Source organism: Lactuca sativa, chromosome 6 (assembly GCF_002870075.4).
Source record: "Lactuca sativa cultivar Salinas chromosome 6, Lsat_Salinas_v11, whole genome shotgun sequence".
In the NCBI taxonomy this organism is placed as follows: Eukaryota; Viridiplantae; Streptophyta; class Magnoliopsida; order Asterales; family Asteraceae; genus Lactuca; species Lactuca sativa.
In genome coordinates this window covers 176,298,775-176,370,863 of record NC_056628.2, presented here as the reverse complement: position 1 = coordinate 176,370,863, position 72,089 = coordinate 176,298,775, and the positions used below count along the sequence as shown (strand labels likewise).

At 35.8% G+C, this 72,089-nt stretch overlaps 1 protein-coding gene across 1 annotated transcript; it reads right to left on the bottom strand.

Annotated features, from left to right (window-relative positions):
• Nucleotides 1-33,563: 33,563 nt before the first annotated feature.
• Nucleotides 33,564-55,734, bottom strand: LOC111890619 (sterol 3-beta-glucosyltransferase UGT80B1). The gene is made up of 14 exons (XM_023886718.3): nucleotides 55,595-55,734; nucleotides 51,450-51,683; nucleotides 50,640-50,751; nucleotides 50,124-50,294; nucleotides 49,745-49,808; nucleotides 49,405-49,462; nucleotides 49,230-49,334; nucleotides 48,982-49,156; nucleotides 43,835-43,965; nucleotides 43,504-43,606; nucleotides 43,318-43,394; nucleotides 43,099-43,146; nucleotides 34,339-34,488; nucleotides 33,564-33,983 (listed from the first exon to the last, which is right to left on the bottom strand). Exons 2-14 carry the CDS (start codon nucleotides 51,564-51,566, stop codon nucleotides 33,861-33,863), a joined length of 1,434 nt encoding a protein of 477 aa, XP_023742486.1. The 5' UTR covers nucleotides 51,567-51,683; nucleotides 55,595-55,734; the 3' UTR covers nucleotides 33,564-33,860.
• Between the last annotated feature and the right edge of the window lie 16,355 nt (nucleotides 55,735-72,089).

Here is a 72,089-nt window from a genome sequence, read left to right as displayed (position 1 = left end):
CATGTGAGTTCATGTAGTTTTTAACATCAACCTTGGTTTTGAAGACCTGACCAATCTGAAATGGTTTAACATGAACCTCTCCATGTGAGCATGTACTTGACTTACTCAACTCTTTTAGCAGTCTCTTCCTATCATCTTCATGAAATCCTGCAAATTGATAATCATCAGTGGCAATAACTTCCAACTCATTATCAAAGTCAACCACTCCAATCCCATCATCTTTTGAATGATTGTTCAAGATTCCATGTTCATCCACATCAACAGCATTATGGAATTCACTCATGTCTACATCTACATCAAATTGTATGTTAGACTCATCCACATTGTATTCACTGTCATCAGAATCATCTCCACTATCCTCAGAACCATGGCCACTCTCAGAGTAGAAAGCATCTCCACTATCATCACTCACCATACCCTCTAGATAATCCACTTCTGGTTGTTTTTCAAATGAAGTTTGAACATTAAACTCAGCATCATAATCAGCATAAAGTGAGTAATCCTCTACAAATGGTTCATAGTCATCAACTGTTGTAGTATTAGCTCCATCATCAGCTTGGCAGTTTGGTTCCTGTACATGGTAAGTTCCCAATTGTTCTTCAGTTTCAACTGCACTAGTGATCACTTCTTCTTGAGTTTCAATTTCATGATTCACCACTTCCTTTTGAATGACATGACTTTGTTTACCTTGTGACCTTATAAATGGTAGAATACTCTTTGAGTAATCATGGCCTTCATCAACATCTAACACTTGTGACTGCTCATAATCAGGGTTCATAGACTTGTTTAGATCAAGCTTTCTACTACATGAGCCTGCTTCTCTCCTACAAGGTTTCTTTCTATTCATTTCAGGTGACACACTATCAGGCTCCAACTCTTCAATAACAACTTTAGAAGGAGACTTGTAATAACTAGCTACCCTTATCTGACCAGTTTCAATATACACCCTAATAAGTCTGTGTTTAGGGACATATGATACCATTTTAAGTACATCTTGATCATTACCTAAAGGCATTAAGCCATAGTCCAAAGGGTATTCAGGGATACAGAAATGGTAGTAAAGGGTTTGCTCAGTTTTGTACCCTAGTTCTCGAACCATGTCGTCAAGCTCATGAACTGAAAATAAATCAGTGTCAACATAATCTACATATGCTACAACACCATCAACGTATTTCCTTCCAGGTGCTTTGGTGAAGACACCACTGTAGTGTATCTTCAACGTGAAATAGTTCTCATAACCTTCTGTAAACACAAAAAAAAGAAAGAGTAAAATCAATGATTTCCTTACGTCAACACAATAGACCAAGAAAAAACAAGTTTTGTTGTAGTATTGTACCGTATGTTTTTCCTAAGTCCTCCACGGTTACAAATTTTTCTCGAAAACACCATATTGATAGCACCATTGCAATTTCTACAGCTTAAAACCCTAAATCCCAATTTCTGTTCTTGCTTCTACGATAGGAATGAGCCCGATGACTAAACCTGTAACTGGTTATCTTCTTGGGAGAGGGACGGGTAGTGATGTGCAAGCAAGTAATCATTTCATATTAAAGAGAGGATGTTACAACTGAAATGACGAAATTACCCCTGCAATATTTTATTAAAAAATGAGTTAACGATGAAATGCTAACGGAGTGAGCCGGAAGGACCATTTGTTAAAAGTTTTGAAACCACAAGGACCATCTGTGAGGTTTTTTGAACTTAGGGACTAAACTTGATATTTCTGGAAACCACAGGGACCATTTTTGAAGTTTTGTCTAGAAATAAAGTTGGAATTCTTGGTCCCCTATCTACAATAACCCAAATAATATCCAAACCTCGAGGAGTCGTCGATAACATAGTGATAAAATCCATCGTGATATACTCCCACTCCCACTTCCACATCAAAATATCTTATGGTTGTAGCTTTCCATGAGGCCTCAGATGCCCAGCCTTAACTTTCCAGCAAGTTAAACACACCTCAATGTATCATGCCACATCCCTCTTTATTCAAGGCCTCCAATAATCCTCTTAGAGGTCTCTATACATCTTGGTTATGCCTGGATGAATAAAAAAACATGGACTTGACAGTCCCGTCCATCAAAATCTATTGCATACCATCCGCATATAGCATCCAAATCCGCCCAAATAATCCTTTTAGGGTTTTTACCCTATTTAAGCATCATTATGGACTCAATACCCATTCCCTCATCAATCTCCTTCCATCTAAACATACCCCACGAAACCCTAGTTTGTTCTTTAGTGTTTTTAAGCCTTGGTCATAAGCTTTTGGTGTTTTTGCTCACTTTGAAGAAGAAGGAGATTGGTGTTCAATCCCTGGTTGGAGTAGAGATCTTAGATTCAGAGTCTTCATCAGTCTTGCTAGAATTTAGAGGTATAAATCTTATATCTTGATGACTCTATGAGTTATATCTAGTCTAGGGCTTGTTTTGAGCATATTTTGTTCCCTTGAATCATCCTTGTGGGTATGATCTACTCCAGGAGCTTAGAATGTTAGATCTTAGCATTTATCATGTTTTTAATAATGCATCAAAATGTCATCTTGATGGGTGTTGATGAAGCATGTTAGAGTTGGTGCTCATATTATGGATCTAGATGAAAAAAATCGGGTTTTTCTCCCATTAAGACATGCAAAGGGGTAAAGTTGCCAACTAAATCGATTAAGACTTTATTTAGACATAAATATGATGTTTGGACGTTAAGTTCTTACGGAATTAAGACCTTTTCTTAAGCATTAGGGCTCTAGCCAGTACACCGGGCGTACTCGGTATGAGGCCCGATGGAAGTCTTTGATATACATGGGGCGTACAATTCAGGTACATAGGGCGTACTACCTGATGTGGGCCTAGGTCACTTTTTGGTCCATTTTGATGGTTTGGGCTTTTCATTGAATGGGTTTAGCTTTGAGGAGTAAAACAATCTTTTACCTTAAGAGCTGGGATTATGGATTTGGCTCTCGGTTATGGCTTATGATCTAACTATTAATTAGGGTGTTATTTGATCATATTTAGTGTGGAGATTTCCCAGATCAACAGTCCGCACATTTATCTGATATTGCAGCAATTTGAGGTGAGTCTCCTCCCAGTATTTAGCCGGTCGAAGGAACCAATGTTGGCCCATGGAATATTGTTATTTGTATGTTCGTTGTTTGTGTGACTCTTGCATGTGTAGTACATACCCGACGAGGCCCAATGTCGGGGGGTTCCTGATGAGTGTGTTGGACGGGGCATACAATCGACCGAGCTCAAGTAAGTTTTTGCAAAATACCCATACATGTTCTATGTGATTTGCTTTGAATTATGAACCACATGGAAGATTAGGGTTGAGGATCTTCTCAGGATTGCATGATATAATGCTAAGAGAGATGCCTTTGTATGCCTACTGTATGAGCTCATACACTTGCAAGCTAGTTCTAGATTAGTCAAGGAGTGGATGGCCTGTCTAGGTTATGCTTTCATTCTGATTACTCGGTGCTCGAATGCTTCTTTTTTTCCGCTTTTAAGGAGTTCCCATTAACATCAGCTAACTAGTAAGTGAACATGCTAACTTACATATTATTGAGATTGGATAATGTTAGAAGGTCAAGTTTAACCCTATTGTGCAACTCTTGTCTGAGTCTAACTGTTATAGTGTGAGACCTTTCATTCAAAGAATTATCTGGTGTCGGTGATGTGTAATTATGATCGTGAGCTAGTTAGAGGGTGTTGGGGGGAGTTCCTTCTACAAATGATAGCGGAGAGTGGTGTGGTGGTATCCATAGGAAAACCTAGGAGGTGATTTTGGACTGAGAGCTTTGCTTTACTAGAGATTGTTTTTTTGATAGAGAAATAACTTGGGGGATTTGGGGCGATCCTTGAGGAAAGTACAGATAGATGTGGAAAGTAGTATGGGACTGTACTATTGGAAGCAGAGGATTCATATTTGAGTTAAGGAAAGTCACGATGAAACCAAGAAGCTTGTTGGGTGTGGGATTTTTTGAGTATATTCTGATGGTTTGTATGGTTTGTTTTCAGTATGGTGGTCACTCGATGAAGTTCTGGTGGAGATACAGGTGATGGTGCCTATTTTGGTATCAGTGATGGTTTGGGTTGGGGCTTTGGGTCGGGATTATGGATGATCACATGTGAGAGTTTATTTCATCATAGATTACCCACAACATTCTTGAGAAGATTCCCGTAACCTTCAGTACGATCAAGGAGGGTATCATGAAGATGTTGGATGAGCGCCTGGGCGCTTTTCATTATGAGAGGGTGGTGATGATGGGAGCTCGCACTTTGACTTTTTGTGAGTTCCTGGCATGTGGGGATCTGAAGTTCTTTAGGAAGAAGGACCCGATTGCAATCAGGTGTTGGTTAGTGGATGTCACGAGCACCTTTTGTACTAGTTGTTTCCTCGAGGGGGCAATGATCAGACTTGCATCCTAGCTTCTAAAAGATAGAGCTCGAGATTGGTGGGAGGAGGTTGGGCATGCCTTGGGAGACGAGGCCACCGAGAAGAGGACTTGGGAGGATTTCGTGACTAGATTTCGGGCTTAGTTTGCACCAGTGATTGTGGTCCAGCAGTTGGTGAGGGAGTTTCATGACCTTCTCCAAACTACTGAGACGGTGGTAAAGATCACTGCTATGTTCTAAAAGAGGGCGTTGTTGGTTCCGTAGTATGCGGTGGACAAGGAGATAAAGAAGGAGAGATATCATGAGATGCTAAAGAGTGATATTAGACAGTTTGTGAGTATATGCAGTTGAAGGACATTGGATGATATGGTGGCGAGAGCCAGAGATAGGGAAATTGACTTAGGGATGGAGAAGAAGTGGCATCCAGATCGGGTTCGGGGTTCTAAGGGTTCGAGCAAGAGGCCCAAGGTTTTTGATTCGAGATTGAAGGGCCAATGGGGCCGAGGTCACTGCGGCAATTGTGACAAAACGCACGACGGGGCGTGCATGGTGGGTGGTTCTGGATACTTCAAGTGTGGTAGGACGGGTCCTTCAGCAGGGACTGCCACCACCACCACCCAGGTATTTGATCTGATTTGCTTCCATTACAATCATATGGTCCATAAGAAGGCCAACTGTTCAAGTTTAGCAGCAGGAGGACCAGTTGTAGCATCTGCTCCTGCAACACTACAGATTATTGATGGTCTTCAGGTCAAGGCAGAGGTGCCTGTTATGAGGAGTAGGGCATTTCAGCTGACAACCGAGGAGGCACATGTCACACCAATGTGCTAATGTGTATGTATCTTATCCTTATCTTTTTATTTATGTTGATTTTCTGCTTATATATGTGTTTTGTTTTTAGGGTCGTTCCTCGTGAACGGTATCTCTGCTTTGGTTTTATTTGATTTGGGGGCTACCCGATCCTTTGTAACTTTCAAGCTCGGCGATAGATTTGCCGATGCTTTGGGGAGCTGGAATACCCATTATAATTTGAGATTGCTGATAATCGTCCTGTGCGAGTATTGAGGGTTCATCAGGGATGTATATTGGAGTTTTTATAGTGAGCAGTACCCGAATGATTTGGTCCCCATTCCCTTGCGCGAGGGAAAGGTCCTTTGTGGGGATGGTTTGGTTGAGCCCTAATGGGGGTAATTATTAGTTGCGAGCATCAGTTAGCTGATATTTAGACCCCAAGTTAGGGAGAGTCAGTGATTCAGAGAGAGGATGTTCAACGTGGACCAACTCTCTCTTCAGCAGCTCAGGCCAGGTGCTAACTTCATCATGGTTGTTATGGACTTGTTTCTTATGTTATGGACACCTAGGAGAAGGCTAAGGTGACTATGGATGATGTACCAATTTTTCAGGAGCACCCGTATGTGTTTCTTGAGGATTTTACTGGTGTTCCTACGGAGAGGCAGGTGGAGTTTCAAATTGACTTGGTTCCCGGCGTGTCTCCGAAAGCCAAAGCACATTACCAGTTAGCACCCCCACAGATGCAAGATTTGTTTACATAGTTGCGGGGATATTAGAAAGGGGTTTATTCGGCTGAGTAGTTCACCTTGGGGAGCACCAATATTTTTTTCAAGAAGAAGGATGGGTCACATCGAATTTGTATCGACTACCGGGAGCTGAATATGATGACGATGAAGAACCGTTATCCACTTTCGATGATTGACGGTTTATTTGATCAGCTTCAGGGTGCATCTTGGTACTCCAAGATTGATCTACATTCAGGTTATCATCAGATGAGGGTCATAGAGGAGGATATGCAGAAGACGACTTTCCAGAATCATTATGGTCATTACGAGTTCATGGTGATGCCCTTAGGGCTCACCAATGCTCCAGCCGTATTCATGGATCTCATGAATCGCGTGTGCAAGCCTATTTTGGATCGGTCTGTGATTGTATTTATCGATGACATCCTGGTCTATTCCAAGACCCAGGAGCAACAAGAGGAGCACCTAAGAGAGGTATTGGAAACTCTGAGGATGGAGAGGTTATATGCGAAGTTCTCCAACTGTTAGTTTTGGTTGCACGAGGTGCAGTTTCTGAGGAACCTTGTTAACTAGAACGGCATTCTGGTCGATCCGACCAAGGTTGAGGTGGTAATGAGGTCGGAAGTTCCAAGGTCTCCATCTGAGATTTGAATTTTCTTTGGATTAGTAGGTTGCTATCAGAGATTCATTCATGATTTCTCCAAGATAGTTGTTCCTTTGAGCCGGTTGACAAAGAAGACTGTCATGTTCCATTGCGAGTCTGAGCAGCAGGCATCTTTTAAGAATTTGAGGCAGAGGTTGTGTGAGGCGGTGATTATGACCCTGCCGGAGGTTGATAATTTTGTGGTGTACTATGATGCATCAATCATAGGTTTCAGTGCAGTACTGATACAACGGGGTCATGTGATCGCTTACGCTTCAAGGCAGTTAAAGCCTCATGAAGCAAATTATCTCACACATGATTTGGATCTTGGAGCGGTGGTTTTCACCCTCAAGATTTGGCGACATTACCTTTATGGGGTCTATTATACTATTTTCATAGATCACAAAAGTCTGAGGTTTTTGATGGGTCAACCGAATCTAAACATGAGGCGACATAGATGGTTGGATGTGGTGAAGGATTATGATTGTGAGATCCTTTATCACCCAGGGAAGGCCAACGTGGTGGACAATGCTCTTAGCCACAAGGCGGTTGTCGCCCGGATTAGGGGTATGTGTTTGAGGATGACAGTGATTACCCCAATCTTAGAGTAGATTCGAGAGGCTCTGGTTGAGGCTATGAAGGAAGAGCACCAGAAGAGTGAGTGTATAGTGGTTCAGGTGGCTTCCTTTAGTTATGATAGCCAGGGATTATTGAACCTTCAATGGAGGGTGTAGGTTACCTATTGGGTTGGTGCATGTCAGGTTTTGATGGAGGAGGCGCATAAGTCAAGATTCTTTATTCATCCCATAGTGACAAAGATGTATATAGATCTCCTGCTTGACTATTGATGGCTATGTATGAAGCAAGACGTGGCCTGGTATGTGGAGAGGTGCTTGACTTGCAGGAAAGTCAAGGTCGAGCATCAATGAACCCACAAAAAATGGAGTTGTTGGAAGTCCCTGTTTGGAAATGGGAAGAGACCATGTTGGATTTTATCACCAAATTACCTCAAACGACGTGCGAAATGGATTCGATATAGGTCATTGTGGATCGATTGACCAAGAGCGTGCATTTTATTCTGATCCAGGAGAGTATTTTGGCGGAGAAGTTGGCCAATATCTACATTCGGGAAGTGTTGGCGTGACATGATGTGCTGGTAATATGGTATATGATATGGATATTCGGTTTACTTCCAAGTTCTAGAAGATATTCCACGAGGAGTTGGTTACTCGTCTGCACTTCAACATGACTTTCCACCCATAGACTGATGGTCAAAGTGAGGGGACTATCTAGACATTGGAGGACATGTTGCGGGCATGTGTACTGGATTTTGGATGAAGTTGGGATACATAACTTCCTTTAACGGGGTTTACGTATAACAACAGTTATCACGCCAACATTGATCGACCTCCTTTTGAGATTCTATATAAGAGGAAGAGTAGGACCCCGATATGTTGGGGTGAGGTCGGAAAACGGTTTATGGGAAGTACAGAGATGGTACACAAGATGACGGAGTTGATTCAACAGGTTCGCAGCAGACTTCAGACAACACAAAACGGACATAAGCGTTACGCAGATAGACGCCGGTCAGACTTGGATTTCCAGGTTGGGGACATGGTACTCCTGAAGGTGTCACCTTGGAAAGGTGCCATCCGATTCAGGAAGCGGGGTAAGCTAGGCCCCAGGTATATTGGTCCTTTTAGGGTGATTGCCCAGGTGGGCAGGGTTGCATATCGATTGCATCTGCCAGAGGAGCTCAGTCAGATCCATAGTACTTTTCATGTCTCTCAACTGCAGAAATGGTTGGTTGATGATTCCGTAGTGGTCCACTAGAGGAAGTTCATGTGGATGATCGCCTTAATTATATAGAGAGACCAATGGCGATTCTTGATAGGAGGAAGAAGACTCTACGAAACAAGGGTGTGGATCTCGTGAAGGTGCATAGGTAGCATCAAAAGGGTTTAGAGTGGACATGGGATCCTGAAGACGAGATAATGGAGCACTACCCGAAATTATTTTTGGTGGCAGACTTCAAGGACAAAGTGCAAGTCAAGTGGGAGAGAATTGTAACACCCTATTCAGGGTATTTCTCTTTTTGACCCTTAGTATGAAAAATGTTTATAATTTGGCCTCAAGGGATGAAAAGTGAAACTTTAAGGGAAGGGCGCATACGTTGGGTGTACTCCTAGTACACGAGGCGTACGTGGTCAGGGGAAAAACCCTAATTTTTTAGGGTTTGGACCCTATTTAAGCATCATTATGGACTCAAGACACTTTCCCTCATCAACTTCCTTCCCTCTAAATATACCCCACGAAACCATAGTTTGTTTTTAATTGTTTTTGAAATTTGGTGGTTAACTTTTAGTGTTTTTGCTCACTTTGAAGAAGAAGGAGCTTGGTATTCTAGACTTGGTTGGAGAAGAGCTCTTAGATCCAGAGTCTTCATCAGTGTTGCTAGCATTTGGAGGTATAAAGTTTCTGTCTTGCTAAATCTATGTGTTAGATCTAGTCTAGGGCTTGTTTTGAGAATATTTTGGTCCCTTGAGTCATCCTTGTGAGTATGAGCTACTCAAGGAGCTTAGAATGTTAGATCTTAGCATTTTCTAATGTTGTTAATGCATAAAAATGTCATCTTGATGGGTGTTGATGAAGCATGTTAGAGTTGGTGCTCATATTATGGATCTAGATGTCTAAAATCAGGTTTTCGGTCACATTAAGACATGCAAAGGGGTAAAGTTGCCAACTTTATGTATTAAGACTTTATTTAGACCTAGATCTGAGGTTTGGGCGTTAAGGTCTTAATACGCCATGCGTCGGGCTCTGGACAGTGCGTCGGGCGTACCTCTTAGTACGCCATGCGTACTTGGTATGAGACCCGATGGAAGTATTTGGAGTACGCGGGGCGTACAGGTCAGGCACGCGGGGTGTACTACCTGTTGTGGCCCTAGGTCACTTTTTGGGCCATTTTGAGGGTTTAGGCTTTGATTAAATGTGTTTAGCTTTAAGGAGTAAAATAGTCTTTTACCCTAAGAGTCGTGATTATGGATTTGGGATCTAAGTTGTGGATTATGACCTAATTATTACTTAGAGTATTATTTGATCATATTTAGTCCAGAGATTTCCCGTATCAGTAGTCCGAGCATTTATCTGATTTTTTAGCAGTTTGTGGTGAGTCTCCTCCCAGTGTTTGGTGGGTCGAAGGCACTAATGCGGACCCATGGATTATTGTTATTTGCATGTTAGTTATATGTATCACTCTTACATGTGTAGTACGTGTTGTATGTAAGTCAGTGGGGCCTAATGTCAAGCGGGGCCCGATAAGTGTGTTGGGCGGGGCCCATCGCATGTTATTGACAGATCTGTTCTGGGTGGGGCCCGAAGGTTGTCGGGCAAGGTCCATTGTATGTATGATATGGGGTATTTTGGGGAACTCACTAAGTTTTGTGCTTACGGTTTTTAGTTTATGTTTCAGGTACTTTTGGATCGAAGGGGAAGGGCTCGAGATGATCACATCGCACACACCCTGGTTTTTTGCTTTATTGAATATGATGTATTTTGGATGATTATGGATACTCTATGATTTCCTTATGGTTTTGATAAACGCATCTGGTTGATGTTTTATTTAATATAAAAACAAAATTTTTGGTTCCGAGTTTTTGGACGTTACATTTCAATAAACTTACAATCAAGAATCGTTATACCTTGTCGAGGATTGATGATTTATTTGATCAATTGCAAGGGGCATATAATTTTTCGAAGACCAATCTCTGTTCCGAATAGCATCAAGTTTGTGTGAATGAGAGTGATGTTGCAAAGACGACATTTAGAATTCGATATTGTCATTATGAATTTTTAGTGATGTCTTTTGGTCTTACAAATGGCCCTACATGATTCATGGATCTCATGAATAGAGTTTGTAGACTCTTCCTTGATAGATCGATCATCATTTCCATTGACGATATTCTTATTTATTCGAAGACAAAAAAAAAGAGCATGAGAAACATCTTCATGAAGTATTACAAGTTTTGAGAGATGAGAAGTTGTATGCTAAGTTTTCAAAGTGTGAATTTTGATTGTGGGAGGTTCAATTTCTTAGCCACATGGTATCCCGTGTCAAAATTATGGTAGAAGCCATTAAGATTTCAGTGTTCATGAGTGGGAAGCTCCAAAGACTCCTATGGAAGTGTGTAGTTTCTCGATATAATTGGATATTACCGTCATTTTATCAAAGATTTCTGATGTATTGCTAGTTTCCTTACCAAGTTAACGAGTAAAACAGTGAAGTTTTTTTTTTTGGGAGGGGGGGGGGGGGGGGTAAAAACAAGAAGAGACATTTATGGTATTGAAGAAGAAATTATGTGAAGCATCGGTCCTAGCATTTCTAGAGGGGACGAAATATTTTTATATCTATAACAATAATTTGGCGAAAGGTCCCGGGTGTGTTTGCCATAAAGTTATTGCTTATGCTTGCCGACAATTGGACCATCCACCAATACTCATGACAACCTTCAATCACTTACTTACTTCTAATAGTATGACCAACTATGGAGGTTTGAGTAAATTAATACTTAGGAAATGGGTTCTAAACATGCAAAGTGAAACACAATAATAAGTTGACATAAATGATAGCATCACTAACACTTTATTAAGTAACCACAAAATAAATACCAAATCAATTACAATTTATACTGCTAAATGTTTCAAAACTTTATTAAACTATCCACAAAACAATTGCACCATATCATCATCTAATCCATGTAGAGCTAGTATGAATATCATGTTTGGTCCTTGATAATAGCTTAATGAATGGATCAGTTGGATTCTCCTTTGATGATATGCTATCCATGACAATGTCTCCATCCTTGACACGCTTCCTTACGTAGTGTTGTTTTCTATGTATATGTCTCGAGTTACCATGGTCTTTGGGTTATTTAGTCAACGCAAATTGTAACATCCCAAAAATACTAAGTAAAATTTCATTTTCAATTAACCGAAACCAACATCCATTCGTTCGAATAAAATTATAATCAGAGTATTATAATGTATCCTCAAAACATCAATGACAAATCAGTAAGATAATGATGAATAAAGTATAGGGTATGCAATGCGATCATGCCAAGCTTTTCCCTTTCGAAATGGAAGTACTTATAGCATGTAAACACAAAACCTTAAGCAAAAAGCTTAGTGGGTTCCCCAAAATACCATATACCATATAAGAACAAGCCCAACCCAACATACATGCTTTTCGGTCCAGCCCACACATTCTGGCCCAACCCATATAATCGGGCCCTACCCATATATCCATGCCCAAACCATATAATAAGGACTAGCCCATATGATTGGTCCCAACCCATCAAACGTACGTAAACATGCAAGAGTCAAAAAGACAATTATGATCCTATAGTATAGTGAGAAAACTCACCTTGCAAAGATAGTCAAAAGCTAATAGCTCACACACACAGTTGAGGAACGGGTGATAAACGCCACCTAATCAATCACACAACATGAAACCTTAATTCACATTCTAAAATAGCAATTTGACCCAAATGTCAACCTAGGTAAAAGTCAACAGTCAACGTCCAAGTCAAACTCAATAATTAATCATCATCAAACCTCCACGTCATGGCCTCCCTTTGGCCACGTCGTCGTTGCGAAAAGACAAAACAAGCGGGCTGATCCCTAGTCGCCATGTTGTGGCGGCCTAAAGGCCATACCGTGGGAACTTGGTCTGAACAACTTAACGAGTTAAGCTGTTTTCTCCAAATTCCCTTCATTCAAGTTTATGTAATCCCTTCAATCAAGCTTCCACAATCAAGAAGAAAAGGGACAAGAAAGCTAGTTCTATAAGCGTACAACCAAAAAGCTTGAATCTTGGACACTTAAAAGGGTCTAGAGAATGCACATGAGGATGATAAGGATGTTTGCTTGCTGAACCAACACATTAGGACACCATTTTCTTCTTTAAGCTATCAAGAGCATAGAAATGAGCCAAGAATCACCAAGAGAGATTAAGGTTAGGGTTTCATAGGTTTGAGAATGATGGAGGCTGAGGGTGAGCAAACCCTAGCCCTCTCATTCCTTAAATTCTCTAAAATTAGGGTTTTTGTCATCAGGTGGTCACCACATCGTTGCCAATATATTGCCACATCGTGGGGATCAAAATGAAGTTTGTGATCCTTCCAGCTAAGCCACGTTGTGGTGCCTCCACCACATCGTGGCAACCCAAAATCTTGAATTTTTCAATTAAATAAAATACTTATAAGATTCAGATGTTACAACTCTCCCCCACTTAAATCAGACTTCATCCTCCATGTCTGTCGCTGCAAATTACTCGGAGTAATTCTCCATCATCTCCTCCTCAGGTTCCTATTTCCATTCGGAGCCCTTTCAGTGCTGCCATTACACCTTCACCAATTCTACTACCTTGTTGTGTAAGGTCTTCATCTTCCTGTCAAGGATCGCAACTAGTCTCTCCACATAGTTCAGGTGCTCATCAACCTAAATGTCATCCAACGAAACCATTGGATAATCATCAACTAAACACTTCCGCAACTGAGAGACATGAAAAGTGTTGTGGATCTGACTAAGTTCATCAGGAAGATCTAATCGATATGCTACCTTTCCCACCTGGGAATGACCTTTAAAGGACCAGCATACATGGGGCCCAACTTGCCTCGCTTCCTGAAACTAGATGACACCTTCCTTTGGTGACACCTTCATGAGAATAAAATCCCCGACCTGAAACTCGAGGTTGGAATGTTGCCGATCTGCGTAACTCTTCTGGCGACTCTTTGAGGTCTACAGTCGACCGTGAACTTGCTGTATCAATTCATTAGCACTGAGTACTACCACAGTACTCCCCATAACTCGTTGTCTGACCTCACCCCAAAAATGTTTTGTACAACTTTTTGGGTACTTATAGTAACCATTTAGTTTCACTATAACTACTAGTTAAAGAGGTAATGTAAAACACACTCTTTGATCGAGACTTTATAGTAAAAACCATAAGCTCCTTTAAGGAGTTAAAGGTTGTGTGTAGACATGATTCTTACATCCATTATTGTCCTTAGCGGCCATGCTTTGACTTGTAAGAAGGTAAGGTGATTTAGTACATATCTCTTGGTATTTAAAAGATAGTAAGAGTCCAAAACTACCTAGTTTTTAACTCATATTTCCTCTCAAAATCATTGTCAATTTTATGGCTTTCAAATTATCTTTCCCTCTCTTCTCTATTGAAATTTGTTGCATGAACTAAGTGCTTATAAGTTGCTTCTCTTTAAGTTTTATTGGTATACATATTAAGGCTTAAGAACAACTTATGTACAAGTGAATACTAGCATCTTTGGTGGTTTATTCTTGCTTGGTGGATACTTGAAGAGAGCTTCGCATTTGGAGCTTAATGCATCACTTCATCAACTTTCATCTCCCATGAGAATCAACGTCTTCAAAGTTTGTGATACTTTTCTTTCAATGGTTGTTGTTAATCTTTCCATGATTTTCAAAATTATCCATAATGGGCTAAAAAGAGTTTTAAGTTTATTATAATTTTAAATCTTTCGGTGCCGTTATTAGCAATTTTGGGAAAATGATTTTGAATAAAACCCAATAATGAGTATATTTAGAAGATGACCTTCAGGACTCATTATGGGCATTACGAGTCCGTGGTGATTCCATTTGGGCTCACCAATACACCGACGGTGTTCATGAATCTCATGAACTGGTTGTGCATGCCGATGTTGGACTAGTCGGTGATGGTATTTATAGATGATATGTTGGTCTATTATGTAACGACCCAAAAAAATTTATGTTAACAATGTTAGATTTCCTTTACTTGAATATTACTGGTTGTAAAGTTATTTTGATTCTAAACGTATAAATGGAAATAAATTTAAAAATAAGGATATTAGTTAATATAAAAAATAAGTAAATGATATTTAAAAGGTAAATAATTTAATTAGACGGATTATAGGGATTATAGGGTAAATAAAAACAATTAAAAGGGTATAAATGGAAATGAACTAAGGTGATATTAAAACAAACTTCAAATGTCATGATATTTAGGGTTAGGGTGGAAGGATCATAATGTTGAGAATTGAGGGGCGCAGGAAAATAAATTGTGAGGCATGAAAGGAAAAGATAGACAAGATCGATCGATATTTGTGGGATGCGATTCTAGCCAAGTGAAATCGGCCATCTACAAACCTGGTAAGTTCTTGTCTTGTTTCCTCATGATTCTACATCAATTGCTAGAGATTAGACCGAAAATATGAAGCATTGGTTGTGTGCCTTGTTCAATTAATCATCTTCATTCCATCTTTAATTCTTTTGCTTTATTGTGGGTTTAATTATGGTTGGAAATTGATCAATAAATCTTGGTAATTTCTTGAGTCTCCCTTCCCATATGTTGGTGTTGCAATTGCTAGAAAATTGGTTGGAATTGTGAAGTCAATTGCTTCCCTTTGGCGTCTGATACGCGCATATATATATATATATATATATATATATATATATATATATATATATGTGTGTGTGTGTGTGTGTGTGTGTGTATGTGTGTTATATCATATCTTAATACTTTAGCCTTAATTATGCTCATTATTAGGACAAAAGATACTTAATTTGCTATGTTTTGTGTATTAGCAGGAAAAGACATGCTTGGACAAAAAAAGGAAGAAAATTGGAAGCTGGAAGCTAGGAATTTGGATTAAGACAAAAAGAAGATGAAAAATTTGAAAAACCACGACGTGTTGAACATCTCCGCGCCGTGGTGAAGTGAGATTCCCGATAATTCTATGACTTGCCAGATATGCGATTTTTACATCAAACCACGGTGTGGTGGCCATTAACCACAATGTGGTGAACCAATTTTTGGGAAATTATAAATATATCAATTTTTCTATCAAAACGAACGGATGCTGCAGGCTATTATCGATTTCTAGAGATCGTTGACAAACCTTGAAGGCTTTGAAGTTCAGAATTCGATTGCTAGATTGATTTTTGAGAGATCTAAGGCAACATTACTCTTTTTTACTTGTTTTACTTTTATTTCATCATGTCTTCCAAAGTGAACCTTGTTTTTACATGTTTGTTTGCTGAAGTTATGGGCTAAACACCCTAACTTTCGTTTAGACTAGATTACTTGATTATTTATGATTTGATTTGTGGATTGGATTATGATAAGTTTATTATTTGTTATGTTAGATTATTAAAGAACCTCTCTACGTTTATGATAACTACTTTTCTATTTATCGTTGAGTTTAATTAAGTTTGCATGCCCTATCATTCTTAATTGACTTGAATCTTATGATCTTGTGATTTGCAAAATTTTCGGACTAGTGTTTTGACCAAAAACCTAAGGTTAAATAGAAAAGTGGGTAAGTGAATGTAGGAGCTAATATATGAAGACCAATCATATATTGAATTGATTTAATTAAGCTAATAAGATCAATCGATTATAAGTCTCACCTAACTCGAACCAAACACTAGTATATTTGTTAGTTTATCTGCTTGATCACCATATGAATGAACTTATTTGCTAAAGGATTAGGTTAGTGAACATTAATCTAGTCACCTTAGGAATCGGTATTCAATGAAGCATTAATCCATTCACTTCCATCAAATCAACCAATAGAGCAAGCATATCGAATCTAAACGAATGTCTCTTAATTATCTTGGTAAAAAAATCATCATTTGTTTTCCCAGTTTTTCTTGTGTTCTCTACTTGTGTTCTTATTAATTAAGTGTTTAAGTTTCTATTCTTGCAAAACTAGAGAAAAAACCCTCTTTTTAATTAAATTGTAGTTTAGGTAACTTTATTAGATAAAATTAGCTAGTAATTCTGTTCTCCATGTTCTATACTCGGCTATTTGTAATATTCTATTTTCGATTAGGTGCACTACCTTAGGCGTAATAGTTAGTTATATTAGTTGGTTAAAACTAGTATATAAATTGTGTATCAAAGTTTTTGGCACCGTTGCTAGGGGGCGGTTCTAATAATTAGTTAGTTTATTTTATATTATTGTTATCAACCCTTCGTTTGGAATTAATTGCATTCAAAGTTTCTTGTCTTTCAATTTTTCTGATTAATATAGTTCACCACACCATGGTTTTGCTAGACCACGACATGGTGGTCATTCAATTAGTTTTTCGTTTTTGTTCTTTTTACGTTCTTTTATTGCAGCTGGTATATGACCCGTGGATCGAATTCTCCTTTGACACCACCATTTGAAGATCCGGAGTCAGCGTTCCATAAAAAGAAGGGCTAAAACGTAGGGGAATCAAGCAACAAACTGATACACCAACCCATGTTTGAAAGCTTTGAGAAGACTCCTAACAAAAATGAAGTTGGTTACGAGCCCGAAATAGAATCAAAAAAGGAAGCAAACCGAAAAGTGAGTCCAAAAACAACACGATGGACATTGTCGACATGACCATGGAGGAGTACAAGAGACGAATGCATGATGATAACATACCGGGACTTATGCAACCCGCAATTCCTGTAACATTCAATTTTAAATTGAAATGGCACATACTCTCTCAATTGAAAGACATACCATTTTATGGGAAGGATCACGAGGATGCTTACAAGCACAGTGATGAAGTCAATGATATTGCTGACTATATCAACATCCCCAACGTACCACACGAGACAGTGTTACTATGAATGCTCCCTATTACTTTTAAGGGTGTGGAAAAGAATTGGCTAAAAGTACTTCCACTGGGAGCAATAACAACTTGGGAAAAAATGATTGAAGAATTCATACAACAATTTTGCCCACCATAGAAGGTTTCAAAACTAAAAAAGGCTATCGCAAATTCTGAATAAAACATGGGAGAATCATTGTACAAGGCATGGGAGTGCTATAAGGGATTACTTAAAAATTGTCTCCAAAACGATCTAAATGTGCAACAAGAAGTATTGATCTTCTATGATAGGGTAAACATGACAACTAGGCAACTCATTGATTCTCAAGGGCCACTCACAAAGAAAGCATCGACTGTAATCAAGGAGCTAATTGAAGAATTCTCCAAACATTCAAGAGAATACTATAACCCTCGACAAGACGTAACAAGAAGAATAGTGAATGTAGCTTCAAATGACATGGGATCAGTCTTAACAATGTTGCATAATATGGATTAAATAATGAAAAAAATAGATCAGACCATCCATGAAATACGAGTAGGGTGTGAAAATTTTAACGGGCCACATTTAACCAAAGATTATGATCTAGATGAAAATGGAAACCGAAAAGGCCCAAGCATGCTATTCAAGCGATGATCGTTATGACGAAGACTGGAGAAATCCCAAAAAGAAGTGGTTACCTTATGATGAATACAAGAAAGCCAAAGAAGACAAATATGAACACAAAGGAAGAGGCTTCTATCAAAAAGAGGAACCGGCTCCCGAGAAGAAACCCGATTTCAAAGCAATGCTTTCTCATGTTTATGCCGCACCAGAAAAGGGATATGACGATACTGAAGCAGTACTCTGAAATCAGCAAGCCACAATCAATAATATCTAGCAAAAGATTGAGTATCTCTCGAAGCAATTTAACAAAAGATTACTAGGCACACTACCAGGTAGCACCGAACAAAACACAATAGGATCCCACATACATGCCATAACGACTAGAAGTGGAAAAATTGTTACCCATTTGAAAAAGAAGAAACTAGTTCGGAAAAACTTGTTGAACAATCACCATGGTGTGTTGACGAGACCACAACGTGGTCTTCTGCTGAAAACAAAAAGAGTGAACCCATTAAACAGTATCAACCACTAATACCGTTTCCATGTCGAGCAAAGCAAGATAGATAGGCCAAAGATAACTAGATGTTCCTAGAGAACATTAAATCCCTTCAAATCAATATCCCATTAATTGAAGCCTTAGCTCAAATGCCAAAATACGCAAAGTTTCTAAAGGATATTCTAACAAACCGAAAGAATATGGGGGAGGTGTATAAAGTTATATTACACGAAACCTGCTCGGAGGCCATGTTGAACATGTTGCTAAAGAAGACGGGTGATTTGGGGAGTTTAACACTTCCATGCCAATTTGGAAATTTAGCCACATGCTATGCTCTAACCGAATCGGGAGAAAGTGTTAACTTAATGCCATATTCATTTTTCAAGAAGCTTGATCTCCCAAAAGCAAAACCAATTCGCATGGCCATTCACTTAGCAAACAAAATGGTGAACTTTTCAACAGGTTTTTTGAAGATTTATTAGTTCAAATTAACAAGTTTGTTTTTCCCACAAATTTCATTGTTATGGATATAGAGGAAGATGACCAAGTGCTAATTATTCTTGGAAGACCCTTTTTGAGCATCGCTCGAAATTTGGTTGACATAAGAGAGTCCAAACTCACTCTTCTAGTTGGAGAAGAAGTCGTAACTTTTGGGATAATTGGAGAGATAAAACATTCAAGAAAATTGATGACATGGCTTTTTCGGTAGATGTTTTCGATGAAATTTTGGAAAAAAGAACTAGATGGTTGGAAAGAGAACGAAGATGAAGGATACATGATTATGAAGGAAAGAGACTTTGATGCTGAAAACGATTTAAAAGAACTCGAAGAACTACTAGAGGAAAGCAAGTAAAAAGAATTAATGAAGAATTTTGAATCCTCAATGTGATGTGGTCAAGATACCACACTATGGAATTCAGAAAACACATGATATATCACTAAAAATGAACACACCACGACGTGTTGAGTAGATGACCACGCCGTGGTCACTCAACAAAAGGCCAAAATCGAATTGAAAGCTCTACCCAAACATCTGGAGTACGCATTTTTGGAAGAAAATAAGCAAAAACCAGTCATCATAGCAGCTAATCTCACACCAAAGGAGAAGGAAAGCTTAGTTGGAATACTCAAGAAACGCAAAAATGCCATTTCTTTGAAGATCACAAATATCAAGGAAATTACATCCTCATATTTTTCATATAAGATTAATTTGGATAAAGGAGTGTGTAGCATCAAAGAAGATTGAACCAGAACATGCCAGATGTCATCAAGAAAGTGGTCGTCAAACTTTTGGATGCCAAAATTATTTACTCGATCTCAGATAAACAATGGGTGAGTCCGGTGCACGTGGTACCTAGGAAAGGAGGCATTGCAGTGGTAACAAACAAAAAGAACGAGCTTATTCTTACAAGAATGGTAACCAGTTGAAGAGTGTGAATCAATTATCGCAAGTTAAACGATACCACTTGCAAATACCATTTTCCTTCTCCCTTTGTTGATCAAATGCTCGAAAGATTATCTGGTCACCTTTATTACTATTTTCTAGATGGTTTTCAGGATATTTTTAGAATCCTCTTGATCATCAAGACAAAGAAAAAACCACATTCACTTGCCTTTGCGGGACCTTTTCTTATCACATGATGCCATTTGGATTATGCAACGCACTAGCCAACTTCCAAAGATGCATGATGGCCATTTTCCATGATATGTTTGAAAAGTTCATGGAAGTTTTCATGGAAGATTTTTCTGTTTTCGGGTCTTCTTTTGATGATTGTTTATCTAACCACGACTTGATGCTATCTAGGTGTGAAAAGACCAACTTGGTCTTAAATTGGGAGAAGTGTCATTTTATGGTAAAAGAATGAATTGTATTGGGCCATAAAGTTTCCAAATCATGGATAGAGGTGGATCGTGCAAAGATCGACACCATAACTAAATTACCACCTCCAACAAACGTGAAGGGGGTTAGGAGTTTTCTCGGCCATGCAGGATTTTACCGCCAGTTCATAAAGGATTTTTAAAAAAATAACTAGGCCATTAACTTAACTTCTTTTAAAATATGCTACATTCGATTTTTCTTTGAAATGGCTTGAAGCTTTTGAAATATTAAAAGAAAATTAACAAATACCCTGATCATGATTGCCCTGAATTGGAACCTCCCATTTGAGCTCATGTGTGATACTAGTGACTTTTCTATAGTTATAGTCCTTGGGTAAAGGGTTGATAAGCACTTTCAACCCATATATTATACAAGCAAAAAAGTAAACCCGACCCAAGAAAACTACACCACCACAAAAAAAGAACTTTTGGTCGTTGTTTACACATTTTATAAATTCTTCCCTTATTTTGTGTCGTCCAAAAGTATTGTTTTTATTGACCATTCTGCTCTTAAATATTTATTTTCTAAGCATGATGCTAAACCAAGATTGGTCTGATGGGTACTCCTCTTTCAAGAATTTGACATCTAGATTTGGGACAAAAAGGGTATGGAAAATGTGACGGCCGGTCACCTCTCGAGATTGGAAAAACCTGAAATGGAAGGATTGAAAGAAAAAAAATTTGGAGACAACTTTCCTAAAGAATATATAATGGTGATCCCTGGGGAAGAGCCTAGTATGCATATAATGCCAATTACTTAGCTAGTAGCTACCTCACAAAAGGTTTAACCCATCAACAAAGGAGGAAATTGTATTTGGAAGTCAAGTACTTTTTTTTGGGATGAACCTTATCTTTATAGGAGATGTGTAGATAGAATAATAAGAAGATGCATATTCAGGAGGGAAAGTGTACATATTTTGATGCATTGTCATAGTGGACCCACCGGAGGACATCATAGAGTGCAATACACAACGAAAAACTATTCGGTTCGGGATTTTATTGGCCTAAGATTTTCAAGGATGATACAGAATTTGTCAAAGAATGTGATTCATGCAAACGATCAGGCAACATTTCTTCCCGAAACGAGATGTCCCAAAATAGCATCCAAGTTTTTGAAGTATTCGATCTTTAGGGTATCGATTTTATGGCACCATTCCCGTCTTCTCGAGGGAATAAATACATTTTAGTGGCAGTCGATTACATGTCAGAATGGGTGGAAGCACAAGCCTTACCAACAAACGATGACCGTATGGTAGTGAAGTTCTTAAAAAGATTGTTTTCTCATTTTGGTGTACCAAAGGCACTAATTAGTGATCGGGGGACCACTTTGCAAATGAATAACATGGAAAAGTATTACAAAAATATGGTGTACATCATAGATTTGCAACACCATACCATCCTCAAACAAATGGACAAACCAAAGTCACAAATCAACATTAAAAAGGATTCTAGAATGATCGGTCGGGAGCAACAAGAAGGCGTGGTCGGAAAAAATTGACGATGCATTATTGACATTTTGAATCGCCTTCAAAACACCAATTGGTACTCCACCTTATAGGTTAGTATTTGGTAAAAATTGTCATTTACTGGTGGAAATTGAACACAAGACATACTTGGCTTTGAAGACATGCAACTTTGAATTGACCAAATTACACACCAATCGCCTAATGCAATTGAACGCCTTGGATGAGTTAAGAAATGAATCATACACAAAATCTTTAATCTACAAAGATAAAACGAAAAGATGGCATAATGCTTGGTTAAAAGGAAACAAAGAGTTTGAAACGGGTCAAAAGGTCCTCCTTTTCAATTCAGGAATGAAGTTTTTTCTCAGAAAATTAAAGACACGATGGTACGGTCCGTTTATTGTGAAGCAAGTATTTCCGCATGGTGCTATCGAACTAATCGAAGAAGATGTAACTACTTTCATAATTAATAGACATCAGGTGAAACATTATTAAGAATGAATTCCAAGAAAGGAGAAAGAAGGAGAAAATGTGCACTAGGGGTAGCCATCATAACGTAAGGCGGGAAGGAGTCTGGCTCACGACTCCTCAAAAAGAAGTGCTTCCGGGAGGCAACCCATGATTTTGAGTTTCTATTTTTCTTTCCCTTTTCATTTCATTTGCTTTTTGTTCTATTTTGTTGAAAAAGGATTTTTCACTCTTTTCTTTCTGTTACTAATTCAGGTTGTGAGGGCAAGCATGGTAACAAGTGTTAAGTGTGGTTGTTAAAATTGAAAAAATGAAAACGAAACAATTTATCAACACGACGTGTTCTCTAATAAACATGTCGTGATCAGCTGGATTTAATCGATTAATGAGTATTTTTCAAACAACACGGCGTGTTCACCTTCAACATGTTGTGGTGCCGTTTTACGATGTAACTTAAGTTTTTAATACCTAAAGATCAAAAACTTTTCACATTTCACTTTACTCCACTCCTACATGCCGAGTTTGCCCTCACCAGGAAATCCCTCTTCAAAATTCCTTCAAATCTCCACAATTTTCTTCAAAAAGGTAAGAACTTTTAGCTAAGAATTGTTCCTTTAGTATGATTTAGAGTTTTGTTTTGCACTAATTGGTTATCTAGACACATTTAGAGGATTTTTATTGGATTTAGGGTTTCAAATATGGGTTGGTTTTGGGGTATTTTTGTCCATGAAAATCATGACTTATGGTGTATCTTGGTAACCCAAACAAACCCCTGCAATTATTTTGATTTAATATTGATGGTGTTCATGCGATTTGAAACTCGATTCCTCACACTGTTTCTTCAACCGAGGCATGTTGGTTAGCAAACACACTGTGTTGGCCTTACAAAGAGCCTACATGTTTTTTTTATTCTAATTCATGTTTTTCTTTTGGATTGTTTATTTAATTTTTTGTTTAATTTTGACAAAAACGCACAGAAGGCGACGAACTCAACAACAAGACCCTAGGGAGCGCCCCACATTCCCTTGGTTTAACTTTCCCGAAGTAGTTGCCCCACTGGTTGTGGTGGAAGAGAGAAACCGGTTAGCCAATTTGAAAAATCGAGATTTTTATGTATCCAATGAAGTGGATTGGGATTAGTTACAGGAAGTTGGATTGGAGGAAGCTCTTGAACCATACTTAACCAAGTTGTTTGTTAAGGATGAAGTGTTACATGCACCACTTGGAGGAGACTTTTTAGAATTTAAGAACCTGTGTTTAAGGAGTTATGTTTGGAGTTCTTGGCCATTTTTCGATTTATTAAGCGTACCGACATATATGATTTGGAAAATTTAACTTTTTGTTCGGATGGCGTAAGAAGGGAATGTAGCTTAGAGGAACTCGCATGGAGATTGGATTTATATGTCCAGTCTGTAGTGATGATTGAGGGATTTTCTGTTTTTATTGACTAGTGCCATAAAACTCTTCCGGATGGCATCCATGATACTACTAGGTGGAGTACAATAGTAAATAGGGTTTATGTTCCCGGGACCACACAAGAAGGTCACATTAGGTTACCTATTCATCGCCTCCTTCATCGTTTAATTACATATACTATTAATTAAAAGAAGGAGGGGCATAAGGTCCCAAGTCTATATGTTTTCTTTCTTTGGAGCATCATCACCCCGGTGGTTTTTTGCAACATACCTCATTGTGAGGCGAAGTTTTAGCCGAAAGAGCGGTGAAGGATAGGAAGAGGACACTGATTTGTGGAGGAGTTTTGATTACTAGATTATCCCTCTCTTATGGAATACTTAAGAGAAGGGAGACTATTTTTCTTACTTTCGAGCCGGTTGGTGTATTTAACAACCTTTTATTTAGAAGGGCACGCATTGTACAAGACAATTGTAACGCCCGCAGATCTGGGCTAGTCAATTTAGACACGATGACCATCAAAAATGAGTTTTCAATGGAAGATTATTTAGAAGGATTAATCTTAACCAAGTTGTAGTATATGTTACAAGGGTTTCGTACATATAAAGAGCGCCGAAATCCGAGTTATAACGAAGAAGTTATGGCCCGTCGAAGTTTTACGGCAAAACCGGCACGACACCGGGAGATGTAAATAATGAATTTACGGTAGAAGAATTTTTAGGCTTAGTGATCTAAACAAAAATTTTAGTATACATTAAACCGAGAACATACAAAAAAAGAACGCCCAAATCTGACTTCGTATGAGGAAGTTATGAATTTCTAAGATTTGACATAGTAGTGCACGACCCGAAACTCGAATTTCAGTTCGAGTGGTTTTTTTGCCTACGTGACCTAAATGAGAGTTGGAGATATCGTTAATAGGAAATCAACCGTAAAAAGAGAAATAAAACCGAATCAGTATGTAGAAGTTATGAATTTTACGCGGACATTTAACAGTATAATCTCCTCCTACTGTTAAATTTAAGACCGGTCGAGAATTAGCCAACGGAGTCTAAATGAAAGTTTTAGATCTTGTTTTTACCTAGGCGTGGATATAAATAATGTCGAGAGTAGAGCTCGTATGTTAAAGATATGGATGAAACTTGTTCCCTACTTTTCGAGCGCGATAAATTCGATACAGTTTTGTAAATCTGAGATAGAATGAGAATTAGCTGACGACGTCTAAATGAAAATTGTAGTACTCGTAAATACCAATGTGTGGATATAAATAACGTTAAAAATGGAGTTCGTATGAATGAGTTACAAATTATAATAGCATATTTACGTATTAAAATAAAGTATAAATCATATATACGTACACACACACACACACACACACACATATATATATATATATATATATATATACATACATACATACATATATATATATATATACAAATGCATATATCATTAGAAAGGTATCGACGATGCGGTTAATATAAGACTAGTGTTGAGTACTTTCGATATTAGTTTAGTACAAATATCGTTAAATCTATTTAAAATAGTATTATGAAGGGGTGTTTAGTCGTTTATATAACTATAAGGTCATTAAGTAAATATAGAGGGTAGTTTTTGTAAATTCAATTACTATAAATAAGAGGATTGAACTCTCATATTTCTTGCACCATTCTCTTGATTCAAGAGTCTTTCTCTTCTTATCCCCCGAGCATTTCGGTCCCTCATGATTCGAATTCTCTTTCTGTAGTTTTAATATAGCAAGGTGAGCGCTGAAGCGCTGGACGAATCTTTCTTAGAAAGATTCAGCGATGAAGTTCTGCCCCTACATAGTCCGACTCCTAGCTAAAACCCCCTTGTAAGTAAGTTATGCTTACCCTATTTTAACTTATATTTAAAATTAGTATTGTTATTATGAACTTATAATAAATATTTGAGCTATTATTATGACTTATATAAGTGTCGTTATGATATCTTTTTAACTACTCCCGGTACGTAGAATTTGGTTTAAAGGGCCGCATAGGGTTGTTGGATTTCAGAAGTGCTATATGCCAAAATGGTCCTGCCCTCCAGTGTTTTATGTCTGTACATAGTGGTTGGAAAGTATTGTTTAAACGCTTATATAATAATAATAATAAGACTAATAATTAGTCACGGTAAATATTAGACTAAAATCTAGTGGTAATAATATTATGTTTCGTTGAAAGAAATTATTTTAAAGTAAACGAAGCGTTGTCCGAGTACCGAGTCACCACCTTATCAGTTGAGTGCATAGTCCCTTTCATTAACATGATTTTAATACAAGTATTGATTGAAGTGTTAATTATATGTTTATGTGCGAGTTAATTGATGTTTCCTGAAATACGTGTTAAAGAACATACCTGATTATATATGATGATTTAGGATAAAGAGTAAACCTAAGTTAATTATGAGGAATATTGGGTAGTATTTTCTTACGAGTATGAGTGAGTTATACTCAGAGAATAGAACTTTAGTATATGTCATTGATCCGGGAGCATGGTTTAGAAAAGGTCATTATCCCTAGTCTGAGAGTATGGATTGGACATAGTCAACTGTCATTAATCCGGGAGTATGGATTATGACATAGTCAGTTGTCCTTATTCTGGGAGTATGTATTAAGACATAGGCAGTCGTCCTCAGTCCGAGAGTATGGATAGGACATAGTCATTCGTCGTTAATCTGGGAGAATGGATTTACATATAGACACTTGTCCCTAATCCGCGAGTATGGAATGGGCACAATTATTGATCTGAGAGCATTAATTAGATTCGAGAGTATGGGTTAAGTAAGATGTAAAATTTAAGGTCCGAGAGTATGGATAGTCTCGTTGTAAGGATTAGCAGGGTGGGGTAAGCGTATATATATATATATATATATATATATATATATATATATATAGTGAAATTGTATATTTTGTGAGTTCTAAATGATATATATGATATAACATCGTGGGATTGAAATCCCTATGTACTCACCAGGTTTCCCAACCTGACCCACTCAAGCTTATTTGTATCACAGGTGTTGATAAAAAATTACATTACACTGAGAGATTAAAGAGATGTAGATCACTAGTGAAAATGAATGTAAGTTCTGTTTATGCTTATGTTTCTGTATTGACAATGACATCCTAAATGTTTTAAAATGAATAAAAATGCATTTCTTTGGAAATGTTTTGATAATCTATTTATCATGTTTCACTAGGAACAAATTCCGCAACATTTTCACTAAAAGAGGTACTTTGATTTTTATAAAGCGTAAACAAAATCGGTCTTTTCTGTCCGTGAAAATGGGGATGTCACAACAATGGTGGTAGTCATTTCTCCATTCCCGATGATAAGGCGGTTGAACAAGCAGAACTGGGGTGTCGCGTAAGTAAAAGGCCCAATGATATGCAAGAGTAACCTGCAATTATTCCCACCAAGGACGAAATGTCAATGTATCCTTACAATGTGGCAATGTATAGGTACCACGACAACTTGGCCCAGGGTGTTAACTATTCAAATATGCACCTTAACTTAATGATGCAACACATGCTGGTGTAGGAGAAAGAAGGATGAGTGAAGTGACAATAGCTCTTATATTAGGGTTTATGGTTGTTGGATTGAAAGAGAATATATGAGTTAACAGTGAAATAAGAGAAATGATGTTCATGTTTATTTTTTTAAATAATGAAATGGATAGATATGTATCAACTAATATATGTCAAGTTAGTAATTAAAATGATACATATATATGTCAAGTAAGTAATAAGCATAATATGTTTGTATATCATATATTGAGTTTTGTACCTCTTAAATTTCAAGAAAATTTTAATATGTTATATATATATATATATATATATATATATATATATATATATATCATATGTTAATACTTTAGCCTTAATTATGCTCATTTTTAGGACAAAAGATACTTAATTTGCTACGTTTTGTGAATTAGTAGGAAAAGACATGCTTGGATAAAAAAGGAAGCAAATTGGAAGCTGGAAGCTAGGAATTTGGACTAAGATAAAAAGAAGAAGAAATATAGAAGAACCACGGTGTGTTAACATCTCTATGTTGTGGTGAAGTGAAGATTCCCGATAATTCTATAACTTGTTGGATATCCAATTTTTTAACCAAATGACAACGTGGTGGCCATTAATCGCGTCGTGGTGCACTGATTTTCGGAAAATGATAAATAGATCAATTTTTCTCTCAAAATGGATGGATGTTGGAGGCTATTATCCACTACTAGAAATCAGATACGAACCTTGAAGGCTTTGAAGTTCAGAATTTGATTGTTAGCTTGATTTTTGAGAGATCTAAGGCAACATTACTCCTTTTCACTTGTTTTACTTTGATTTGATCATGTCTTCCAAAGTGAACCTTGTTTTTACATGTTTGTTTGCTGAAGTTATGGGCTAAACACCCTAACTTTCGTTTAGACTAGATTACTTATTTATGAGCTGATTTATGGATTAGATTATGCTAAGTTGATTATTTGTTATGTTAGCTTATTGAAGAACCTCTCTATGTTTATGATAACTATTTTTCTGTTTATTTCTGGGTTTAATTAAGTTTGCATGACCTAGCATTCTTAATTGACTTGAATCTTATGATCTTGTGATTTGCAATATTGTACGACTAGTGTTTTGACTAAAAACCTAGGGTTAAATAAAAAATTGGATAAGGGAATGTAGGAGCTAATATATTAAGACCAATCATATATTAAGTTGATTTAATAACATAATAAGATCAATTGATTATAAGTATCACATAACTCGAACCAAACAATAGTAAAATTGTTAGTTTATCTGTCTGATCACCGTATGAATGAACTTATTTCCTAAAGGATTAGGTTAGTGAACATTAATCTAGTCACCTTAGGAATCGGTAATCAACAAAGCATTAATCCATTGCACTTCCATTAAATCAACCAATAAATCAAGTATAACGAATCTAAACGAAAGTCTCTTAATTATCTTGGTAAAAAAACCGTCCTTTGTTTTCCTAATTTTTCTTGTGTGTTTTGTTGTGTTCTTTTTAATTAGGTGTTTAAGTTTCTAGTCTTGTAAAACTAGAGAAAAAACCCCATTTTTAAATAAATAGTAGTTTAGTTAACTTTAATAGAAAAAACTAGCTAGTAATTCCGTTCCTTATGTTCGATACCCGTCTATTTGTGCTATTCTATTTTCAATTAGGCACACTGCCTTAGGCATAATAGTAAATTAAATTAGTTGGTTAAAACTAGTATATAAATTACATATCAGTGTCATAGTTCTTGTTTCTTTTACCTCTAATTCTAGTGATCTCACGTGTGATATTTTTATTCATAAAGACCATGTTTTGAACCATTCAAAAGGTTCTCAAAATTACCCCTATGTGTCTTTTTTCAGGGTCTATTGTATGGTCGTTATGCTTGCTAAAATATGTCAATAACTAGCTTGAAAGATCTTGCAATTCTTGATTGTTATATCTTACATTTTTCTACCGTAAAACACCATTGTAAGGGCTGAATTAATAAAGTTATTTCCCATGATATATTTTTCTAAAATTCCACATAAGAGACATTCCAAGTGTGTCTTAATGTATAGCTTAACGACCTCTTGAATGGTGGGTGTAGGATTGTATTTTGGTGTTTTAAGGATTCCTACTTTCAATCATGTTTTGGTCATCTCTTTAGTCTTTCCATTAAGTACTCAATTGATGTCTTGAAACCTTCATTCAAGACTAACTGTATGCAATATTTATTGGCTTTAAGTCCTTCTCTCAATTCTTGAAGTACTTGGTGATGTTTGTCAAAAGTTAGATAGTTTGAAAAATTCGTTGATCTGTCTTGAAAGGGAGTTGTAGAGGCCATTCTGGTCCTAATTAGAGAAAATCTCCTCAAGAACAAAGTTGTAGGAAACCGAGTCTAGTTTCTAGAAAGTCTTATATCAGCTCATTTGGACTTATGTATTCTGTTTTATACTTAACATATTGGACAAGGGTCGGGCTGTGAAACTTTATATATATATATATATATATATATATATATATATATATATATATATATATATAACCTATTAAAAATTGACGTTTGTTATTGAAACTTGGACCTCATTCAATAATTGTTTGGTATGTGTAGTTATTAGGTGAAACCTTGACAACTTCAAGTAGGTTGAAGACTCGAAGTAAAAGGAGAATTGCATCAAGAAAAAAAGGTGAGTCAATATTTTTCTTAAATTTAGGGCATAACCAAAAAACTACATCTCATAAGTGGATTGCTAGTGCAAATTAGGATTATACTAGAGTTTTTAATGCTTGAGATAGTTGTTTGAAAATATAGTGTTTATATCTTGTGTATAGTTATTCCATGGAATCGGTTGATATAGTGTTATGTATATTAGGTTCTAGTTGTAATTGCATTCGTTTATGATGTGTAAAGAATTGGTAGCCATATGCTCCAATATATTGATAATATGATGAATTTGTTTACATTCTTTATTGCTTGTTAACGTTGTATGAGTATCATCTCTATGTTGATGTATGGTTGTTTTTTCTAGGTATAGTGGTGGTATGGGTAGAACCTTGCAAGTCTAATCTGTTGAAAGAGCTTAATCCATAATGGTTGTGAGTTTCAAGGTCTTTCTAGATAGTCGTGTGACACGTGGTTCGCATGCACCTCGATGTACAATAAATTCGAGTGGCCTGGCTTTGTGGTGTGGTCGGATGAAGAATCACGTGGGAATTAGGAGGTATATTGGTACAATTTGCACCATTTATTCTAATCCTAAATGACACCATGATGTACTTGTTCTTTACAGGTCAGAGTAGCGAAAGTGGAAGTCTTGGGGTTGGTGTTTCGTGTGGAAGTCATGAGTCACTTAGAGCACTTCATTGGTTGAGTATGCGAGTAGTTAATGGGATAATATATTAGGTAGGATGTCACTAAGAAACCCCAAAGTACAAAATCAATTGAAAGCTGATTATATACAATAAATAGTTGAATTAAAATTGTATATAATAATCGGTTGAAAGGAATTAACTATAATAAACGGTTGAACTGAATTATATGTAATAATCAATTGAATTAATTTTATAACTATAATCATTTGAATTGAGATGAAAATAATATGGTGAAACATGGTATTGTAAATGGTTGAAATGAATTATGATATGCGGTTGAATGTTGTTTTCTATTTGGTTGTTATATTAGCATAATTTTCATGGATGACCCATTAGGGGATTGTATGTTTTTCCTTTGGTTGTACACAACTTCTCGGCTCATGAAGCATTTGTTGACACTTGTTTCTTTGTTGTATGCCTATTTATTGCTGTAGGTATCTTAAGAGTACGACTCTGTGAGATTGGGTCTCTTACTTGGTAGTTAGTTTTTAATAATGATGCCATTTCAAAACGTTTGGTTTTTATGGAATATTTCTTTTCCAAAATAATAAAATGGTTTGATGTTTGTTTTGTTTTTAAAAGTAACATTGTGGTTGTTTTTATTTTTTAAAAAAAAAATACGTAACTAAGTCTTCCGCTAACATATTCTATTAAAAAGTATTTTAAATAAAGAAAAAAATGGAGTAAAAATCATGGTGTTACATATTATAAGACCAAGGAGCAACATAAGGTGCACCTGCGAAAGGTTGTTGATACTATGAGAAGGTAGTGGCTTTATGCCAAATTCTCCAAGTGTGGGTTTTGGTTGCAAAAGGTCCAGTTCTAGGGGAACCCCACCAACCAAAATGATATCTTAGTTGATCTGGTTATGATTGAGGCAGTGATGCGGTGGGAAGTTTCGAGGTCTTCATATGAGATTCATAGCTTCCTTGGTTTTGGTTGGGTATTATCAGAGGTTCGTCTATGATTTCTCGAAGATAGTGGTACCTCTTACTCATTTGACGAAGAAGACTATTGCTTTTCAATGGGGGCCTGAGTAGCAGGCAATGTTTTAGACCTTGAGGAAGAAGTTGTGTGAGGCATTGGTATTGACCCTTCGTTAGGGTGTTGAGGATTTTGTTGTCTATTGTGATTCTTCGATCACACGATTGGGAGTTGTACTCATGCAATGCGGATGACTTATTGCGTATGCTTCAAGACAGTTGAAGCCTCATGAGGCTAATTATTCGACTCATGATTTGAAGTTGGGGCAGTGGCCTTTTCCCTCAAGATTTAGCGTCACTATTTGTATAGGGTTCAATATAACATCTATACAGACCACAAGAGCTTAAGATACTTGATGGATCAGCCAAATCTAAATATAAGGCAACGTGGGTGGCTCGACGTGGTGAATGATTATGATTACGAGATTTTAAACCATCTAGGTAAGGCCAACGTGGTGGTTGATGCCCTAAGTCGTAGGGCGACTAGTTCTCCTATTAGGTACTTGTGTTTGAGGATGACCATTGGTACCCCAATGTTGGATATGATCAGAAGAGCACAAGTAAATGCAATTAAGGAAGAGAATCAGAAGAGTGAGAAGGTTGTTAGTCAGGTTTTACATTTTGATATTGATAGTCGTGGCTTGATGAATCTTCACATGAAGTAGGACATAGCTTGGTATGTTGAGAGATGTTTGGCTTGTAGGAAGTTCAAGTCTAAGCATCAAAAGCCTCAAGGCAAGTTGCAGCCTTTGGATATCACGCTATGGAAGTGGGAACAAATTACCATGGATTTTATTACCAAGATACCCAAGACTGCCTGCGGTTTTGACACTATTTGGGTCATCATGGATAGATTGAACAAGAGTTCCATTTCTTTGCCATTGAGGAGTGTTATTTAGCAGAGAAGTTGGTTGCCATTTATGTTTGAAAGATCATTTCTCGCCATGGCGTGTCAATTTCTATAGTTTCTAATAGAGACGTGAGGTTTACTCGGCTTCACTTCAACATGACATATCACCCTCAGACTGACGGGTGGAGTGAGAGGACCATCAGACGCTTGAGGATATGTTGAGGGCATGTATTATTGACTTTGGCAAAAGCTGACATTTTTATCTCCCCTTGGCATAGTTGTTTTACAACAACAACTATCATTCTAGCATCGGTGTGCCTCCATTTGAGCTTCTTTATAGGAGGAATTTTTAAACCCAAATCTATAGGGGAGAGGTTGGTCAGAGAGTCATGGGGAGCATGGAGTTGGTGCTCAAGACTATGGAGCTCATTCAGCAGATTAAGCAGAGACTTCAGACAACGCAGAGCTGACACAAGAGTTATGATGAAAGATGTCGTTCTAAGTTAGAGTTACAGGTTTGAGACATGGTGTTGTTAAGAATACCGCCTTGATTGACTGTGTGGATTTTCATTTTAGCTTTTGATTCATTTGAGTCTTCTCACCATACTATAGGACACTAAGTGTCATGTTATGTCTGTTGTCTTTGTGACTTTTTCTTGAATGCTTATGCGCTTGTTGGCTAGGCCTACTGGGGTAGACCCTCGAGGCTGGGCCAGCATGATTGAAACATAAATGTTGGGTTAGACCGGTTAATTGTATATCATGTGGTGTTTTGGGGAACTCACTAATTTTTATGTTTACGGTTTTAAGTTTAAATGTTTCTGGTATTTCTGGTAGCAAAGGGAAGGCCACGGCCTGAATGGAGATTTTCTACACTGCTGACTTTTATTTTATTTATTCTGATATATGATTTTGGAATTTAAAACTTATACTTTGGTTACCTTTATGGAATGATGATGAGTTGGTTTTATTATAATTAAAAATTAAAAATTTTCTCTATATTATGGGACGTTCTACAACTAATTCAATTGTAACAACCTAATTTGTCAAATATATTGACTTCTACATGCATTAAGATACATATTTTTTCTACTTTGTTTTGGCCCTCTTTGTCTCTCTAAACTTCATAATTTTCACTAACAGTTTGACTTTTGTTTCGGTGTCTAGATTCGAAGGTGTTCTTTTTTTTTTGGAAGAGACCAAAGCCTCGGCAAACAAGGTGTTCTTCTGATTATCCTAGATTGAATTTCATAATACACATGCATATAGTGGAAATATCTATTCAAAAAGTGATATTAAACAATCTACCAGTAATCCAGATTTCCATACTACTATTACCATGTTTGTCTTTGTGTACCAGATCCAAAACAAACTAGTCTAAATCTGATTGTATATATTTTCCGCACTAAACTATGTATAATTTTGCGTTATTTGAATTGTGAATTTTCTTAGTTGTTGATTTGCATAAAACTTATACAACTGAAATACCAGTAAGAATCACAAAATTCTTGTACAACATATAGTTTTATTATGTGATCTGTGTAGTCCTGATCCAAGTAAACAACCATACAAAGGGTTTGGATAATCATCATGGTCTTACTTTTAAGATGGAGGTGGCGACAACAACATATCTGGCGGCAAGTGGCGGTGGAATGCATTCACGGCATTAGCAACACCATCTTCATTCTCTATTAGCTTCGCTAAATCCATTGCTCGAGCTTTAACCTATGAAAGTCACAATAAACCATTGATTTGTAAACGATTAAACCATTTATCTATTTTCTATTTTATGTACGGGTCAATTCATTATTATTTTTACAGTTAAAAAACATTTTTACTCGTGTTAATATTTAGACAAGCATGAAAAACACAATGTAATGAACAATTCTATTGTTTTACCCTCTAAACTAATCAATAGCCACAAAACTATACATTAGTATAATAAGAATATAAAAAAGTTAAGCAACATGACAAAATCAATATAAAAATAAAAACACGATGTACATTTCTACGTAAAAAATCTTTTAAACTTGAAAAGAAACTGATTGTATTTGTATTAGAAGAATGATTGTTTACTTGCCTCGGGTTGTAGCATGAAATTTATCGCATCTGAAAGTGCTTCAACTGTAAGTTGAGATATTGGAATTGGCGTGGGCCCCAGTCCTTTATTATATATTCTATCCCCCCAAAAATATTGATCTCCAAAGAAAGGAACGATGGTTGTAGGACACTGCGTTGTTAGATTATGTAAATTTTTATATTCAGTATTTTATCGAGGAAAATTGTACTGATTATAACAAGTAATACAAACATAATAGAATTGGGAAAATTTCTTGAAACCAGTTTTGATTTTACAAATTATCGATTTACGTAATTAATTAATTATTTATTTTTGATGACTCCGAAAAAAACGATTTTTCGATCGTCCTATTTAAAAAAACCAAAGTACTTGAAACACATTTTAGGATTTAGTCACTTAGTTTTTTATAATGAATAATAAAATAATATTTAATTAGCTGAATTGATAAAAGTAAATTATGTGTCTTTTTTGTGTATTTTACCATGATAACAAGAACAAGTAATTGGATTATTGTGTATTCGGATTATATGTACGTGAGATATGTTTTCATAGCAAATGATGTTTATGAAAGTATTAGAACTACTTTTCTAATCAACCTCTTTCTCTCTCCTATATTTTCCGAAAACCTCACATGTAACTTTACATATTGTCGATGACTTCTCCTTTACCACCGATGATGATGGGATCAAGCAGTGCTTTTCCAACCATTGCCTTAGAAAAACGCATGGCATAACCAACATTTGAGCTCCTTCTCCTCTAATCCTCGACCTTGATCGTCTCAACTACCATGCATGGTGTGGGCTTTTCTTTAGTAAAAAGCGAAATAACAGTTCACTTTATGGTCACTGTGTGGCTATGTGTCGTGAGCTTTTCTACACTGACTGGGTTGGGTATGGCATTATCGACCACTTGGAAGATCCCTCGGGAAAAGCTCATGCTATAATGAACAGACAAGAAGGGTTTATCTCGATTCCATTTTAAAATCATGGATTTAAGATATTATCTCCCAACCGCTGCTATAGATCATTCCGAAATAGAATGCCATGGCCTAAGCCTGCATCAATCTCGAGCAGTTGTTTCATAACAACAAGGAGCAAAATGCATCTAACTCGATAATGAATTTTTGAACAATCTCTATTGGCGATTCTTCCATCATGGAGTATTGCATGTGAATTAAAACCATCATAGATATACTTGACAACATTCAAGGTATTGTTCTTGAAAAGAATTCGGAAGTGTATACAATTAAGGTCTCGGAAAAATGACTTATAAGCCCAACAAAGTTTTCAAACCGTTCAAAAAACCACAATTATATTTTGTATGTTCAAGAAAGTCCAACAAACTTAACATTTTAACTTACACTTTTGTTCAATTCTCATTAGGGTCAAACATCTAATTAAAGTCAACGAATGACATTGCTTATGACGTGGAATTAGATATTGGGGAAATGACTTGTAATACCAAAGAAGTTTCGAAACTGTTAAAAAAACCTCAATCATGTTTTGGTTGTTAAAAAAAAAAACACAACGAACTTAACTGTTTGTCTAATAAAAAACCCAACAAACTTATGCTTTTGTTCAATTCTCATTAGAAGCAACCAGATGCATTAGGTATACAATTAGTTGGCAAATGACATAACATTATATTTACTGACATTGAATAAACAGATATAAACTACCTATTATATATCGATTTAGGGCTTGGAGAAGGGAAAAACGAACGACGTCTTTGTTTGATCTCTTGTAATAACTACCCCTTCTTCTTCTACCTCTCAATCGTTGATCTCCAACTCAAGATCTACAAAGAAGATATATGATGATGCAAACCCTTGTGGATGTGGACGCCTTTCTCCGATTGGGATATCTAGAATAGAGGATCATCCAGAGAAAAAGTTCAGGGCTTGTTCGAACAAATGGTAAGTGTAATTGAAACATTTATCATGTACACTTATCATGTCCATGTTCTGTCTATTTGGTTGATTGTCGTAATAAGTTCTTGTTTTTGAAGGAACCAAAGAAGTAGATGTCCAAATCCGAGATAGGCATCCACATCCACAAGGTTTTGCATCATCCAATATCTTCTTTGTAGATCTTGAGTTGGACATCAATGATTGAGAGGAAGAAGAATTAGTCATTACAAGAGATCGAACACAAACATCGTTTGTTTTTCTCTTCTCCAAGCCCTAAATCGATGTATAAAGCACAATTTTAAATTGTTTGTTCCATGTCATTAAATATACTGCCATGTCATTTATCAACTAATTGTATACCTAATAAATATGGTTGTCACTAATGAGACTTGAACAAAAGTGTAAGTTTGTTAGCTTTTTTTTAGACAAAAGGTCTATTTCGTTGAGTTTTTTAAACAAACAAAACATGATTGAGTTTTTTTAACGGTTTCAAAACTTCATTGGTCTTACAAATCATTTTCCCTTACGGTCCCTTTTCGAAAGATGACAAAATAGCTAGTCTCATTTGTCACCAGTTGCCAATTTCGCTTTTTTGGTGAAAGAGAAAATAATGAATTAGGTATGTCTTGCTCAGTTGTTGTGCTCAGAACATACCTCGTCACCTTAAATTCCATTAACAAAAAAATATGTAAAAATTATAGTCAAAACAGAGGCATCAAAAATAGTCGACTTGGAGACCACCACGACATCCGTGGCGGTCACCACCCTTCCTCCCCTATTAATACAATGACATTCTTCCCGCTTCTCATGGATGCCTACTCTTTTCCAAACCATCCTTAACAACTGGTTGTAGCCCAACAAACCTTCGGGAGATCAACTATCTTATCAATAGGCCCATATGGCTAGCACCTCTAGTCCAAAGTAGTCGTGAGGTTGCTCGGACATAACTTTAACCAAGATAGAAGATCATGAAACTACCTTGCCTTAGTTTTTACTACAACAAATATCAAGAATCTCAAGAATTGTGTTGGTTTATGGACTCTAGAGCACTCACACCTACAAGGTGATTCATGTACATTGAAATCAACTACTACTCCATATAATTCGCTAACTTTATTGGTTGGTGATTTATCTTCCATAATTGTAACTAAGAACGGGCACACTTCAATTCCTAGCCTTAACCCCATTTCCCCTTTCATCTTTATAGTGTCCAAATTACCCCTCAGATTATTAAGAATCTGATTTATGTCCATAAATTTACTCATGATAATAATTGTGCCCTTGAATTTGACGAATCCAATATTTTCATGAAGGAATTTAGGCCTGTTAAAAAACATTTCGACGTGACAGCACGAGCAACCTTTATCCCGCCACTAGCGCGTCACATCAAGTTTTACCATCGTGACTGCTTCCATATGTCAGCAACGTCTCGACTATCATTGAAAACGTGGTTTTCAACATTTAGTGTCAATTCATCTTATTTTTTTCAATAAAGTGTAGTCTTACATTCCTTGTTCGGCTTGCTATCAAGTAAGCATGTGTGTCTTCCATTTAGCCGTTCAAATAATGTTAGCCTTTTGATGTAATTCATTCAAATGCTTGAATATCTCTATTGCTTATTCACAATGATTTGAAATATTATGTCATCTTTTATATATTTTTTTCACACTTTGTTTAGGTATATCCACTTCAATGCAAATAGATGTTTTTATATATTTTTGATGTAATTCATTCAGATGCTTGGATATCTCTATTGCTTAGTCACAATGATTTGAAATATTATGTCATATTTATATATTTTTTCACACTTTGTATAGGTATATCCACTTCAACTCAAATAAGATGTTTTCCAAACTTTTACACTTTCGCATATATGTCAAAAATCACTTTTAGGACATAAAATCTTTCCAACATGATAATGATGGTGAATTTGATAATCATAATTTACACAACTTATGTAATTCCAATGGAATGTCCATCCACTTTTCATGTCCACATATATCTCAATAGTACGAAAAATCATAATGGATGTTACACACCATGAACGACACCATTCATTCACTACTTTTTCAGGCTAACCTTCCACCCACATTTTGAGTTGAAGCCTCCATATGGCTTTCCGTTTTCTCAACATCACACCATCCACCACCATAAAAAATTATTCCCCTTACCAAAAGTTTTTTGGAAAAAAAATTGACTTATTCGCATCTCTGTGTCTCTCAGGTGCTTTTGCTACTCACACATTGCCACAACGATAAACTAGGTTCACATACTATACCTTAAATATTTTTTTGGGGTATCCATCCAGCCATCATGGCTTCTGATGCTATAAAATTAATCAATGAAAATAATAGGGAGACATGTTGTGTTTGACAAATCCCTTTACCCATACACATCTTCCACATCAAACAAGTCACCACCTTAACACTTCCGAGAAGACACCATTGAACCATTACCCATCTTCACCACCTTCCTTACATCCTTCCTAATAGATCCAACCACTACTATCCCTCCTCATTGTCGGTTGCTTCAACACCGAAAACCCACCATAGTGTTAACACATAAATAACAACTATTCCCCTTACCACTACGAAAACCCCATCCACAACCCATTGGTCACCATCTAATCCAGCCCACCTTCTATTACTCAGCATACAATAACCACTCAATAAAAGCATGAGATCTCAAAACATGTTATATACCTTAATCACCTTACTTAAGTGACTCATCTATATCGCAATCTTACTTATATGCTTTAAAGGATCGAAACTGGTCCACAACTATAGATGATGGATACATTTCCTTAATCACGAATGACACTTAGAATTTTGTTCTACAACTTATGAGGGTTAACGTGGTCAAATACATATGGTTATTTAAAAGGAAAAATAATGCCAAAATATTATCTTGCTATGAAGAAAGATTAGTGGAACTGACAAAAGTTAGTGCTCGCGTATAGACTATGATGAAACGTTCAGTCTGGTTGTCAAACCGACCACGATCCGTATGGTACTTAGCTAATACGTCTTACATCATTGACTCGTTTATCAACTTCATGTGAAGAACATATTCCTTCACAATCACTTACAAGAAATCATGTACATGTTCCAGCCTCCAGGTATTCACGATCAACAACATCGAGGCCATGTACGCCTACTTAAATGATCTTTCTATCGGATGAGATAGGTTCCTCGTACTTGGTCCATCGGTTCACATAATTTTCCATTACTCTAAGTTTCATCAGCAAAAGATGTAACTCATCTCTCTTTATTTTCGATACATCAACACACGATATACCATCTACTTTATATAGATGACATCATGTTTACTGCTTCGTCACACACAATATATCAACACATCATATCCTCTTTCAATAAATTATTGAATTGGCATCTTAGTCACTCAAGATCAATATGGCTTGTTACTTAGCATAGATATGTCATTGATATTATTGACCATGGTAAGATGCAAAAACTACAAACCATGTTAGACCCTTGTTGATATGCAAGCAAACTATATACTTTCGGTCCACCTGTGGCTGATAAAATACTTTTTGTAGCCAGTATGAAGCTCTTTAATATCTCACATTCATGATACTCGACCTTGCATGCATGATCCCTAGGGAAAATATTTTGGGGCATTAAAGCGCATATTGCTACATCTTCGAGACACCATTAATCAAAACATTCAAATTTATGTGTCACCCGCTTAGGGCCTTACTTCATTCTCAGATATAGATTAGGGGATGTCCCATTACATGGCGATTTATATTTGAATACTACATCTTTATGGTATGAGACCTTCTATCTTGTTCATCCAAACACAAGAATATCATCACAAGATCATGTATAGAGGTCGAGTACCATGGAATGGAAAATTTGATCACTAAAACATCTTGGTTATGAACCTTCTATAATATTTGTACTTTTCGATCCTCAAAGTCATGATTGTTGTAACACCCTGTTCCGAATCGTTTCCTATTCGGGGTGGTGACCAAAGGTCGGGAATTATCAGGCTTAGGACCGTTTAGAAAATGAGATTTAGACCTATTTGGATATTGGTGATGTAAATCTAGATGATCTGGGGTTCGGTTTGTAGTTTGGAGCCAAGGGGTATTTTGGTAAATGTTAGATCGGTCTTTGATGGAAATTAGATTTTTATTCAAGAAATGTTAAGGCGATTATGAGATTATAAAAGCATAGAGCTTCTCGTTACCTTTTGATGGATATAAGGATTGTCGGAATCAAATTTATAATGAAGACATTTTGGCCTTCGGAAGAATTAGGTTTTTGGAGACAAACCCTAGTACGCGGGGCATACATGGGAAGTACGTTGGGCGTACATGGGAAATACACTTGCGAAGACCCTTATGTGAGGCGTTCCTTGGCGTATGCTGAGCTTAGTCAGCAGTTTGATCGCGAAGCTTCATCCTCGTACGCGGGCGTACAAAGAGTATGTTGGGCGTACGAGGAGTTCAAGAAACCCTAATTTAAGTGTGTTGTACCCTATATAAACACCTTAAGACCCTAGGATTGGCCTCTTTACAAGCCCCCAAACCTCCTAAAACCCTAAATCATCCCTTAAACTTTCTTGGTGGTGTTCTAGATCCCTTGAGAGGATTTTAATGGTTGTTTTGCTCATTGTGAAGGAAACTTTGAAGATTGAAGGTGCCTTGCTTGGAAGGAAGGTCATAGATCCAAAATCATCTCACTTTTTGCAATATCTTTAAGGTATCAAGTTCATACCTTGGCTTGTAGATGTTTAGATCTCCTCATAGTTTGTTTTTTTTATGCTTTTGGTCCCATTTTGGGTTGATTGAAGAATTAAGCTGTTTTAAGAGCTTGTTCTTTTAGATCTGAGCTTGTGGTGGACTCCTTGAGCTTGAAGGTGCAATCTTTATGGGATTTTTGGTCACATGCATGTATTAATTCACTTTTTAAGTCCTCTTGAATCTTAAGAGCTTCATTTAGCCATGCGTGAATGTAAAGTTAGCAACTTTACGTGATAATCCAGCTCAAGGAAGTCAGATATGCCTGAGTACGCCCCATATACTTAGTCTGGTGGACTTCACATGTTTGGGCCTCATATTTGGGCTATTATTTGGGCTTAGTGGCTTGGGGCTTTATTGGGCCACCTGAATGCAAGAGTTTGGAGTAGAAAAGAATTCGTTAGCTTTAGGGTAATGCTCATGTAAGGGTTTGGGCCCAATTTAGAAAATCAGGTCATGTATAGGCCTTGAGTGTTTATTTAGATTTTAGGCATTTGGATTGTTGGTTTGAGCCTAGGTTTGGGTCATGCTGAGTAAAGGGTAAAAATGTCTTTTACCCCATGTTGGGCAATTAGTTTGGACCAGATCCGATTATTGATGGATGTTTATTATGGTGATTTGTAGCGCAGGGATTTTAACGAGGCAACGGCCAGAGATTCTTTCTGTGAGCCTAGGTTTGGGTCATGCTGAGTAAAGGGTAAAAATGTCTTTTACCCCATTTTGGGCAATTAGTTTGGAACAGATCCGAGTATTGATGGATGTTTATTATGGTGATTTGTAGCGCAGGGATTTTAGCGAGGCAACGACTAGAGATTCTTTCTGTAATATTCGATAGTGCAAGGTGAGTTTTCCCCACTGTACTTACGGGTTGAAGGCACCAAGCTCAGCCCTTGGGATTGTTATCCTGGTTTATCGTATGATTGTGTACTATTTTGATCTGTCTGATCTGGATCTTGGTAGATAGGATGTTGCTATGTCGTAGTGATCTGTTAGATTTGTATCCTGGTAGATGGGATGTTGCTATGCTATTGTGACCTGTTACATCTGTATCCTGGTAGACAGAATGTTTCTATGTTGTAGTGATCTGTTAGATATGTATACTGGTAGATAGGATGTTAACATGCGGTAGTGATTGGTAAATCTGCCTGTTTTTCTGATGCTTGGTTATATATTTATAAGTTATGTGTATGTCGACATGTTACAGTTGGTTGGGCTTAGGCAATCATCCTTTGTGCTAAAGGCCAGGACACCCAAGGCGAACCCGATAGACTATAGCCCCTGTGAGGCGGTCCAGTCATGTTGAAGGTCCTGTGAGCAGTCCAGATAGGCTGAAGGCTTGTAAGGCGATCCAGTCATGTTGAAGGCTCTGTATGCATGTTGTTTGTTATTGTTATATATATATTGTGTGTTGGTACTTTGGGGGAAGGCTCACAAAGAGTTGGCTTATAGTTTTGAGTTATGTTTCAGATACTTCAAAGGATTGCAGGAAGGCGAAGGCGTGACCGTACACATCCTCCTGTTTTGGACTTATGATTTTGGGAAAACTCTGATATGGAACATGTTTTGAAAACTATGTTGTAAACGAATTACATTTTTGGGTTGTTTTTTAAAGTTTAAATTTTTCATGAATTTTATGGATGTTACAATTGTTTACTCTTAATATGTAAGTGTTATCTATCTCTCTACCAATCCAGTTCAACCCTAATATATAAAACACATTAAGATTGATATTCACTTTGTCTGGGCCAAAGTTGTTATAGGCTACATGCTTGTTCTACATGTTCCTCTACATATGAGTATGTAGATGTATTCACTAATGGTCTATCATCCTCTTCTATTTAGGAATAATATCCGGTCACAATGTCCGACCACCTACCTATGTTTCGTGTACGGGGGATGTTAACATATTCGTATGTGTACTTTTTATATAGTAGCCAATCAATCTCGACCCATGTGTATTATTATGTATCCAAATTATATTGTATATATATGTGATTAATGAGTGATATGCTTTATCAGAAAATAATGTTTATTAGTATTTTTACCTAAAAAGGTATATAAAAGTACAAGATGAAAATAATACCCCAGCTCTCAATCCTGTTGCAGTCGTCCCAGCGCCTCCATGATGAACCTAGAAAATCAATAGATTTTTTATTTAATATAAATGGAGTCGTGTATGCTAATTTTCCTTCGTTATAAGAGAACGAAGAATGAAACAAATTGTATTAGTATCAATAGCACTAGTAATAAAAATTGTCAATAATAATAACAATATCGAAAGTTGCCTTAAAATATAACCCACCACAGCTGCACACTGAGGGAACAACCAATCATGTGGGTAATCCACTAAAAGAAAAATATCATCTGAAATTTTCGAATCTGCAATCCCATTTTTATCAAATGGTCAAGAAATTATAGGAAATAATTAGCTTGATGTATTTTGTCATGATGTATAAAACGAAAGTGATCAATCTGGGAAGAAACTTACATGTCCCAAGATTTCCCCAGCCTTGGTCAATTATTCCCCTTTGCCCCGTTTTTTTCAAAGCCTCCAAAATGATATTCGTAGTTCTTTTTGAATTCTCAATAGGCTTAAAAATAAACAAGTGATTTATTTTGTTATAATATAACAAACAATTGATTTAATAAACATTTATTCAATGCCAAAAATTAATTAATATCATTTTTCAAGGTTACAATTACTTCAAAAGTTAAAGTGTACTTATTTTCTGTGATCCATTGGACCAAGATTCCCATAATAATATAACTTAAATTAGTAAGTATGAAACTAAGTTTCATATAAAATTAAGTCCACCTACCATGCTTCCAAACCCAATATATATCGGACTTGTTCCTCTTCCAATCCATCGTGTGAATTCTATGGGTGGTTGATACTCGGAACCAATATTCAAGAAACAATAGCCAACAACATCAACCAACGGACCCCAATCTGTATAAAACGACGTATAAGTTTATGCAACCAACAATTAAATCTTCATTTCATTTCATTTCATATTAAAAATATGATATAATGAGTAAAGTAAATGGCTAACACAAATATGTATCAAGCACAAGATGCACAAAGTACATATATATCAAGATGCCCAAAATACATACATACATACATATATATACACAAAATATTTTATACATAAAATATATATTAGGCATATAGTGATGCACAATATATTTGATACAAACAAAAGGTTATAGTATAAATCATGAATATTATGCCTCATACATACTCTCAGAATATCTGCCTATGATAGAAATTACTAACATCACTACCAACACTATTTGAGCTTACTGGTAACACATGTAGAGAAGATGAATAATTAAAAATCAACAAAAATCCAATTTAAGACTATATTGAGTATATGAGTTTGTTGTTCCGATTTATAATTGGAGTTATTATCTTGTGTTTGATAAATTTGTGTTAGTTTTAATTTTAGAGGGAAAATTATTAGGGACTTAATTTCAGTATGTGATAAAATTGTATTGATACTTTGGAGAGAAACTTATTAGATACTATACTTTAGTCATTTTTTACACATATGTAATTTTATATATGCAAGGTAAATTATCTTGAGCTAAATTTTAGCATCCTAGGTTGATTAATTAGTCATAGTCAAGTATATGAGACTGGTGAATCGGTCACAAATACCATTTTAAGATAAACTTATTGGGGACTAAAAACCATTCTCTAATACACATGTCTCAGTTTAGATTTGGAGTTATACATTTTAGGGCTGAATTTTACTATAATAAACTAATTAATTAGGCATGAATACCGTATATTAGACACTAACAAATCAGTCATGTATATTATATGGATGGCAACGTGTCAAGGAATTTATTTTAGTCTCTAGTTGGACTTTCATACCTAACAAACCATGCAAGTATAAGGCATTTAATATTAGACATATTCCTATTCGTTAGTGGTGGAACTATAATTTTTTCACTCGTTATGCACTAGAATAGTATTTATTTTTATCAAAGGATGAACTTTCATACCTAACAAACCATGCAAGTCTTCTTGTGTTATGATTGGCACACATTAATGTTGAAAGTATAAGCTACACTTGTCTTAGAATAAAATAGTAATTGAATGGTAGTTATTGTGTTAATTATAAGTTAGTTACTAGGCAGTTAATTTTGGTAGAAGTTGATAGTTATATGGAAGTTATAAACCGCTAATGTGAAAGGTTGTAATAGTTAGGATGAAGGGGTTTGATGGTTAAAAAGGGGCTATAGCATGGTCCTAGATTGTTTGATGGTTGTAACCATGGATGAGGTTTGGATTCATGAGCGAGTTGAAAAGATCTTGGTAAAGTTTTTTTTTTTGTGATGTTTGTGTTTGTATGGTGATTGATGCATATGAAAAGATTATGGAAAATGAGGATGCTGATTTTAAGGGATTTGTGAAGAAATCTAATGAAGATAACGGTGTGTGTGGGTTCTATAATGAAACTAAATTTGGAAATTGATAATGAGGTTCATGAGATCATGATGATTATTATGATGATGATGATGATGGTCGTTGTCTTCTAATGGTCTATAATAGATTGGTTGAAGAAAAAATGAAGAAAATCAAGGAGAAAGAGAAGGAATCCGATATCAATTCAAAATCTTTAAAGGAGAATGAGAAAATCCCAAAATATAAGGAAGAACATGAAGTGTCAGCTAAAGTATTTTTAGACTCTTTTGATGTATATATGAATCAATATGTGGAGGATGCCATCATTGAAAAAAACGAATGATAATCATGGAAAACCAGCAACCAGACACATACATTGAAAGATTCTCACCAGCCTGATAAAAATGATTGCCAAAGTAAACGAACTAGGATGGTTACTACTAAAATGTGTTCTAAAAAGGAAACTAGTGAAAAAAAATAAAAGTAGGGTCATTGCTAATGGTAGTGCACAACATTAGGATGTTGTAGGTGTGGTTTAAGTTTAGCTTTAAGGAGAATGTTGAAAGTATAATCAAGACTTATCTTAGAATACTATAGTTATTGAATGTAGTTACTGTGTTATTCATAAGTTAGTTACTAGGTAGTTAACTTTGGAAGAAGTTGATAGTTATATGGAAGTTATTAGCCGCCAACATTAAGGGTTTTAATGAGTAAGATGAAGGGTGGGATTGTTGATGTTTATATGTATGTGTCTTGTAATTCTATGGAACAAATGATTTTTTTTCTCTACTAGCATAACACAATCTTCCTTTACAATGCAGTTATGTTCCTGAAATTCTTATATCTTTGTATGTACTCCAACAAAATGGTATTAGATAAATGATTCATGGTCCAGGCATATAGCATGGTTCTAGATTGTTTTGTGGTTGTAACAAAGGATGCAGTTTGGATTAATTAACCGGATAAAAAGATCTCGGTAAAATGAAATTTTCTTTCTTATGTTAAGATTTGAAAGGATTTTGGAAAACGATAATGATGACTCGAAGGGATTTGTGAAGAAATCAAATAAAGATAATGATACGTGTGTGAGTTTTATGATGAAACATAGTTTAAGAAGTGATAATAAGGGGTATGAGAAACATAAACACGAGGGTCTATGAGATAGTGATCTTTATGTTATAAGATTCTACAAGCAATTGGATGAAGAAAATAAATTGGAGAAGTTCATGAAGAAAGATAATGAATTCGATGTGAAACCCAAAGCTTTGGGAAAAAGGAGAAAATCCCAAAATGAAAGGAATGACATGAAGTTTCGACTAGAATTGTATTAGATTCTTTTGACGTCCAAACGAATTAATCTGTGGATGATAGCTGTATTGACTAATCGGATGCTGGTCATGGAAACACCAACAACCAGAAACATGAGATTGAAAACATTTCCTAGTAACCAGATATGAATGAAAATCATCAAAAATGAACCAGGAGGGTTACCATTAGAGTGTGTTCTAAGATGGCAACTAGTAAAAACAATATAGTGGAGTAACTAGTAATGGTGGTGTGCAACAATATATTGTGTTGATGTGGTTCAGGTCTAGATTAAGGGTGAATGTTGAAAGTATTGTCTTAGAAGAATATATAGTTATTTTGTTAGTTATAAGTTATTTACTAGTTAGATAATTATGGAAGAAGTTGGTAGTTAGAGAGAAGTTATTAACCATGGATGCAGGGGGTGCAACATTTAGGATGATGTTGTATGATCTTTGATGTCCAATTGCATATACAACCATATTTAGTGGGGTGGATAGATCCCATTTAAAAATGGGTCTCACCTCCTATTGTAATGGAGTTTTTTTTTTTTTTGAAAAAATGGTATATTTGTACCCCACTTGTAACATCCCGATGATGTATGAAGAAATATTGCATTTTAGCCATTGTGCATGAGAAAGATTGCAAAATGGCGAATGATGGCATTTTTGTAATTTTTGGGGCAAACTCACGTACGTTGGTCGTACCCCTATCGTACGTGGGGCATACGTGGGTGAGCCATAAACCCTAATTTTTAGGGTTTGGACCCTTTATAAACACCATTAACTTTTCATTTCCCCTTCCCCCATCAGCCTCCAACCCTAATTTTGTCTATTGCAGCCTAAATCTCTTGTGTGTGTTCCTTTAAGCTCAAAAGTGTATGTTTGTGGTGCCTTTGAAGCAAGGTGAAGCAAGAAGCACCAACTTGGAAAATCAAGACCTTATGGATCCAGGAACACCTTACCTCCAAGCTTCATTTTGAGGTGTAAAGTTATGAACTTGATGATTCTATGCAAAGATCTAAGTTAGCCATGAAGTTTGTGTCCATTTGGTCCCATTAGTTGGGTATTTTGAGTATGAGCTACTCTAGTCCCGTTAAGTTGTCCTTTCAAGCATTTTGAGGTGTTTAGAAGCATAAAAATGCAGTCTTGATCATTTCTTCTCTTCCATGCGTGAATTACAAGGACTTAATGGGCTAAGTGGTTAAGGGTTTTGATATTAAGCACTTATTGACAATGCAAGACCATAAAGTTGGAAACTTTATGGTTAAGAATGATATTTGAGACTTGGATCTGCATTTTGGACGTAAAGGGTGAAGTATTAAGCACTTAACGGGTTAATTGGAGGTCTAGTTGCGTACGTTGGGCGTACCATTTGGTACGTTGCGCGTACAGATGAGTACGCCCTACATACTCGGATAGGTCAACTCGGCTGGTTTGTTGAATTTGACCTTTGACCTAGTTTGACTTAGGGGTATTTTGGGTAAATTGGTATTAATTTAGGTGGGCAATATTTTGGATAATAAGTGTCCAGTAGAGTCGGTTTCGAAGCAGAGACTTATTCAGCTCGTATTTAGACTGAAAGGTGAGTTTTCCTCACTATACATGTGGGTCAAATGCATCAACGTCGACCCACTAGATTACGTGTTCGGCTTATGGGATAGTACTATGCTAGTAGATGCCTGATTTGTAGATTGATATGCTTATCTGTATTTTTTGGTTTTGTGTTTATGTTTATCTGTTACATATGTCGACATATTTTGGTTAGGTTGAGGCGATACTGCTTTGTGTTATAGGCCAAAACACTTGGGGACGACCATATAGGTTGTAGGCCCTACGAGTCGGTCTAGTCAAGACAGCGGTCCATATATGTTGTAGGCCCTAAGAGGCGGTCACATCAGGCTGGCTGCTCATATTTGTATACTTGTTTGTTATGTGTTGTGTTCTAACTATCTATTGTGTGCATGTAGGATTGATTGTGGACGAATCATTTTATGATTGATTCAAAATTTAATATGCATTAATTACTTTTTTAAAATAGCTAAAATGATTGGTCCAGAAACAATCCTATATGCACACAACAGATAGTAGAAACATTTGAACCTTATCTTGTAAATCATGAGGAGTAAATGAAGTTTTTGTGTTATAGCATAAAGCAATCTTGCTTTACATTTCTTAAATGTTACTGAAATTCTTATACCTTTATATTTAATCCAACAATTAAATCATGAAAATTAATTCGTACCACTTGGTTTTGGTACGACCTCAGGACTCCACATGTATCCGGTCGGGAAATGAGATATTGAATCACGATACATGCTTAAGTAAGAAATAGGAGTAAGATTCGACTTCTTTCTAAACTCGTTTATATATCCTCTTATGCCCCACCAAATGATATGATCTACAACTATATATGAGAGCTGGATGCAAAATAACAACAATAAGAAAATTACGATTAAGAATCTTTGTTATTACAGGGAAATGAAAACGTACCCAGTTACCAGTAGTCTGAGGGACAAGTGTCAACTTCCTTTTGATTTCGTTTAGATATCCTCTTATGCCCCACCAAATAAAAATATCTACATTTATATACGATAGCTGGATATCCAACAACAACAATGAGAAAGTTACACTTAAGAAATTTTATTAATGGTGTTTGAACGCGTACCCAATTACCAACACTTTGAGCAACAGGTGCCAAGGGGGAAGGGAACTCAGATGTTGGGCTGTATATATGAAAGAGAAGTAAGAACTAAGAAGATTCCATGTTTATTAGAAAGGATTAAAAACTATATTGAAATGATGATCAAGTTTCTAAATGAAGTAATTTAATCCATTCGACCGAGTTCCATATTTCACTAAGTTTTGTAGTTTGCTAGCTACTTGGACCCATTAGCAATAAAACATCACCCAAATTGACCTATTTTGACACAAATGATACCCTTTCTACTCCACTGAAAAACAACAATGTAAGAATATAAAAAAAAGAAACTTGATTCAAAACTTACGTCCAAGGCATTGTGAAGAAAATGTGAAGAGGTATACCAAGAGCTTCAGCAACGTGTGCATGTCCTTTCAAAATTCAAGAAAAGAAACACATTAAGATGTGATAACCTTTTCCAAGTTATAGTATATGGTTATTATCCTCAATATTTTAGACGACTCGAATATCCAAAAACCTAACTATAAATCTTGGAACTAGACTCAAAATGGTGAAATTAAATATGTTTTGGTTTTATGTATTTTGATCCCAAATCAATAACTAATTTTCTTTATGTATATTTATTTTTTCTCCAAATCAATAGTTTGCCTTTGTCTCAATATATTTCAATTATAATATCAGAAAATCAAGGTGTAAAGGAAACATATTAGGCAATATGAACTGACCACATGCTGGAGGATTTGCAATGATTGCCTGAGCTCGAAAAGGTTGGTTGGTTTTTTGATCTGGTTCTATGCATGCTGGAAGAAGAGATTCGATAATTTCCTTTACTTGCTTACTTTGTGTGAGTAATTGACTAAGTGTTGATGGAATAAGACCTTTATTTCTTGCCATATCTGAAGTTCAAAAAATCAAATTAATTATGTTTGAAAATGAATTCAAACATGATATCTATGTGGGTTAAGGGCTACATTTGTTACATGAGATATGACTAGAAAAACTTTCTTAGGCTATTTTTGATGATGAAGAAGAGGAAATTCATGTTTTTGCATATACAAGAGATAGATAACGAGACATTGTTCCACCCTTTTAGTGGGAAAAAAATGCATCTTTTAGTATTAGGCGGTGCATAGCAAATGCAAGAGCTATCTCATGTCATATCATCCATATAGAGCTTAATATAGTTGCAATATGATAAAATAAATATAAGGAGAATTTGTTTATTAATATAAACCTCTTACATGCTGCCAAGATACGAGCATCACCACCCAAAGGATAAAAGTCTACACCAGCCGATTCTACAAAAGATTGGAAGTTTGCATGTGTTGCCAACCTAACATGATGACCAAACTCCTGCAAAAAAAAATATATAACCACTTTGGTCGGTAGGAAGACTAAAAGTGTACAAAGGAGGGGTAAAAGTCACAAGTTGATTTTGGTAATTATTTTTGTAGGGGTGATGGGCGACAAGAGCGGTGATAGGGTGTTTCGGTTTGTCCTATTAGGGTTAAGTGCTTGAAACACCAATGAATATTATTGATACTTTTATTATAGCATTAATGTTTACTTTCTCCGATTAAAAAAATATTGTATTTAGAAAATCTATTCAAGCATAAAAAATACAAAAAAAAAATCATTACTACAAAAAGAGAAATAAACAGAAAGTACAATGCTATAATTAGATACAACTGGTAAAGTATAGTGTGTTAATAAGAAAAATTGCAAATGCATGTTGTAATTGAAAGAAATAAATTTATGTTGGTAAAATACAAAAATATATGAAAGAACATTGTTATTTCTTGTATTTAACCCTCTTTATTATGATAGACATGGTCAAAGCAAAGGCATAACCTATGAATATCAAATTTTAAAATGAGTCTACTTTAAAGTCTAAAAGGAATCTAAATATATTTTGGATAGTTTGGCACATTATTAGACAAGTATTAACATCATAATTCTTTAGTTAATTTGTAAAAGAATAACCTAAGAATATCAAATTTTATATTAAGGTTAAAATGTTTAATAATAACTCATTGTTAGCTTAGACATGCCTGTAGTTTCTTTGACATAGCAAGAAAAGGTTGAACATCTCCTCTTGTTCCAACAACAAGAATTGCTATCTTCAATTTTGGAATCAAATTTTCATAATTGGTGATGATGAATTCCATGTATGATCTCGGTGGAATCCTTGAATCGTTTGATACTTAAATAAATCTGAAGCCACTATTCACCTCTACTGTACATTGACTTTGGTTGTATACAAGTTCCACAATTAATAGTCTTTGCTGGAAAAAAAATCATGGAAAAAAGGAAATATAAATTGTAGAAACATTAAAAAAATTGATTGTGTTCCCACGTCATGTTAGTGGTTTAATATTAATACAAAGAACATGTTTATATTGGCTCTAGGTTACATTGTATATCTAATTTCTAATATAAAAAGTTGTCAGTATTAATTTATACGATATGAATGTTATTGTGGGAATTATACAAGATGTAACAATTGTACATATAGGTACATACCAAAATCATATCAAATTTACAACATCTATCTATTATTATTTTGAATAATTCTACCATCACTATCACTAATATACCCATATATTGTTGTTTGAGAAGGAACAAGTTTGATGCTCAAACTTCACTAATATGCCCATGCAACTTGAGTAGGAGGAAGTGGGACATTTAATCTAGCTTGATATACTGTACACAAATGGTAAAGAAGTCCTTTAGCAAAAGTATACATCTACTAGTACTTAGGTGGGTTTTATTGCATACAAAGTAAGTATCAATGTCAACATGTTTGGTATGTTGATGTTGAATAAGATTTCAGAGAGGTAGACAATAAATATATTATCACAATACATAGCAGTTGTTTAATTAATTGGTATGTGAAGGTCAAATAGTCAATTGCATAGCTAACTAGATTTAGCTACCACACCAATGATACTGCAATGCACAACTTTAATAATTACTCTGGAGACTGTTTATTGTTGTTTAGATGACCAAGAGACCAAGTTGTCACCAAGAATCGTATAGTACCTATATATTCATCATTGTGACTCAAACACCTCAAGTCGACATTGAAATATATGGTGGTGGAAAGAGACAAGGATGAAGAGAATTACATGTGATGGGTGATCATCATTTATTTGATGTGATGGAGATTTTGTTTGAGAAACAAACATGAGATTTCGGTAAGCCATGCATAAACAATCATATTTTTTGAACAACGTATGTAATCTTGGGCCAATGTTAAATATTTTATATCATCAATAAGGCTTTGATAGACTATAAGATCAAATAAAAAGAATCAATCACTGGGAATACGTTTGTTGCTTGTGTTGACCCGAGTTATCAAGGGAGTGTAGTGGTGTTATCTTAGAACAAAATATCTTTAGCATATTGGTACATGGAAATAAATATACATTTAGGTTATCATGTCTCTTATATCCAAAGAAAATGATTTAATAAAAAAAGATTAGTCATTACAAACTCCAAAGGCAAAAAGGAGATAATATATTGTAAAAGTGTTTTGGAGAATGAGATAACAATAATGTCATTGACATATGGTAATATAAACATGGTATGAGTCCCTGGTCGATGAATGAATAAACATGTGTCGAATGTTTTCTTTTAAAATTCTATAAAAAGATTTTACCTAGGTTACACACATGTGATAGGCATATAGGATCTATGAAATCAGATGATTGATGCATGCACATTGTCTCTTGAAGTTCGCTATGCAAGAATGCATTTTCATATCCGATAGAATCAACTATAAACATGAGACTACAAGGCTCATAATTGCGTGAATGTGGTTGATTGAATAAACGGGATAAATGTATCATCATAGACGAACCTAGCATTTTGATTTTTAGTATTAACCACCAATCATGCTTTATATCACTCAAGTTTACAATCAAATTGAGTCTTGTTTCTATATATCCTAAGGAATTATATAATGAAAATTTAAATATCCTCATAATTTTTCGTCCTACTCATCCTCCTACCTATGTTCAATGGTGATATATGCTTTAAAATATATTAATTCTATTAAATATGACACTTTTCACCATTTGACATGGACAAGAATAAAAGATAGGAATATATTTCATTACTCTTGTATAATATATGGGTTGATGGCCCTAGGAACCAAATCCCAAGTCTAATGTTTTGTAATGCTTTATGATTATTGGCCTCGGTAGTATTCTATTATTGTTTATTATAAGATGCCATAATGGATTTAAGAATATGAGATATATGAGTTTAGAGGTAGTTTTGTAAACTAAGGGGTTGATGTGATTGAAAGTACCATGTTTGGAGTAGGTGGTCATGGGATGGTTTAATGTCGATGGAGGAAGGGAGTTGTAGGTAGTGATATTGTAATTAAAGTGGATAAGTTTTTTGTTAGGCTTAGGTATGTATAGGTGGCGGTGTTGTGGCAGGGACACATGTTTGTGGGAATGACTAGATGTGGAGAAATGGAAAAAAATGGCATGTGCAATCCATTATTTATCTCTTTAAATCCCCTCTCTTGATTATTTAATACTTTTATTAATCTAGTGAGTAGAAATATAAGTAGGAACAAAAAGTAGTTGGATATTTGATTTTTCTGAGAAATGGCATCAGTAGAGGTGATACTAATTGTTTGTTTGGGGTTGGTGGGTATGGAGGTGGTCGTGTAGATGCAGTAATGAATCAGAGGGGAATATTTCTAGGAATGAGTATTCAAGTGGTTGGGATTAGTAGGTTAAGAAAACAGGAATATAGACTTATCAAAAGTAATATATCAAGAGATGTGAACCTTTATTGTATTAAGGTCAAGTCACTAATACCCCATATTATTGGAGGGACATCCAAGAAAGACACAAATAAATGAGCAAGGTTGTAATTTATTCTATTAAATGATGTTTGAATTAGGAGAAAACGTACACACATACAAATAGATGGCCATAGGTACGGTGTTACATGAATAGGGTGCATAAATGAATGTTTTTTTGTATCAAAGTTTTTAGATATGGGGTTATAATGGGGTTATGAAATTATTAATAGGTTTTTCTAATGCCAAGTGTCCCAAGATTGAAGCAATTGGGATTCAAATTTGAGACACGCTCCTTTGGAATGTTTAAATCCTAAATGATCACAATCAGACCACCTTAATAGTTATGACTATAGGAATTAATCATATGTTGATTTTTTTTCCTTTTTCAAAAAGAGATTAAATGTCGGATGGATTGATTATAAACAGTTTATTAATAACCTAGTTTAGAAGCTAAAAGCTAGCTTTTTAGGTTGCACGTCAAACACAACCTACAACTTGTTTTAGATATAAAGTTAAGCAGTTTCGAAAATTAAAAAGAAATTCAAGCATCAACAAATCAAACAACACCTAAGGTGTCATTCACCATCTCAAATGAAATAATGCATGAATCATGTCAGCATAACATCAACACCATTATCTTGGGCTCTAGAACAATGGGGGTTTCTAAATAACCTAATAGCTAGTATGACCTAAAAAAACATAAAGAAACCCTAAACCCTAATACCATCATTAATTTATGAATCGTAGCCAACCATATTAATGAAGACAAGCCACATTACCACATACAACTTGCATGAATATTTCGTATTCGGATCTGATGATATAAAATCTTCACATCGCACGACTTATGCATGAATAAAAATCCTCATGCATACCACATAATATATGGTATGCATGATGATTTATATATGCATATGTTATGTGCATGAGCATTTTATTATGCACATGTGTCATATATGGATAATAAAATGTCAATGCACATATAAGATGCATGTAGAAATATCATACACACCTTAATTGCATATACAAACATATTGCATCTAAAAAAAAGTAGGTAAAATACCGGACTCATGTATCGCTAGGAAACCTCGAAGTCAAAATGTTTACTTAAAAATTGAATTTTGACCGAATCTTGGCACGTATGAATGCCCATAAAACAATGTTATTCCAATTTGTTTTAACAAAAAAAATGGATGTAAAATATCTCTTTTAAAGCTGAAAGACATACATGACATACAACTATCAATAGAACAATGCATACAAAGTAAACGAAGTAAAAAATTATTCAAATTAGGTTATATAAACAACGATCACCATAATACGTTAATACGTTTGACTCGTTTCCAATTTTAAGGAATATCTCAAACTAACCTCTTACGAAGGATGATGACCCATTCCATTTCTCAGATGCTAAGGATAATATGTGACCAAATCAACATTTTCCTTTAAATATGCAGCTCACGCGACCGTTGGCAAATTAATCCGGTTTTGCAGTTCGCTAGCCTTTTGGTTATAAGCATAACGATGCTCTTAAAAGTCCCTAGTTCTCTTTAAACTATATAGCATGAATGAAGTAGAATTAAAGGCGACTTTAAACAAGGCACGTTTCTCTTGCATAAAATTTATTTAACACACAATCGTGCTTGTTGTTACTTAACAAATTGCATTGAAATTCTTTTAAATATTTATTTTCTTATATTAGTTTAAACTACTTAGAATCATAAAATTCAATGAACAACATAATTGAAAGATTCATCATATATAACAACATTAATTGAAATATGAACCTAAAATTCTTCATTTTATTATTACGTGTATCTCCTTATCAAGTGCTCCTAGTTTCTGCTATGTATTATATGGCCAAATTAAACAAGTTTAGTTCGAATGAATTGCAAAATCTTTCAATTTTCCATCATCTCCACATAAATTTGAGCACAATATTCTATCCAGCTCAACAAGAAAATACAGTAAGTCTAAGGTTTCATCACTCGTAATCAGAAGTCGAAGCAGGATCTCATAGTAGATGTGTCATGGAAAAAATAGTAGTGGCACAATAGTAGATAAAAAAATCCAGAATTTTTTGCACTGCATATACGGAAGTCAAGTGTTTCCGGTGTCACTGTGGGACACCAAGCAAAACCGCTACTGCTCATAATAATGTTGTAATTCTTTGATGGGTAGCTTCTTGCTAATCTTGGCCTTTTATATATCATTTGCCGTTTAAAAAAAAAAATAGTTGCAGTATCATTTCGCTAGAAAAAAAAATCGTATTCTAGAATTAAAAGTTACCACCATAATTAAAGTTTGCAACAAATAGTCTAATATAATCAAGAACTCAAAATTTAAAAAACACATGTGAAGATCAAAGTAGTGATGTAGAGAATGTTATCATAGAGACATACTAATCTAGTGAAATACTCCGTTTAATATAATGAAAATATAATAGTAGTAGATCATGTTATAATTTTTTAAGTTGAAGATTCAATTTATAATTTGAGATTCCGTGATATAAACAAAATTCGGGAGCAATTCGCAAAATCATAAAGATGGCTATTGATCAGGTGACTTGATATAAATATGCTTCTCAATTTTAATGCATTTCATTCTTGATTTGCATATGAAGTGGTCGTTTTATGAAAAATGTTGAAAACATGGTGAGATAATACCCTCCAAACCACCTGGATCTGATAAACAATGTCAAATAACGACACATGTGACCATTAAGTAGTTGTAACTAATAGGAATGGAGCTTGAGCAACTCCATATATAAGACTGCTTTATTTCACTTCTTTCACTCAGCTACCCAAAAGATGATTATGTACATTATCATTTAAAAGATGAATTAACAAAAGTGATATCACTTTAAGAATTAGTGACCTATGTTTTCCGTCTAATATACACCACGAGGGATCGTTTCTGTCTAACCGATACGAATTCTAATATTTCTTCTAAACTTTTACAACTTTAAAGCCACATATCTTCTACAATACTTAACATCAACTTTAGACTAAGCACTTGGACATGGTCATTTCAACACAAAAAGTACTTTACAACAACTTTTAAAGGAGTTTGTTGATGAAATTGTATTCATGATAAGCCGCATGGAAAAGATTTTTAGTTTGATAATAAGGGCAAGAAAATGACATAATCATGGAAAACAACTACATTTAATTAATATAAAATCATTTGGACTGTGATGACTTGGTAAAGTATGTGAAATATATTTAATTAATATAAAATCATTTGGATTGTGATGACTTGATAAAATACATGAAATATATGAATTATAACATATTGACTTATGTTTAAATCATGACACTACTCAGCCTTTTATAGTCATGGATGTTCGCATGCAGTGATTCCAAGTTATGAGCATAACTTCATGTTTACAACGGAAAGGTTTAGTCGATGCGCGAAAATTAGCCTGAAAACCTCACTTTCCCATATATATATATATATATATATATATATATATATATATATATATATATATATATATATATATATATATATATATATATATATATATATATATATATATATATATATATATATATATATATATATATATATATATATATGTAGCAATCATGATTGAAAATAAGGGTAACCTCCAACAAAGTACTTTGATTTTATATTGATTTTTAGTTTAGCTGTATTTTTATAATGTTTCAACCTTGTATATATTTTTCATTAACCTTTTGATTCTACTTATTTTAAACAATTTCTTGCTATTGTTGGTAACCATTTACGTCATTTTTTGCTAACTACGATTGCTAATGTGGTAGTTTTTTATTGCTTGGAAACACACTTGGGTTGCAACAGAAGCTTACAATAAAAAAGAAAAGTAAGTGAAGAAAAAGGGAATCTAACTCGGGCAACTACATACACAACCTCTTGTCCTCTTTCACAAAGCTAACTTATGTGATTGGTCAATATTGGTCATATTGGTGTGTATATATATACTAGGGTTTACCCGTGCCAAGGTTACGAATAGTTTTTATAGATATTAGTTTTTAAAGACGATTAATTCTTTTGTGCAAAAAGTTTACTACATTAACAATTATCAATAATAGTCATTGTAGCATAAATGAAATCAATAAGAATTAAAGATGAAAAAATTAGTATTTCTTTACAAATATACATGAACACATAATTGATTGTATATTATTAATCGAGCAATACTTCTTTATATACCGTATTTGGTGTATAGATTTCACTGCTTTTAAATTGTTTGTCAGGCTTTAATAATACTTTTATATTGATATGTGATATCCCTCTGGATGATATCATATAAAGTCTAGAGACTAAAACTTTTTTTTAGTATAAAGTTTTATAGTTTCGATTTAGGTTTAAAAAACCCGAACCGCATTGGTTAAGAATGAAATAAAAAAATTGCAACCGAGTGATTTGGTGCGGTTTCGGTTTTAAAGAAAAAATGATATCTACGAAGAGGTACACATTATTTATAGTACATTTGAATATATGCATGTTTTATCGGTTTGTATGCAGGTAGAGTTTTAAATGTAATATTCATTCGTATAATAGAAAAACATATTTTCAATTAAAGTCAATGATATTAATAATGTTCATATGTTTAGTAAGATAAAATATAATTGCTCCTAGTCTAATTTGTTATGTGGATTTTATAAATACAAAATGAAAAATAGTAAGGTTTTCTTAAATTAGGGACGGGACTTATGTTTTCAAGTATATATATGATTGCATAAGATGCTTGTGGAAAACTCAATATATGAAAACTTGGGTTAATAATTCCAGTGTAAATGGTTATTATGAGTTTTTATTTGTGGTTAATAATTTAAGTAAACGAAAAAACTGCTTTAATGTTTTTGTAACAAATAAACTGTAAATTTTTATTGGTCTTTATATTACCTTATTATATTTGGCTATTTGTTATCTACCGGTTTGTAGCCATTGTTTTAACAAAATTAATGATCACTACTTATAGGGTTGAACAAGGTATAGTTTGGTGCGGTTTTTGAACAAACCGAACCACAAACCGATAGGTGCGGTTTCTATATACATAAAACCGATATGTGCGGCTTTTATCTCGGTTCGATTTTGCAGTTTTTCATGGGGTTTCAGTTTATATCGGTGCGGTTTCAGTTCTTAACCAAAATAAAATGGTGGTGAGGTTTTTTCATGTCCAAAAAACATTTTCTAGTTGACTTTCCTTTATTTTTAGAATTTTATTGGCTTTTTCTTTTAATTTTCACATTTTTGTTACCAAGCCATGTTTTGAAAACTGAGGGCTTTTGCAAAAAAAAAAAAAAAAAAAGGATAAAACTGTTTTGTTTTAAGCATTAAACCAATTTTTTTTTATCAAATGAACTTACTAAGCCTTAGAGCACAAAAAAAATTATACACGACTAAAATAGTTTTCCTAGCTCCATTCATTCATAAAAGAAAAGGAATTAAATGTAAGACTTTGCAGAAAGAATCACACATATTTCATTAACGATGTATTGCCTTTGTTATATAGGCTTTTATCGTTCTTTGTTTTTTTTTCCCATCTGGCCATGTGGAACTTGAAGATTGAGTTTGGTTGATACTTAGCATCACAGTACCACACACAGAAAGCTTTGTTCACTTTTTTCTTGTTTGTTACGTCTATCCTCTTTAAATTATTATATAAACATATATTTAAAATATAAGAAGTTATTATATATTGTTATGCGGTTTCGGTTATTTGGTGTGGTTACACAGTATAAAACCACACCGCACCACAAAATTGCAGTTTTTTGAAAATTTAAAAACCGCACCATCGGTTTTACCTTTGGTTTTGGATTTTCGACCTTGGTTTTTCGGTTTTTTTAGGTTTTTTAGTTTGCGATTCAGTTTTTGCTCACCACTAACTCCTTATGTTGTTTAATTAGTTATTAAAATTGTCGATAAAAACCACAAAATATGACTTGTTAAAATATTTATGAAAATTTAACTAAATCCAAATGAAATATACAAAAAATGATTTAATATGACCGATTAAAAAAACAATACTACATACAATACTCTAGAACATTCGTATTTCTTGACAAAAGCATTAACGACAAATATTAATTTTAAATACTAAAAGATACTTAAGCTAATGATTGTAATAAAATCCATAAATGTTATTAGAGCTAATTAAGATAATATATATTATTTAATCATTTCAATTTAGTTTATACACACATAAAAAGGAATAATCCTCTATTTACCAATATAGCTTTGTAGCTTGTATCTTGTATCTTGTATTTGACACTATCTAATTCTTATTTGAGCCTATCTTTTGATGCTGCATATACTATCTTTGGTAGAATGCTAGAGGTTGCATGGACACATGGAGAATATATAAGTCAACAAATCAAATCCATACCATATATAAGATCCATTAGGTATAAAATAATTAATAATCAAGTATGCTAGAAAACATAATTATTTTACCAGAGATTGAAGAGATTATCCTTGTCACATAGTGATTAATATTTAATAATCATATTAAATTTACTTTAGGAAACTAATGGAAAAAAGAAGAGCTAAATTTAACCTTTAGAATGAAGTAATTATCTTGTTTCCACCTCCTTAGAGACTTACCCGGTAACTAATGCATAACAGTCCCTACCCGTATTTTGTGTTAAAATTATAGATGTCGCTCTCTCATTTCCCCAACACAACAATCATCACCACAAGCTGCAAAAATTAAAATTAAAAATCATCAGTCTACACTTAAGTGTAATAAATAGCAACCTAATAGAAAAATGAACATCCTATATGAAGGCAAGGGAAAAAATGGCCCATATTTCAACAAACCCATAAAAAAAGACTATAACATCAACATAAAGGGCAAAATTTACCATTTTGGTGAAATGTGACATTAGTGTTATTCTTATGTTGGGTTTTGGTTAAAGGTTTCAAAGTTTGACATTTTCCAGCAAAATAAAGCCACATAAAGCACCATGTCCCACATTGGTGTGTGAATGAAGTCAGCATAAAAAACATATGACATTTGAATAGGATTTTGTACAGCTTAAAAAAAAAAGTTAGATCTTCATTTCCTCAGAGGATGTTGTATCATTATGGTTCAAATGACACAACTTTATAAAAAAAAAAAAAAAAAAAAAAAAAAAAAAAAAAAAAAAAACCTTTCTAATCAAATATATAAAGGTCAGATCACATATACATTTAGAAATAGTTGAAAAGAAAAACTTATTTATATTTTATGGATAAATTGTAGACTTATAGTAAAACGATCTTGAATTATGGCTCACATGAAAAGTATGATGACAAAAGTCCGATTGCCACCAAGTATACTAACATTATAGTTAAAATATACAAGTATCATGGCTAAAACAAAATTATATAAATAAAGAATGCAACTAATAATTTTACAAATGAGAACATAGCTAAAACAAAAGATAATCAATTCACAAAAAAAAAAAAAAAAAAAAAAAAGGAATGCAACTAATAGTCGTAGGTAAAATCTTCAACAGATGGGACAAAAAAAATGAAAAAATACATCTGAAAATAAATAAAGAGAACCAGAAACTAACAATTTGATGGGAACCAAAATAAATCAATTTGACCATCAAATGTCAAACAAAGGGTCTACTAATACTTATTGCTTTCGAAGAACTATTGCTTCAAATCTGGTCTCAACTTTGACATATTTGCCCCTGATGCCACTGCCCCCCGACATATTTGACAAATTTGAACCTGATCTTGTTACAATGTTATACCTAAGCTATTGTCCAATCAACTCTCTTGCAATGGTACCACTATTTCATATATCTCAAATTACAAAATTGATCGAGTCCAATTATGCTACATACACGATTATAACTCAGTAAAGTAGGCAATATATGTTGGTCTATTTATTGTATCATTCACACATATCCACACTAACACATAACCATACACACACGTATATAATTATAGCATTGTACTTTCAAAGTATAATGCTTAAATAAGGAAAAAAAAAGTTCATAGAAATAACAGTAAGAGGCGATATTATATAAAAATGTTACCCTTTTTTAACGTTTTAATAAAACAAATTTTATTGTTATTCGGTTATAAATAGGGGAAAATATAGAAAAAGCACAATAGATGTTCTCTATTACCGGTTTAACTACTTAACTCTTTTTCTTTGAATGCTTTTTTTAACATTTAAAAAAAACTTTTTTTCCCAATACATAAAAGCATAAATTTGTTTTACCCTTTCATCGTAAGAAATAGAAAATATTAGTTCTTGTTGTCCGTTTTAAGCAATAAAAACAAAAGATTTAATAGTCATTAAGGAGATTTATTGTAACAGCCCGGATTCTCAGGTATTATTTATTCCTGTATTTTTGGTGATTTGTGAGGAGACTCGGCGAGTTGGAGCCCAAACTCGCCGAGTATGATCGCGGCTATGGGCGCGGGTTCGCGTCTGAACTCGGCGAGTCCACACTGTTTAATGAAACTCTAATTCCCTGGGTTTGGAGCCTATTTAAGGGCACTTATAGCCTCCCATTGCGGCTACCAGTCTCTTGAGAGAACCCTAAGAGAGATAAATCGCTTTAAGAGAGAAGGAGTCACTTTTGGATCATTGTATCCTTTGTTTAGCAAGAAGAGGGTGACAAGAGCAAGGAGGAGGTGAGATTCAAGCAGATCCAGAGTCCAGAGGCTTCATTTTGAGGAAATAGTTCGAACCTCCTTCAATTTTAGGGTTGATCTTTAGAGTTAGGGTTTTCTAACCCCTTTGGAGAGTGATTATGTGAAGCAAATGGTCCCTCTTCGAGTTTGTGCCTTGAATCTGGACTCAAAGAGGTCCGGACACCTTAACCCTTGGAGCTTTTTGGGTTAGTATGGAGTTATTGGACTTAGGTTGTCATTTTTGGGACCAAATCTCCTTTTGATGCTTGTGGTGGTTATATAAGCATCAAGTTTCGAACTTTACGTGACATTCATGCTTGGGAAGGCCAGATCTATGGTTTGGGGAAACAGATCTGACCTCAGGAGGTCAATAAAGTTGTGCATGGCATGAACTCGCCGAGTTGTTCTTGAGACTCGGCGAGTAGGGTTTGGGTTTCACGTAAATTGTTCAGCGAGTAGACTCGCCGGGTTGGGGGATGACCCAGTGAGTCAGGGAGAGTCAAAGGGGGGCTGAGTCAAGCCGGAACTCGCCGAGTTGTTCTTGAGACTCGGCGAGTTGAGTCGTGGTGGCCCCGCGATTCGTCGAGTTAGGGAAGTACTCGACGTGTCAAGAGAGGATCCGAGGGAGTCAGTGAACACGTATAGACTCGCCGAGTCGCTCTAGTGCACTCACCGAGTCCAGTCAAAGTTGATCGTTGACCATTGACCAGAGTTGACCAGTGTTGACTTGATAGGGTTAGTCAACCTTAGTTGTGAAAGTGTTAATTAGAGATATATTGTGTTATAGGAGGACTATAGCTCGGGGGATCGAGCGCGAGTGGTTTCAGGGATTTGCGAGTTATCGAGATACGCGAGGTGAGTCTTCTCACTATACTTTACCTTGAGTGGGTAATCAGAGTTATGTGACAGAGTATTTGTATGCTATATGTATGTTATGTGTTGTACTGCATTATTTCTATGTGATTTATGATGTGCATGATTATAGAGTTGGAACCGGAGGGTTCACAGAGTTAGAACCAGAGGGTTCACAGAGTAGGGTCCACGGACCCACAGAGTTATAGCCTCGAGTGGCTAATATGTGCTATGTGTGGTATTTTGGGGAACTCACTAAGCTTTGTGCTTACAGTGTTTGGTGTTATTTGTTTCAGGTACTAGTGATGACCGTGGGAAGGCGCCGACTTGATCAGTACACACACGGGATTTTTATGTTATGAGATCTTGGGATTTTTATATGTCATGGATTGAGTTTCAAACATTGATGTTTTTATGAATATTAAATGAATTATGTTTTTATAAAATGCGGAAAATTGTTTTGAAATTTGCGGTGTTACATTTATACCTCTACATATTGAATAAGGTTATGTATAGTTCTTTTGTTGTCATCGGTTGTTCCTAACCTGTTATCACAACAACTGTGTTATAAGAATATTCATGCATATTTTTCAGACAATTCCACAAAAAAATCAAACAAAAATTAAATATAAGTGAAGCAAAGTCGAAATAAAAGCTATATCTTAGCTCACATAATGAATAGTAAATCAAGAAAAGCAATATCTATCCTAGGATGAATAGCAAATCAACCAGATCACCTTATATCTATCTCAATGTGTGCTCTTACCAACAATAGGAATAGTTAGTCTGATGTGATATCCCTCCCTCCCTCTCTTGAGTTTTTTTAATTTTCATCCTTGCACATACTCTTTCACTAAACTTATGGGTGTTGTAAGTTGCAACCCATATCATATCATGTATGCAAATAAACACACATAAAGAACTGTCCCACAAAGGAGTCTCATCGTGATTAAGCACATACATGTCTAGGTGATATTATTAGCTCATAAACATTTTTCAAATTCTTATTAAAATACAAAACGGAAAAATCATAAAGACTTAACAATGAGAACACATAGACAGTGCTTAATTTTCCGTTTACAAAGAAGTAAAAGTGTCATTTTTCAAAATTATAAAAAATGACAAAATAAAATAAAAGTTCAATGACATGGAGATAACATAGCAAGCGAAGCAGGGGAAGAAAGGTGTGGTGATGATGGTGGTTGGGCATTTTAACAAAGTTCAAGCTAGATCCTTAGATCAGATATACATTCAGAATTCAAATTTGAATTAAATTGCGGTGGGGCATTTTAATAAAACCTTAGTTGCTTATCAGAAAAAGCACTATATCGTTTCCTTTTGTTAATTCGAGCTTTCATAGTTCACTGGACAAACATCATCAATTGAGATTGTGAGTTCATATCATACAAGAAGTTGTAATAAAAAGGCTAAGGATAAGAAAGGAATACCTAAAACTTCACCAAAATCATTACGATTCTCCAACTTCTATCATTTCCTTACAATTTGCTTGAAACAAACAACAACAAAGAGAAATAATTCTTACTTGATTCAATTTCCATTCAAACTCAAATGCCTCATAAAACCATAATAGATGTAGTCTTATATATAAGATAATATATTTTAAATAAAAACAACCAATCATACTATGACATATTGGTATTAAGTTACCTTCATACTGATAAGCAGTAGAAGTGAAACCATTAGGAAAATAAGACACATAAAACCAATTCTCTGTTGAATAGGGTACCCAAAAATTGCATGCATTTATAACATGGAAGTACAAAAATGATGGTTTTTGTAGAAAACATACCTTGTAACTGTGAGAGAGATCAAACCCAACAATGCTGATGAATAAAAACCCTAGACCGAGAAATCCTAATCGAAGAGAACACAGGAATAATAAAATGCGAGAAGAGATGGTGTACCAGTCAAGCATGAAATCAGAAATTCAATGGCACTAGTTCACGGAAGTGGTGGTGCGAGGTTGGTCGACAGTTGGAGAGGGGTGTCTATTGGTTGTCTTCGTTGATAGCAGTGGAAGCTCGATGGTGGCGGTGCTTGTTCTTGGCTGATGATGGTGTTAGGGGTATATGGGCGACCATTTGGTGGTTGGTGCTTCTCGGTGAAGTGGTTTCAGGCGGTGGTGGTTGACAGAGGTTGGAGATGGCGTGAGTGGTTGTCATGGTGAACATCTTCGGTCAATTGATTGTGAAGGGGAGGCTGATGAAATTGGAGGATCGTAAAATACATGAGGAGGGTTCCAGGATAAAGGAGATATGGTCGAGATTAAGGGGAGTTTAATATTGATCAATCCATTAAATCACGGGCTGTATAAGAACTCAACTCATTACCTTGACTTTTTCAGCTATTGCAATACCCATTCATCTTCTTTGACCACTTCAATTTGAAGATGAGAACGAAGACCAATTCAAAACGTCAAAACGTGCTTAATTCAATAATCTGTTGACCATATAAGATTCAGTGTTTTCTAGTGCATTAAATGATTGTAAATATTGCAGTAAAGCTAATACCTCTTAAAATTCAGCAAAACATACTAAATGTTTATTAAGGTATATATATATATATATATATATATATATATATAATGAAGATCAATAGAAATAAATTTTTGATAGAAATGTAAGAAATTTTTTATATACATATTTTTTAGCAAACAAACAAACTGAATTATTAGATGATTCAAAAGTAAGATGATTCATAAAAAACATTCTCAAAAAAAAAACACATTCATAATTCAAATTTATATAAATTAAAAATAAATTCACTTTTATGACAATTTTACTGAATATCAATAAAATCATCGTAAAAATATATCATCCTGATAATTTTTTTTTTTTTTGTAAATCATGTTATGTTTTATTCATCTAGTATTCATTTATTTTGTTTTTCAAAAATATGCAAAAAAAAAACTTCTTACATTTCTACAAATTTTTTTACTGGATATATATATATATATATATATATATATATATATATATATATATATATATATATATATATATATATATATAGAGAGAGAGAGAGAGAGAGAGAGAGAGAGAGAGAGAGAGAGAGAGAGAGAAAAGATTTATAGAAATAGGAAAAATGCCAAATAGTGAGATTTTAACTCGTATCATACTTAATAAAATATGTAATGTTGACCTTTAGAGGTCCACAGATGACCAGGACCAAGCCTACGAGTGGGCTTCAGTGGGATTTTATCGGTCAATGATCGACTTTTCTTGGCTTGTAAGCTACTATCATGGCCTTTTTTGATGGTGTTCTTCGGCCTCAATCAAGGTGCTTTTTTCATGTATGACTCGTTATATCCGGGTTAGGCTTGGGCCAAAGCTTTAAAATTTTTGTAAATAGTTTTAAATTTTTCTTTAAATTAATCTTAAAATTATTTAAAACTTTTTAAAATATTTTAAAATGTTATAGGATGATTGGGCCTTTTAGATATGTAAAATTGATTTTAAACTTTTTTAAAATGAAATATATGAAGATTCGCAAAAAAAAAAAAAAAACAAAAAAGCCAACTTGTGTTAACCAAAAATAGATTTCATTAACTGAAATGATCGTTACATATGATTAGTACATAAAAGGATACTAATAATCAATTTATTTGAATCAACATTCTGGAAATTCATATGAGAATTTTGTTTTTTTTCAATTAATTAATTTTTGGTTTCCGTTGATATCATGTACAACACTCTTTAAATCTTTGTGTTGACCATCATTATAATATTGGAAGTCGATGATCCACCATTTACATCTTTGATTTCTTTTAGATTATCGATTGATTCTTGTTTTTATTTTCTTGTAGCATATACTCTCTTTGTGTTTTTCGGTATTGGTGCCACCTCGCAAGAAACAACGAATTGGGGAAACTTATTGGGGTGTGATGCCGGATTTCTTCCATTCGACTACCTTGGAGCTTCAGTTGGTGCCAACATGAATCTTATCAAAAATTGGAAGCCCATAATAAAGAAATCGCTGACAGAATCTCAGGATCAACTATCTCATGGAATTGGAAGTCTCGCCCCCTGATCTCGGTTTAGAGCTAGCTGTCAGAGCTCTTACCAACAACATCGCTGGCATCCGTCTAGGTCAAGGAGCAGACCATTGGAGATGTATGTTAACTGGCGATGACATGTACACTATTTGCTCACTTAGACAGATTATTGACAAACATCATGTTAACATTCCTGGCACTTCGATAATTCAATGGAATAAGGTGGTCCCAATCAAGGTGTTAAGCTTTATTTAGAGAGTTATACAAGGTAGAATACCCGCAGTTGTTGCTTTGGAGACTAGGGGTATTCAGGTCAATTCACTGTTGTGCAGTTCTAGTATCGGACAACCAGAAAGTGCAAGCCATGTTCTTATTGATTTCCCGTTCGCTTGCATGATCAGGAACAACATCATGAGTTGGTGTGTAGTAAAGCTCGATCAAATCTCTATAAAGAATACCGGAGACCTTCTTCGCTCTGTTGTCACATGGGGAAGTTGTCCGAAGAAAAGGAAAAGGCTTGCTTTCATTTGCAACAGAATGTTATGGAATCTATGGAGGTTCAGGAACAAACGATTATTTCAAATGGAGGGTATTTCATCCAACTCGCCGAGTTGCTCAAACAACTCATAAATAAATATTTAAATATTATATTTAGGAGTCGGGATGTTACAAATCCCCCCATTAGAATCAGATTTCGCCCTCGAAGTCATGCTCCGAAAACAACTCTGGGTACTGCTTACGCATCTCGGACTCCGACTCCCAAGTCCACTCGGATGCCCTGCGGTGCTCCCACTGCACCTTAACCAGTCGCACCTCCTTGTTCCTCAGGGTCTTAACTTTTCTATCCAAAATTGCTATCGGTCTCTCAATGTAATTCACGGTAGCATCTACCTGAATGTCCTCTAAGGGTACCACTACCGTCTCATCGGCTACACACTTCCTCAACTGAGACACGTGGAAAGTGTTATGAATCTGGCTCAACTCCGCGGGTAGCTCCAACCGATAAGCTAACTTCCCCACTCTGGCAATCACTCTGAAAGTATCGATATATCTGGTACCCAACTCCGCTTCCTGAATTGAATCACCCCTTTCCACGGGGATACCTTCAGGAGGACAAAATCTCTAACCTGGAACTCTAGCTAGGATCGTCGCCGATTTGCGTAACTCTTCTGTCGACTATGGGTTGTCAGTAACCTCTGTCTGACCTGCTGAATCTGCTCAGTTGTCGTAAGCACTATCTCAGTGCTACCCATCACTCTCTGCCCTACCTCTCCCCAACAGATGGGAGTTTGACACCTCTTCCCATATAAGAGCTCAAAGGGAGGCATTCCAATACTGGAATGATGGTTGTTGTTATAAGAAAACTCAGCCAAGGTCAAATAGGTTTCCCAACTTCCTCCAAAGTCCATAACACATGCCCGCAACATGTCCTCAAGCGTCTAAATCGTCTGCTCACTCTGCCCGTCAGTCTGTGGGTGCTATACGGTACTGAAGTGCAATCGGGTACCCAACTCCTCATGAAACTTCTTCCAGAACCTAGAAGTAAAACGCACATCCCGATCTGACATTATCGATGTCGGTACTCCATGCCATGCCACCACCTCTCTCACATAAATATCCTCCAATTTCTCTACAGAAGAGCTTTCACTGACATCAAGGAAGTGAGCACTCTTCGTCAGCCGGTCCACGATCAGCCATATCGCGTCGACACCTCGTGAAGTTCTCAGTAATTTGGTGATATAATCCATAGATATCTATTCCCACTTCCACTGGGGAATCTGTAGAGGCTGTAACGGGCCATGTGGATGTTGGAGCTCTGCCTTAACCTGGCGACAGGTTAAGCACCTCTCAACTACTCATGCTACATCCCTCTTCATACAGGGCCACCAGTAATCTCTCTTCATATCCAAATACATCTTAGTGGCTCCTGGATGGATCGAAAATCTCGAACTATGTGCCTCCTCCATTAGTATGCGCCGAGCTCCACCTGTATAGGGCACCCAAATCCGCCCACAGAAAGTCATAAGCCCCTGACTATCTGTCATAAACTTGGAAACCTGTCCGATCACTCGCTCCCTATTGAGGTTCTCTGGCCTTACATCCTCCACCTGTGCCTCTCGGATGGTATCTAGCATTGGAGTCATCACCGTCATCCTCATACACACGTCTCGGATCGGAGCACTCTCTACTCTACGGCTCAAGGCATCGGCTACCACATTAGCCTATCCTAGGTGATATAAGATCTAGCAGTCGTAGTCTTTCACTACATCTAACCACCTCATTTGTCTCATATTCAAGTTGGGCTGATCCATGAGGTATTTTAGGCTCTTATGGTCCATGTATATGGTGCACTGGACTCCATACAAATAGTGGCGCCAGATCTTGAGGGTGAACACCACCGCCCCCAACTCCAAATCGTGGGTGGGATACCTCGTATCACGAGGCTTCAAGTGCCTCGAAGCGTATGCTATCATATGCCCCCTCTGCATCAACATCGCACCCAACCCTGATATAGATGTATCACAATAGACTACAAAGTCCTCTACTCCCTCAGGAAGGGCTAACTTTGGAGCTTCGCACAATCTCTGGCAAAGAGTCTCGAATGAGGCCTACTGCTCAGGCCCCCAGACAAAAGTGACACCTTTTCGGGCGAATTTGGTAAGAGGAACATTAATCTTGGAGAAATCTCTGATAAATCTCCGACAGTAGCCGGCCAAACCCAGAAAACTCCTGATCTCGGACGAGGATCTCAGCACCTCCCATCTTATAACTACCTCAATCTTGGCTGGGTCGACCAATATCCCATTTTGATTAACGAGATGTCCCAGGAACTGGACCTCTCGTAACCAGAAATCACACTTGGAGAATTTGGCATAAATCCTCTCAACCCTCAATACTCCAAGAATCTCTCGAAGATGCTCCTCATGCTGCTCTCTGGACCTCGAGTACACCAGAATATCGTTGATGAACATGATCACCAATCGACCCAATATGGGCCCGCACACCCGGTTCATGAGATCCATGACCGCTTCTGGTGGGTTGGAGATCCCAAAAGGTATCACCACAAACTCATAATACCCATAACAAGTTCTGAAGGCCGTCTTCTGGATATCCTCCTCTAAAACTCTCATCTGATGATATCCAAATCTCAAATCAAGCTTGGAAAACCAAGATGCTCCCTGCAACTAATCAAATAAATCGTCGATTTTCGGAAGTGGATAAACGGTTCTTAACCGTCAGCTTGTTCAAATCCCGATAATCGATGCACATCCGGTGTGAACCATCCTTTTTCTTGACAAAAATGATCGGAGCTCCCTAAAGTGATCTACTCAGTCTGATAAAACCTTTCCCCAACAACTCCTGGAGCTGTAAGGATAACTCATGCATCTCATGCGGTACAAGGCGATAAGGTGCCTTGGCAATAGGCGCCACACTCGGAACCAAATCAATCCGGAACTACACCTTCCTCTCGAGAGGCACACCCGACAACTCCTCGGGAAAAACATCCGGAAACTCGCACACTTTTGGAAGCTCGGAGATAGAACTCGGCGTCTCTATAGCAACCCGCGTATCCATCACATACGCCAGAAACCCATACAACCCTGTTGTAGACTCTTTCTTGCCCTGGCGGAAGAGCAGAAAGCTGATCCAGGTCTGGTACCCTCGCCATAAACCGTAAGCACTCCCTCGCTAGGGTTCATATAGTCACTATCTGACGCTCACAGTTGATCACGACTCAAAACCAACTCAACCAATCCATGCCCACTATGACACATACATCACCCATCGCGATCGGTACCAGGTCTATTGGGAACTCAACACCAAAAATCTCTAGTACACATCCTCATAATACATTAGTAGCGAAAACTGCATGCTCGTCGGCTATAGAAACCCTCAGATGTCAACTCAACCCCTCACGTCAGATACTGATGTGACGACTAAAAGCTAAAGACACGAAGGATCAACTCGCACCCGAGTCAAATAACACCAAAGCAGGTACAAAACTCACAAGAAAAGTACCTACATACAGCACAGAATAAGCACAACAAATCTCAAAACAATATAAATAAGGAAATACGTACTGGCTATGACATTAGGTGTTGTAGGGACCTCCTCCGTTGTCAGCTGAAAAGCTTTCCCACGAGCTTTCTGCATCTCGGCCTTCATTGGCCGACTATTTGAAGCCCGCAAAGCAGCAGATGCAGAACCCTGGGCTGATCCCTGAATGAGCCGAGGGCACTCGGCCTACCGATGGCCGGTGTGGTTGTAGTGAAAGCAAACTGCAAACCCCTTGAGGCAATCCTTCACCATGTACCCCTCTTTGCTACATTTGTAGCAAATCCATGCCCGACATGATCCCTCGTGACT

Coding starts and splice junctions, on each gene's coding strand:
- LOC111890619 (XM_023886718.3), bottom strand. CDS start 51,566: ATGGAATTCATCATCACCAATTATGAAAATTTGATTCCAAAATTGAAG. Junction 49,157..49,229: donor CTCAGACTACTGGTAACTGG/GTACGTTTTCAT, acceptor TTTTGCATCCAG/CTCTCATATATAGTTGTAGA. Junction 34,489..43,098: donor CAACAGGATTGAGAGCTGGG/GTATTATTTTCA, acceptor CTAACAACGCAG/TGTCCTACAACCATCGTTCC.